This window comes from Symphalangus syndactylus, chromosome 10, assembly GCF_028878055.3.
Source record: "Symphalangus syndactylus isolate Jambi chromosome 10, NHGRI_mSymSyn1-v2.1_pri, whole genome shotgun sequence".
Lineage (NCBI taxonomy): Eukaryota > Metazoa > Chordata > Mammalia > Primates > Hylobatidae > Symphalangus > Symphalangus syndactylus.
In genome coordinates, this window is record NC_072432.2 from 117858005 (window position 1) to 117930093 (window position 72089).

At 39.3% G+C, this 72089-nt stretch overlaps 1 long non-coding RNA gene across 3 annotated transcripts; it reads left to right on the forward strand.

Annotated features, from left to right (window-relative positions):
* Window positions 1-22553: 22553 nt before the first annotated feature.
* On the forward strand, window positions 22554-53775 carry LOC129491417 (uncharacterized). Of its 3 annotated transcripts, none has more exons than XR_010113952.1 (3): window positions 22554-22703; window positions 32484-33081; window positions 53625-53775. It is a non-coding gene; the product is annotated as an uncharacterized lncRNA (long non-coding RNA). The 3 variants fall into 3 exon arrangements; XR_008660549.2 differs by lacking the exon at window positions 53625-53775 and adding an exon at window positions 37205-37646; XR_010113953.1 differs by lacking the exon at window positions 53625-53775 and adding an exon at window positions 33747-34209.
* The last annotated feature ends 18314 nt before the right edge of the window (window positions 53776-72089 follow it).

Consider the following 72089-nt stretch of genomic DNA (forward strand, 5'->3'; position numbering starts at 1 on the left):
TAAATACTTAGTCTTGGGAGTCGTATAGATTCATTCTGTATCTATATTTTCAGATGCATGATATGATCTTTCAGTTTGGGCATCAATAAAAATACAATGAATTGAAGTCCATAAAATTCTAGATCAAATCAGGAATTTATAATGATATAAAAAATTAACTGATCTTCAGATAGGAAACCAACTCATTACCTTAAAAACTGGTAAAGGGAATAAATCATGCATTTATCCTCCATTTTCCATGTAATCACTGAGTAACCAAATAGTAAATAAGAAAAAGACATACTCATAAAAATATTTTCAGACAATAAATACAAATCCAATGATTAAAGTATAACATCAGCATTTTGCATGGGAGAAGGATTATTTTAGATTCCATCCAAATCTTTTATGTTGCCCTTCAGATGACCGCATATAATTTAATAAATCTGTAGTCATCAGCTATCTTAAGTGATTTGTTATTGATGTGAGATGGGTAGGACGAGACATTCGTGGAGAAAGAATATATTAGCTTTCTCTGTGGAGGCTGTGCTATCCAAAATAACCTTTCAATCTCTTTGAAGTCTCATCCAAAGGGCATATGAATTTACAAGTGGCCCGACCACAACAGAGGCAGCATCAAAGCAGGCCAAACTCAGATCTTAATTATGGATTTCCAGGAACAGTGGCCATGTGGACAGAAAAAAAAGCTGAATAAAATGGCATAAACACAAAAATTAATAATACCTACTATGGATGATAAGAGCTAGAACTTTCCAAGAGTTTACCATGTGCAGCACCAGGCTAATCTCATTCGATCCTCACAACAAGCCTTTGAGGCACATACTGTGACTTTCCTGATTTATAAGTCAATGGTAAGCTTTCCTGAATTATAAAATATTTCTGAATGCTTCACATTTTAAAAAAGGATAACATTTTACTGATTGTTTCATACTGAGACTCATAGGAATATAGAAACTTCTCTATAGCCACATATATAACAAACATAGTAATAAGGAAAATGGGCATCAGCCCAAGAAACGAAGGACAGACAGTGTGAGGGGCAGGCGTCCACTTGCAGCAAACCTCACAGGCCTTACCAAGGGGCAATTCACAATTCCTCTTCCTGAGAAACAAGTACAAAGTCACAGGAGGCAGTCAAAGGGGAGAAAAGTTAGATCACCATCTCCACTCCCTGGACTGAAGGGAAACAGGGAGGAGCCTTTATAATTTGCCACATGATATGGTTTGGCTCTGTCTCCATCCAAATCTCAACTTGAACTGTATCTCCTGGAATTTCCACGTGTTGTGTTGTGGGAGGGACCCAGGGGGAGGTAACTGAATCATGGGGGCTGGTCATTTCTATGCTATTCTCATGATAGTGAATAACTCTCGTGAGATCTGATGGGTTTATCAGGGGTTTCTGCTTTTGCTTCTTCCTCATTTTCTCTTGCCGCTGCCAGTTAAGAAGTGCCTTTTTAGCTCCCGCCATGATCCTGAGGCCTCCCCAGCCATGTGGAACTGTAAGTCCAATTAAACCTCTTTTTCCTCCCAGTTTTGGGTATGTCTGTATTAGCAGCATGAAAATGGAGTAATACAGTAAATTGGTACCAGTAGAGTGGGGGCATTGCTGAAAAGATACCCAAAGATGTGGAAGTGACATTGGAACTGGGTAACAGGTAGAGGCTGGAACACTTTGGAGGGCTCAGAAGAAGACAGAAAAATGTGGGAAAGTTTGGAACTTCCTAGAGACTTGAATGGCTTTGTCCAAAATGCTGACAGCGATATGCACAATAAGGTCCAGACTGAGGTGGTCTCAGATGGAGATGAGGAACTTGTTGGGAACTAGAGTAAAAGTGATTCTTGTTATATTTTAGCAAAGAGACTGGTGGCATTTTGTGTCTGCCCTAGAGATTTGTGGAACTTTGAACTTGAAAAAGACGATTTAGGGTATTTGGCGGAAGAAGTTTCTAAGCAGTGAAGCAGTCAAGCAGTGACTTCAGTGCTGTCAAAGGCATTTAGTTTTATAAGGGAATCAGAGCATAAAAGTTTGGAAAATTTGCAGTCTGACTATGTGATAGAAAAGAAAACCCATTTTCTAGGAAGAAATTCAAGCCAGCTGCAGAAATTTGCATAAGTTGCAAGGAGCCTAATGTTAATCCCTAAGACCATGGGGAAAATGTCTCCAGGCCACGTCAGAGATCACATCAGCCCCTCCCATCGCAGGCCTAGGAGGAAAAAAGGTTTCATGGGCTGTGCCCATGTGCAGCCTAGAGACTAGGTGCCCTTTCCAGCCATGGCTGAAAGTGGCCAACATAGAGCTTGGGCTGTGGCTTTAGAGGGTGGAAGCCCCAAGCCCCCAAGCTTTGGCAGCTTCCACATGGTGTCGAGCCTGCAGGTGCACAGAAGTCAAGAATTTGAGGTTTGGGAATCTATACCTAGGTTTCAGAAGACGTATGAAAACACCTGGATGCTTAGGCAAACGTTTGCTGCAGGGGCGGGGCGCTCATGGAGAACCTCTGCTAGGGCAATGCAGAAGGGAAATGTGTTGGAGCCCCCACACAGGGTCTCTACCGGGGCACCACCTAGGGGACCTGTGAGAAGAGGGCCACCGTCCTCCAGACCTCGGAATGCTAGATCCACTGACAGCTTGCACCATGCGCCTGGAAAATCTACACTGAACGTCAGCCTGTGAAAGCATCCGGGAGTGGGGCTATATCCTGCAAAGCCACAAGGGAAGAGCTGCCCAAGACCATGGGAACCCACCTCTTACATCAGCGTGACCTGGATGTGAGACCTGGAATCAAAGGAGATCGTTTTGGAGCTTTAAAATTTGACTGCCCCGCTGGATTTCAGACTTGCAAGGGCCCTGTAATCCCTTTGTTTTGGCCAATTTCTCTCATTTGGAATGGCTGTATTTACCCAATACCTGTACCCCCATTGCATTTAGGAAGTAACTAGCTTGCTTTTGATTTTACAGGCTCATAGGTGGAAGGGACTTGCCTTGTGTCAGATGAGAATTTGGACTGTGGACTTTTAGGTTAGTGCTGAAATGAGTTAGGACTTTGGGGGACTGTTGGGAAGGCATGATTGGTTTTGAAATGTGAGGACATGAGATTTAGAGGGACCGGGGTGAAATGATATGGTTTGGCTGCGTCTCCACCCAAATCTCAACTTGAACTGTGTCTCCCAGGATTCTCATGTGTTGTGGGAGGGACCCGGGGGAGGTAACTGAATCATGGGATCCATCTTTCCAGTGCAATTCTCATGACAATGAATAAGTCTCACAAGATCTGATGGATTTATCCAGGGGTTTCTGCTTTTGCTTCTTCCTCATTTTCCCTTGCCACCACCACGTAAGAAGTGCCTTTCACCTCCCACCATGATTCTGAGGCCTCCCCAGCCATGTGGAACTGTAAGTCCAATCAAACCTATTTTTCTTCCCAGTCTCTGGTATGTCTTTAACAGCAGTTTGAAAATGGACCAATACAACACATAAACCTTCATAACCAATTGCCTTCAAGATTAATGGTAAGCGCCAGTAGAGCAGTTTCAACACTCCAGAAGAGAAGGATATTTACACAAATGGAGTTCCCTGCTAGAACTGCCCATGGCCCAGATCCTTCCATAAACCCACACCCTACAGAAGATGAGTCATGGCTTTTTAGTGTAGGGTACTACAGAATACCATCAATTTCTGTTAGACTAGTTCTGAAGCCCAAAGAGAAGTCACTCATATCAGGACAAGTATCAGAAGAGAATAGACTTTTTCTCATTTAAAAATAAGTAAGCAGAAATAACAGCAAAGTCTGAAAAATAAAGCAGTATAAGTAAGAAATAAACACAAAACGCACCAGAGAAATAGCTTATTTTTGAAAATTTTTTACTATAGCAAACATCTGCTTTATACTCTCATAAAAAGTAAATAACAACAAAACATAGAGGAAAGACAATATGCAAAAACTATGAGACTGAAATGAAAACTGAGAAGTTATTGTAAGGAAATAATATAGGTAAGTTATGATATAATAAGATTTAAGATGACATTGAAAGCAATAAGAAACAGAATCTATATTCTATTGTAGATCACAAACATAGAAATGAGAAATTCTATCAAAATGCAGAAAAAAATATGAAAGCAATCAGAAACAATATAGATTATAAAGAATAGCTCATGATTTAAAATATCAATAGTCAGTGTTTCCATAAAGATCAGAATCAATATTACAAAAGCAATCATCAGCTACATAAAAGAAATATTTTCCTGTGCAGAAGACCTACACCTACAAATTTATAGGGCAGAATATTAAGAAAACAATATTCTGAAAAAACTAACATTTACCACCAAAACAGAGATATAGACCAATGGAACAGAACAGAGCCCTCAGATATAATGCCGCATATCTACAACTATCTGATCTTTGACAAACCTGACAAAAACAAGAAATGGGGAAAGGATTCCCTATTTAACAAATGATGCTGGGAAAACTGGCTGGCCATATGTAGAAAGCTGAAACTGGATCCCTTCCTTACACCTTATACAAAAATTAATTCAAGATGGATTAAAGACTTACAGGTTAGACCTAAAACCATAAAAACCCTAGAAGAAAACCTAGGCAATACCATTCAGGACATAGGCATGGGCAAGGACTTCATGTCTAAAACACCAAAAGCAATGGCAACAAAAACCAAAATTCACAAATGGGATATAATTAAACTAAACAGCTTCTGCACAGCAAAAGAAACCACCATCAGAGTGAACAGGCAACCTACAGAATGGAAGAAAATTTTTGCAATCTACTCATCTGACAAAGGGCTAATATCCAGAATCTACAATGAACTCAAACAAATTTACAAGAAAAAAACAAACAACCCCATCAAAAAGTGGGCTAAGGACATGAACAGACACTTCTCAAAAGAAGACATTTATGCAGCCAAAAGACACATGAAAAAATGCTCATCATCACTGGCCATCAGAGAAATGCAAATCAAAACCACAATGAGATACCATCTCACACCAGTTAGAATGGCCATCATTAAAAAGTCAGGAAACAACAGGTGCTGCAGAAGATGTGGAGAAATAGGAACACTTTTACACTGTTGGTGGGACTGTAAACTAGTTCAACCGTTGTGGAAGTCAGTGTGGCAATTCCTCAGGGATCTAGAACTAGAAATACCATTTGACCCAGCCATCCCATTACTGGGTATATACCCAAAGGACTATAAATCATGCTGCTATAAAGACACATGCACACGTATGTTTATTGCAGCACTATTCACAATAGCAGACTTGGAATCAACCCAAATGTCCAACAATGATAGACTGGATTAAGAAAATGTGGCACATATACACCATGGAATACTATGCAGCCATAAAAAATGATGAGTTCATGTCCTTTGTAGGGACATGGATGAAACTGGAAAACATCATTCTCAGCAAACTATCGCAAGAACCAAAAACCAAACACGGCATGTTCTCACTCATAGGTGGGAATTGAACAATGAGAACACATGGACACAGGAAGGGGAACATCACACTCCGGCGCCTGTTGTGGGGTGGCGGGAGGTGGGAGGGATAGCATTAGGAGATATACCTAATGTTAAATGACGAGTTAGTGGATGCAGCACACCAACATGGCACATGTATACATATGTAACAAACCTGCACATTGTGCACATGTACCCTAAAACTTAAAGTATAATTTAAAAAAAAACTAACATTTAGCTTTATTCCAGTGATTATTTTTCTTCAAGGCTAAAAAAGGTAATCATGGTATAAGAATTTAGGCAGCTACAGAGAAGAAAATATAGAGCTGGACTCTCATTTCTCTTCAAGCAACTCCAATTGTCAAGGAGATTCCTAATGTCTTCATGGTTGTGAGTGAAAAATATCAAGAGTTCTGAAGCCATTCACTTTGTCATTTAGATGGAAAACCAACAGAAAGGTGCTCATATACACAAGGACTCAGGAAATAACATCTATAATGTTTTGGGGTGGGGGGACTATTCTCAAAGTAATGGAGAAAAGTCAATCTTAATAACTAAAAACGAGGAAATATATACTACAATAAGGACTGGCAGTGAGCACTGAAAATGCTAAAATGTAAAATTAAATCTAAAAATCTCATATGTTTTACTGTGTATATCATAAATAACATTTGAAGAAGATATTTAATTTTGTGTTAAATAATTTTTAAAGGTGTAAGGTAATATTCATAAACCAGTAAAAATTTCCAAATTTTTCAGACTTAAGAAACAAAGATAAACAGAAGAAAAAAATAGAGGCAGTAAAAGTTTACTAATTGATTTTTATGATACAGGAAGGAGTTTTGTCACTGATAAAGAAGCATAATTTTAATTATAGTTTTCTTCTTCAGAGTAATTATAACAGCTATATAAGAAACTTCTCTTTGAAATTTAAAATATAGTACTTAAAATAGAAAACTCAACCCAAGATTGGAAAGAAGAAAATTAACCATTACATGAAGTTAAAACACAAAGAGCTCTAAAATATGACAGAAAGTTTAAGAGACATGAGGAGACCAAAAATTCATTAAGTCAACAGGTGTTTAAAAAGAAAAATTAAAATAGAATGGAATGGAATAGAATTTGCTGGTACTAAAGAAAGACAGGAGACTTAAGAAGACTGATGAGAAAAACTTATAAAATTTGAGAACTGTTAAAGATGGACACGACATTCGAAAGTTCCAGAGAGAAAAAGAAATTGTTCACCTGCAAAGAGAGACAAATGCATCTAAATGTAAGCAGCAGGTGCCAGAGAAGGAGACACTGCTCACAGGATGCCAAGAGAAAATCACATTAAGTTTCATATTCTGTGAGCCATGCAGATCACGCAACTGAATTGGCAAGTCATTTGAAATATAAAGCAAACAAAAAGTGGCATGATTTTAGAATGTGGGGAAATAATCCATTTACATCACCCTAGGAATATTCCTCCTCCATTACTACAGAAGTCCTGTGAAGGGAAGGCAATTATAACACACAGCTTGACAAAGCCTTTAGTAGATTTAAATATTCAATATACAATATTATATGTTGGCCTTAAACTTTTAGAACCAAACTGTAGACAAAATAAAGCTGAATTCAGTGTTGTATGTGGAAACTAAGAATAAATAAATAAAAATACAGCAGAATTCATTGGGGCTTGTTATGGGCTTAATTGTGCCCTCTCTCTAAAAAATAAATAAATAAATAAATAAATAAATAAACACATAAATAAATAAATAAGTTTTAAAAATTTTTTTGAAAAAACATTCAGATGTTGAAGCCTAATCCCCCAATTGCCAGGAATATGACTGCCTTTGGAGATAGGGCCTTCAAATAGATGGTTAAATTTACATGAGGCCATTAGGGCGGGCCCTAATCCAATTTGACTGTTGTCCTTATAAAAAGATGACATTTGGAAGCACAGAAGAGACACCAGGGACACACGTGCAAAGAGAAAACGCCAAGAGAGGACACAGCGAGAAGCGGCCATCTGCCAGCTAAGGACAGAGGCCTCAGGAGAAACCAAAACTGCTGACGCTTTGATATTGGACTTCCAGCCTCCAAAACTACAAGAAAGTAAACATTTGTCATTGAAGCTACCCAGTCTGCAGTATTAGGTTATGGTAGCTAATATAGAGCTTAAAACAGAAGGGATGTTTTTGAGCTTAATATTATAAAGACGTGAAACAATGGAACAGGGGGAGGGGAGAGCAGCAGCTCTAATCCTTTTTCAAAAAGGAGGAAATCAAGGATACTGTCTAAATTTTACAGAGCAAAAAATAAAGTTTTAAGCATATTATTTAAAGTTAAAAAGGCAAGACGAGTAATTAATAGTATAATTATCAAACTCTGAAGGTAGAGGAAAAAAAGGAGTGATGAGGGATATGGTAAGTGGGCTAAAACTATATTTTTTTGAAGCCAGAGCCAATAATCATTAAACATTAACAGGTATTTACTGAGCATCTATTATGTGCCAAGCTCTGCTCTGGGCACACAAGATCTGTCAATGAACAACAGACAGAATTTTGCCCTCATGGAGCTTCCAAGAAAATACAAACAGAGAGTAAACAATAGATGTATGATGATGGAGGAAGCTGTTACAGAAACGTAAAAACAGGATAAAGTTACCTTACAGGATTGTGAGTGTGGGTCAGGAACTCAGCCAGTGTGTGATGATCCTGCCCTGAGCTCAGGTGCTCACAAGCCGGCCTTTAGGGTATAGAGCAAAGAGGTGTAAAGAATGGATCTGGAAGAATACACAGAGGACATCCAGTACAGCATAATAAATAAGTACATTGTCAGAGTTGTTTCAAAATGATGTTTGCTATAAGGAAAAGGTGAACTCAGAAACATAAATGAGAAATGACAGGAGGTAGGAAGGGGCCTGCAATTTTAAGGAGAGGTGCTCAGATACGTTGCATCGAGATCTTATTTGAACAAATATTTTAAGAAGATGATAACTAGGGAAAAAGTATCCCAAGCAGTGAGAGTAGCCAGTGCAAATGTCCAATGACAGGAACATGTCAGACCTAACAATGAGAAGTTAGAGGGAATGATTAGTCACTGAGAGAGAGAAGCAGCCTGAATCCAAAATGCAGAGAGGAAAAGTCTTTAGGGGTCTGAGATGTGGGCCTGACACTAATGGTAGATATGGCTTTCCTGAGAGTTACTGAGAGTTTCCTGAGAGCTCCCATCAGTAAGACTATACATTATAAGTTATTAAGACCAGAGCACAAATAAATTTATGAGATTGATTTACGAACGGTCAGAGAAGTGAGGGAAATTGTTCATGGTAATAAGAGAAAGAATTGCATCTGGAGAAGACAAATATGGTGGAAAGTTTCTGAAACACAGTTGCTGCTGATCAGGACATGGGCAGGTACTATAAAACAATAAAAACTACTAGGATGTGACGGAGGACAAGGAAGCTGGATCAGAAGTGCAAAAACAGTGAAGGCTGGCTTTTTACAAGGGGGAGCCTCATTCAAAGAGAAAATGAAGTGGCCAGTGAGTTATTTAAAGAGCTGCACAGTAGTGCCTACATTTTTGTGAATGGTGTTGGAAAGCAGAAAGAACTGCAAAATAGATACTGTGCCCAGGGGTCAAACTCTGTTGGCCTGCCGTTTATATGACACACTGTCCTCAGGACTAGGAAGTGGTCAGATTTCATGTAACCTACTCACTTAGGAGGTTAATAATGGATGGAAGAGATATTATCTGAAAACACATTTTAAAATGCAGCAGATGCTTTAAAAGGGCATTATTTTCTGCACCAAAGATAAAGTCTGACTTAAAAATTCATGTATTAAATGTCACCTCGAAAGAGTAAGGACAGCTGCATAGAATATTAAATATAATTAAAAACAATGTGCAATGTGAACAGAACTCAATAAAGACACAAAACCAAAAAAAAAAAAAAGAAAAGAAAGAAATAGAGGAGTGGGAGGATACACATTCAACATTAATTCATGGAAATAAAAAGATGATTTATTTGCAATAACTTTAAGAAAACATATTTCCTAGAATAGAGGTCACTGATGTTTAATTAAGGGAAAAACAAAACAGTAAAGGTAAGAAATGAGTCGCTAATAATAACATAAGGTAACAGTTATCCCTATTCACATTTTGATAATCCTACTTACACCCATGTTTCTGTGCATATATGTACCCCCAAAGTATTTTACATACTATACATAAAGCTTATAGCCTGGTTTTTCTTACTAAAAAATATCAGGAACATTTTCTCTGCATTATTTTTCTAAAATGTATTTGACGACTATAAGAGTCAATGAAATCAATATAGCATGTCTTATTTAAACATTACCTATTCTTACACATTTATAGTAACTATTTTTGTTATTGTGTACAATGTTATTATGAACATACTTACAGCTCACTGTTACATGCTTTTATGATAATGTCAAGCCAATACCTCTCAAATCATATTGTGTATGGTGATCTAATCTCTTGAAGTACTCTCTGCCCAAAAATGGTTCTATAATCCAATAAAAGTTTAGATGAGAACTTTTAATTTTTTTTTCAATTTACAATGTACATTAGCACATTTCAAATCCTGAGTTCTGTTACTTAAAAACTTTAAGTTAGCTTTTTGCCAAACCACAGAAAATTCCTCATAGTCATGTATATCCATTAAGATGTCTCAGAAATGCACATCTTAGAATGCCTAAAAGTGAAATTGCTGGGTCAACGTGCAGGAGCAACTTAAAGCTCGTGGTATTTATTACTAAAGAATCTTCAGGAAGGGTCTGCAAGTGTGAAAGACTTTGTCTTTTCCCTTTTTTCTTTCTTTTTTCCCTTTCTCCAAACTAACGACAACAATGAGGGTTATCACTTTTTCGGCTTCCCCAGTTTTATAGGTGGTGGATTAAAACATTTTCGTTGGCATTTCCAATTTATTAATGAGCTTGACCTTTGCCTCACATTTCTTGCAAATACTTATTTCTTTTTGTTTGGGTAGATTGTTTATTCATGACCTTAGCCTTTTTTTTCTATTATGGTGATCATCTTTTCCTTTGTTTATTATGAAGCCCTTCACCTGTAAGTAATATCAATATTTTTTCTGTCTTATGTATTTCAAATATTGTCTCACAGTACTATTTTTCCATTTATGTTTACGGTGTTTTATAATCTTTATTTTTCTGTGGACAAAACTAGCAAAATCTGTACACATGACTTCTGCTTTACTGTCCTAGTAGGCTTTTCCCAGCCCCCAAATCACATAAACTTTAATCATTAAGCTAATTAGAAAGATTACAGCAATAAAACCAGATATAAGGGCAACATACCACAATCAATATGTTTTCTATAAAAAGATCCTATTTACCATAAAAGAATCAAATACTATAAAGCTTCTAGGAATAAACTTTATAAGAAATACACAGGACCTTCTTTGGAAAATGCTATAAAACTTTATTGAAGGACATAAAAGGAGGCCAGAATAAATGGAGAGATATTTGATGTTATTGGATAGGAAGACTCAATATTGTAAAGATATCAATCTTTCCAAATTAATCTATAAAGTTAATTCAATTATAATAAGTCTCAAGAATTTTTAAATAAAACTTGCCAAGCTAATTCTAAAATTAATATGAAAAAGTAAATGCAGAAGAACAGCCAAGACAATTATGAAAAAGGAGAACAACAAGGGGTGATTTGCCCTTTCAAATATTAAGATGAATTATAAGACGATGGTAATTAATGCATGAAACAAGACAAATAAATATTTGTTATAAAGAGTCCAGAAACAAGCCCATATGCATATATGGAACATTAGTATATTATAAAAGTGGTATTTCAAGTTACTAGGACAGAATCAGCTATTAACTAATAGTGTTAATACAAGTGATGATATGCCCAAAAAAAATAAATTTAGGTCCCAACTCGTCATTTGCACAAAATAAAAAGCTGAAACAATTGGAAGAGAATATATATTTTCCTACTAAAATAGGAAAGGTCTTCTTAACCAAGAGATAAGCAAAGAAAATTTATAAATTAAAACCTTTTGCTAAATTTGGCCACATCGAAATTCAAAATCTCTAACAAATGACTTCATTAAAAATATGTAAAACATATTTGACATATTTATAGCAAGTGCAAAAGAGAAAACAACAGCCGGTATGACTGATGTATAGACTAACCCCCTGAACTCTATTATGGTGTATTTTAACTTCACCCTTTAGAACAGGAAAGCCAAGATTACATCTCCCAGATTCCCATACAGTTGGAGTTTGATACATAACCTAGCTACCACCAAGCATTCACGTCTTTGTGAGATATGGAAGAAAAAAGGGAGGCAGAAATAGGATTTTTTTTTTGCTTCTACTGTGTCTTCTGGAAAGGTGAGTTGTGGGAATAACAGAGCTTTCCTGTGGCAGTGGTAGCAATGGTCCCAGTGTCAAGGCCCTAGACTCATGCCCTTTGAGAGCCAGGCTATTGTGTATGCATCCACTCTGCTAGAAGCGATTACAGCTAAGATGGTCAATTATTCTGGAAATGGCTCCCTCCTGTTTTCTGGAGCCAGCAATTGAGATAATGGTTTCCTAATTCCCCAGCAGCATTAGTCCATTTTCATACCACTGTAAAGAAATACCCAAGATTGGTTAATTTATAAAGGAAAGGGGTGTAATTGATTCACAGTTCAACATGTCTAGGGAGACCTCAGGAAACTTTACAATCATGGTGGAAGGTGAAGGGGAATCAAGGGCCTTCTTCACATGGTGGCAGGAGAGAGAAGTGTGTGTGTGAGCACAGGAAAAGCTACCATTTATAAAACCATCAGATCTCTTGAGAATTCACTATCACGAGAACAGTATGACAGCCTGGGGGAAACTGTCCCTGTAATCCAATCACTTCCCACCAGGTTTCTCCCTTAAAACTGGGAGATTACAATTCCAGATGAGGTTTGAATGCGGACACAAAGCTAAACCATCTCTCCAACTTTCTAACCATTCTTTTATTCTGAACATAGAAAAGGCAACTGCTCTCTTAGCCATTTTTCCAGTGATGTTCTAGGAACCATTCCTGAAATATCCCTGGAAAGCCTCCACAGAGCTCTCTTCAGCTACTCCCACAATTTTAAGAGTACCTAATATGTTAAATGCCTTGTTATTAAAATAGCTAGAGTGGTTTCTGTTATCTACAACAGAACTCAGCATTAAAAAGAATGTGGCAGCAGAGAAGATTATAGGCAACAGACCAACAAGGACAGGAATCTAAAACTATCTTCCCCCCTTCTTGGGTTTGAAGGCTTTAAAGTTTGGACTCCAAATAGTGGCATAATAGCAACTTAAAGAATTACTTGTGGTCACCTGAATGATAGTGCTTTTTGACGTTATGATTTAATCAGACTGAATATCAACTGTTATAGCATAGTGAAAAGATTGTCAGGACGATTAGAATTGTGTGAGTGAGTTGGCTACTCTGGCTCCGTTGAAAAGTTTAAATAAGCAAAATGACATATTTTACAGTTTAAATTTTCTGCTCAAGACACAGTAAGAAAACCAGGCAATTTCTATGATTTTCTTAAATAAACTTCAACTTGCAGCTCCATACAGCTGGTGTAACTAAAAACAGAGTATGATTCTGCAAAGTAATTGCTAAGTAATAAGATAGATGCAATTCACAGCCTCTCTTATGTGAAAGTTAAGGCTGTGATTGTAAATGAGAGGGTGCTGAGAACTGGAAGGGTGACATTTAGAGGAGTACCACAAACCTGAAGTCCACTAATTCTTCCCTGCCAGCAGAAGTAGCCATTGCTCCCTTGTCTGATAAGGCTGGACATGACTTGTGTAGAGCCCACATAATAATGTAACCTAAAAGACTTACTATTTAAGGAAATGATTATTTTCACTATGCCCCCACCCTTGACTGCCCCTCATTGCCTTCACCTTTGTTATTATAATTGATCTCATCCTTCTCTACGGTCCTAATTACAAAGTCAAACCAGAGAGAAGAAGGTTTATACACAAATAGTAACAAAGTTTTGCAAATTTACTGTATTAGTCTGTTTTCACACTGCTATAAAGAACTTCCCTGAGACTGTGTAATTTATAAAGGAAAGGCTGCGGAGGCCTCAGGAAACTGACAATCATGCCACCCTCTTCACAAAGCAGCAGGAGTAAAAGAAAGCCAGTGAAAGAGGAACTGTCAACACTTGTAAAACCATCAGATCTCGTGAGACTCTCACTGTCATGAGAACAGCATAATGGAAGCCACTCCCATAATCAAATCACCTCCCACCAGGTTCCTCCTTTGACACATGCAGATTACAATTCAAGATGAGATTTGGGTGGGGACATAGAGGCAAACCCTATCATTTATGTTGAAAAACAACTCAAGACACTTATGTCGGAATGGATTTTGAGTATTCTAGCTTAGAGACAAAGAAACACAATTTCACTTCAGGAATTTATCATCATGAGAAATACTGGATTTGATGTTTTGGCTTGAGTAGCTAAGGGTAGTTCTAATTGTTTAATTATATTCAGTTGTTTTTGACTGTAACCTGAAGTCAATAACGGCCCACATTAAACAAAGGTGAAATGCCAGAAACTATCTCAATAATTAGGACAGGAGGGAGCTGTCAGAATTGTGAATAACTCACGCAGCTATGGGGAAAGAACTCCAGAAGAGAGGAAACAGCAAGTGCTCAGCGAAGGTACTACACAGGAGCATAGCTTGGTGTTTTTGTGAACCCAGCAACAAGGTCAAGAAAACTGGAGCAGAATGAACAAGGGGAAGATTAATAGAAAATGAGGCCAGAAATGTAGCCTGGGGACAGATCATGAAGGTCAAAAGAGGCTGTGGAGAGGACTTGAGAGTTTATCCTTGTGGCGGAGATAAGAAACCATTGGAGGGATCGCAGAACAGCAGGGAGAGCTGAACTGAACACATATACCACATTCCCCTAATATCCCAAATTATTAGACATAGGACAAAATATGTGCTTACAAAAATAAGAAACCTATAACATAAGGAAACAAGAAAGAGTCTCATCCATGAAATGGAAATTCTGTAAAAATTTTGCAAAAATAGAAATCAGACTGTATTAGTCTGTTCTCACACTGCTAACAAAGACCTACCCAAGGCTAGGTAATTTATAAAGAAAAAGAGGTTTAATGGACTCACAGTTCCACATGACTGGGAAGGCCTCACAATCATGGCGGAAGGCAAAGGAGGAGCAAAGTCACGTCTACATGGTGGCAAGCAAGAGAGAGCTCGTGTAGGGGAACTCTCCTTCAATAAAACTATCAGATCTTGGCCGGGCGCGGTGGCTCACGCTTGTAATCCCAGCACTTTGGGAGGCCGAGGCGGGCGGATCACGAGGTCAGGAGATCGAGACCACGGTGAAACCCCGTCTCTACTAAAAATACAAAAAATTAGCCGGGCGCGGTGGCGGGCGCCTGTAGTCCCAGCTACTCGGAGAGGCTGAGGCAGGAGAATGGCGTGAACCCGGGAGGCGGAGCTTGCAGTGAGCCGAGATCGCGCCACTGCACTCTAGCCTGGGCGACAGAGCGAGACTCCGTCTCAAAAAAAAAAAAAAAAAAAAAAAAAAAAAAAACTATCAGATCTTGTGACACTTATTCACTATCACTAGAACAGCATGGGTAAGATCCACTTCCATGATTCATTACCTCTCACCAGGTCCCTCCCACGACATGTAGGAATTATAGGAGATACAATTCAAGATGAGATTTGAATGAGGACACAGGGTCAGATTAACAAAGAAAACTATAGCCAAAGACACCTGCCAGAGGCAAGTGTGTAGGTAGATGAAATTGGAGGCAGAGGTTCTACAAGCAGAGAGCAGCAAGTAGGATGATTCCTATTACGTCCTGAGTTTGTACTGAGCAACCAGCAGCAAAAAGGTTGATGCGCTTTCCCCACCCTGCCCAAAACAGCAGCTAAGACTTGGTGGGAACACCTAGGTAATGCCGTCAATGCTAATGGAACAGAAGCTCCTGCATTAGAAAAACAGGATACCCAGAATAGTATCTCACCCTTCCTTAATAATCATCTGGAAGAGATTAGCATTTTAACTGAAGGTGTAAGTAAAGCAGATTGCCTTTCCCAGGGTGGGTGAGAATCAACCAATCTTTTGAGAGCCCAAATAGGGCAAAGGAGAGGAAGAAGTTTGAAACCTCTCTCTCTGCATTAGTCTTCTCCAGCCCTTGAACTGGGCTTTATACCATCCACACTCCTGGTCCTCAGGCCTTCAGGCTCAAGACTGAGCTATATACCACTGGGTTTCCTGGGTCTCCTGCTTGGAGATAGATGATCATGGGCCTTCTCAGCCTCGTAATAATTTGAGCCAAGTCTTTATAATAAATCTGTGTGTGTGTGTGTGTGTGTGTGTGTGTGTGTGTGTACCTTGGATTCTGTTTCTCTGGTGAACTCTGACTAATATCTTTCACTGTGACATAGTCAACTAATTCAACAACTAGGAGAACTACATTTTGAAGAGAACATGTAATAGAACAAGTAGAATAAATTTAATAAATGTAATTGATAATTTCATATTTGGGAAAATAGCAAATCCATGGAAAAAAAAAACAACTAGAGATTTGGAAATTTAAAAATGATTTTCAAACTTTAAAAAAATAAAAAAGAGAAAGAATGTATAGTTGGGCTGAATTACATAATGAACACAACTGAAGAATGAATTAATGAGTTGGAGGACTGGGCTGAGGACTACTCCCAGAGCAAAACAGAAACAAGCAAGATAGATTGGGATGAAGAAAGTTAAATGACATAGAAGAGATATCTGAAATGCCCAGATTCCATCTAAAAAGAAGTCAAAAGAGAAGAACAGACATGTTGAAGAAATAATTAAGTATCTTCCAGGAGAAAATTCCTCAGTACTAAAAAGGATCTTTATCTCAAAGAATGTCAGACAATGGGAATTTAAAAGAGCCATGTTCTGTAATTAGAAAAAAGGCAAATGACATTTCAAAACCCCAAAAATAAAGGAAAAAGGTTATGAAAGCCTTTTCAAAAAAGGAGAAATCAAATGGAGAAATTAGCCACTAAGAAAAAAGAAATAGACCATCATGGGCTATCTAATTGGTAGCATTGATTGCCAGAAGACAATGGGGAAATTGTATTACTTCTTGAGGAAAATTATATGAGGCTTAAATATTAGACAGTCAAGCTAACATTCAAGTAGGAAGGAATAATAAAGACTATTTCAGATTTCTGAAGACTCAGAAAGTTGCCCAATTACAGAGCATCTATAAAATAAATATTTAGGATATACTCCAGCAAAAATAGAAACAGAAAAAAGAGGATAATTTAGGCTTAAGCAAAAAATGGTAACAAATAAACCAGTAAAACCTATAGTTAGGTCTAAATAATTATTGATGCATAGTGAAAACATAAATATTCTGAACAAAAAAAAATAATAACCCTGGGAATAGGTTAGTCTGTAGAAATCATTGAGAAGAGCCTCGAGAAGAGGGAAGAGTTGACTCCAAAGAATGGAAATGCTTGGAACCTTCCCAAGTGTGGAGGTAAGTGAATCCCTTCTAGGAGAAAGCAGACCTGAAGCTACATAGAAAGCTGCCCTGCTAAGGAATTTTAATGTCAAATTTGCACCTGTGGGCTTAGTGTCTCCATTTATAGCACCTCTGAACCATAGTTTTGTTGACCCAAGCTTTAACCAAAGCCTTGTTAAAAATCATAGTTGTGGTCTCAGTTTTGCTGAAGGGAATTGGGAATTACCTTCTGCCCTCTACATGGCTAACAAAGAGTGAGAAAGGCAGAGAGAGAGAGACAAAATCGGCCATATTCCAAGCTTCAGAAGCAACATATTAAGTTGAAGGGACCAGAAAGACATATCTGAGAAATTTGTTGCAGGACACACACTAAATTTCAGACATTACCAGCTATAAAGAGGGGCTAATTTCCAGCAACTTGGTGGGGAATTACACTGAAAAAAAAGTTACTAAACGGAAGCATAACCTATTTTGTGGCCACATACTGGTAACCTTTGTGGCCTAGTCCCAGCTTAATTATTCAGAAAGCCACAAATGCCACTGAGAACATAAGATGCTGTCAGAAAAATGAAACTATCATTTCTGCATTCTGTGGCTCAATTAGAGACACCATTAAGTTAGGTGAAAGCAGATTCTCATCAATCTGAAGCTGCTATGAGACCCCAAGCATCCCTATTTTCTTGGACCCACATAAATCTAATTACATGCTAACAACATGGGTAACACAAGACTCTCCACTGCCCATCAAAGAAAGGACATGTTGAAATTCTGCTCAGATTACAATCTGAGTTACAGGGCAAAGAGCTAAAACCTAGAGAAATTAAGAATTACTGGGCTCTTAGCAATCATGTAGTCTAACCGCATGTTCTTCTGCTGAAGAAATAGAAGCTCAGAGGATTACAGTGATTTTCCTAAGAACTGACATCTAGAAAGTAAGAAGTTATAAATAACAATTAAAATGTTTAGCTTACTCTATTATTAAATCTGTTAAAAAAAAAAAAAAAGAATATGTAATCCCATGTCACCCAAGCGAACAAAAATCAAATAATTTCCCCATCTGCTATCTCTTTTTTTTTTCCGTTTTTAGGTTTTCGTTTTATCTTCTTTGTTGGTTTTAGCCATAATATTTTGTATAATTACTAGTGATTTCTCTAGAGATTACAATATGCACCCTTAAACACATTTTACCATGAATTAATACTACACCACCTCATGTATAATGTGATAATCTTTACACAGTGAATTCCCGTTCCCCACTTCTCACTATTACTACTAGATATTTTACTTCTCCCTAAGTTAGAAACTCCATAATACATTGTTACAATTTTCTGCTGTAAACAGCCAATTATCTTTCAAATAAATTGAGAAATAAGAACATTCATTAATGTGTACCCACATATTTATCATTCTGATTTCACTTCATCCATTCATGTAGGTCCAAATATCCTCTTTTATTATTTTCCTTCAGCCTGAGAGCTTCTTTTAACATTTTTTGCAGTGTAAGCCTCTGGTGACAAGTTCTCTCAGCTTTTATTTGAAAACATTTTTATTTCACCTCCAATTTTTTAAAAAAAGTTTGATGAACATAGAACACTAGACATTTTTTCTTCTTTCAGCATTTTAGTGTCATTCCATGGCTTTTTGGCTTGCATTATTTCTGACAAGTCAATGGGATTTTTAACATTGACCCTCTATAAGAAATACATCCTTTTTCCCTCTAGCTGCTATTTTCTTGTTATCCTTGGTTTTCATATGTTTTACTGATTTCATGTGTGTACCTACTTATGGCATTTTTATGTTTACACTGATTAGGGTTGCTATTTTTCTTTAAATTTGGAAGTTTTTAAGTCATTATTTTCTCAATTTTTTCCTGAATAAGCTCTGTCTTCTGTCCTTCTGAGATAAAATTCTACAAATGTTATGACACCTGATGTTTTCTCACTCGATGTTGGTTCAGTTCACTTTAATTTATATTGTTTTTCCCTCAGTGCTTTAAGTTCTACTGTCTTATCTTCATTATCACTGGAATTTCCTTATAAAGGCTAATCTTCTGATAAGCCCATCAATGAAACTTTTATTTCAGATACTGTATTTTTTAATTCTAAAATTGAAAATCCCTATGTGGTTTGTTTTTACTTCTACTGAGATTCCCCATTGTGTGAATGTTTTTCTTTATATCCTTGAACATAATTATATTTATTATCTAGAAGCTTTTGTTTACTAATTCCTTCATCTATCATTTCTAAGTCTGTTTCTATTGAGTTATTTTTCCTGATTATGGGTAACACATTGCTATTTTTTTTAAAGTACAGATGGGACAAATTGAAAACAACTAGAAAAATGATAGACAAACCTAACCATAGCAAGAATTACATTAAAATAAACAGAATAAAGTCTCTGCTTGAACTTACAATATAGAAATTTACAAGACAATATCTCTCCTTTACAATGAAAAAAAATCAAACAATTCACAAAATCATATATTTTATTGAACCCATCAGGGAACTGAGGTTTTAATACAACTTTTAAATTCCAAAGGCTTAGAAGGCCCTCTGTGATGGAGGATATTGAGTGTCAACTGGATTGGATTGAAGGATGCAAAGTATTGTTCCTGGGTGTGTCTATGAGGATGCTGCCAAAGGAGATTAACATTTGAGTCAGTGGGCTGGGGAAGGCAGACCCACCCTTAATCTGGTAGGCACAATCTAATCAGCTGCCAGTGAATATAAAGCAGGCAGAAAAGCGTGAAGAAGCAAGACTGGCCTAGCCTCCCAGCCTACATCTTTCTCCTGTGCCAGAGGCTTCCTGCCCTCAAATATCAGGCTCCAAGTTCTTCAGTTTGAGATTTGGACTGGCCTTCCTTTCTCCACAAGCAACTAGTACTGAAAACCTGTTATATCCCAGAAACTGTTTGAGGAACTTCTGCTGCAAGAATGAAATAAAATGTCAAAAATCCATGTTTTCCTCATCTCCCAAGGTTTTATTCTAGTGGAGACAGACAATAAATAATACATACAATTTTAAAGTAGATAAATAATAAAATGTATAAGCATATAGAAGTAAGTAAATATAGAGTGCATTAGAGATTAACAAATGCTATCAGGGAATACTGGGCAGAATAAGGAAGATTAGGAGTGCAAAAGATCTGCAATGAAATAGATTGGAATTGCCAGCAATAAAAACAGGATTACCTCATTGAAAAGGTAACATTTAGGGCCAGGCCCAGTGGCTCATGCCTGTAATTCCAGCACTTTGGGAGGCCAAGGCAAGCAGATCACTTGAAGCCAGGAGTTCAAGACCAGCCTGGACAACATGGGGGAATCCTCGCCTCTACCAAAAGTACGAAAATTAGCCAGGCATGGTGGTGTGCCTGCAATCCCAGCTCCTCAGGAGGCTGAGACAGGAGAATCACTTGAACCTGGGAGGCAGAGGTTGCAGTGAGCCGAGAGTGTGCCACTGCACTCCAGCCTGGGTGACCAAGCGAGACTCTGTCTCAAAAATAAAAATAAAAAAAATAAAGAAAAGGTAAAATTTAAGCAAAGACTTACAGAAGATCTAAGGGATGACCATTCCAGGCAGAATGAGGAATTATTGCAAATATCCTAAAATATGATGGACCCTGGTATGTTTGAGAAATAGCATGAAGACCAGAAATGGCTCAAAGAGAATGTGTAAGAGAGAAAATTATAGGAGATAATACACCTGAAATGGGAAAGAAAGTCATGTAGGGCCTTTTAAGTCTTGTAAGGTTTTAAGAATAAGAGTAATATGATCTGGATTATGTTGTTAAAAAGCCATTCTGATTAATTCATTATAGAAATATACATGTATTTTTATGTGCATATTTATATATTGTTTCATGTATTTACAATACATTAATATATAACATTATACACACATTTTTATCTTTTATATTGAAAGATACTACTGACTATATATCTCCTTGTCTTTCATCTTCAACTCAATATAAATAAGATCTCTATCATAAACTCAACAAATATTTAATATTCACTAGGTGTGTGGCACTGTTCATGGTGCTGAAGATCCTGAACAAAGAAGTCTGAAAAAATTGTTTCTCCCATGGAGAAGATTAAGAAATAATAAGTCTGTAAATAAGCAATAACATAATAGATCATAATACATAGTGTGGGGAAAAGTAACAGGCAGATGAGACAGAGAGTCACTCGATGGCTGCTTTAGAGGGGAAAGTTGGAAAAGTCACTCTGCAGAAATAGCAACTAAGCTAAGACCTAACAAGCTAACGATGTAATTGTCAAAGGAAGAGAATACTCAGCAGAGGATATTGCTGGCTGAAATATCTTAAAGTAAGAAAAATAAGCTTACTCTGGTCTAGTAACTCAAACATTGCAGTGTGCTAGATCATAGGGGTTACGGGAAAACTGGATACTGGGCAATATAAAAGGTGTCAACACAGGTGGTGGTTTGAACTAGGATGATAGCAACAGAGACTGTGTTAACTGAGTGAGTTCAGATTAGGACTTGGTGGAACTGAGAAAGAGAGGTCTAAGGCTTTTATACTGACTGAATCATCCATGCCTTTTGAAAGTCTTTTCTATGTCTTCCTGGAAAGAAGATGGTTTGCAAACCTATGGAATCTTTATGTGTTTATTCGGTAAATATCTTTGTCTAAGTCATCATTTGAAATTCCATGTAGCTGCCTTTCATGAGCACTAAAAGCTCACTAGAAAAACTCCAGATATAGCCTATAGCTTTTAAATAAAGCAGATTCTTTTCTTTTTGCCTCTGAAACTGGGACATCATGCCCCAGGTTTGTATGCCAGGTCAATGGCATCAAAAGTAAAACAGTAAAGGTAAGTCCAGCCTAATGAAAGTAAAACAAGATAAAAGCAGAATACTGCAGAGGCTCAATTTTTCCAGTAGCACCAAAATATAAGTGATTTTGTGTAAGTGATCGTTCCAGCTCTAATTGAACTACACAACCAGAAGTCTCAAAGAAAGCAGCTCTATTTAGGTTAGACTTATTTGACTGTCTCATTAAACAGAGCATGGGTTTTGGAGTCATTTGATGTAAACATGAGTGCTATCTCTTCTTTATGTGTCCATCAACACTCAATTTCTCTAAACCTCTATTTCCTCACTTACAAAGAAAATAATCTACTTTATGCATTGGTTGTAAGAAATAAGCTAGTTTGTAAATAACCTGTCATAAAATGTAAATACTCTATGATGGCCAGTTGCTATTTTGTAATGTCTTCTCTAGAGTAAAAATGTGCTATCAAGTTATAGACAATATAAATAATTTGGCTAGAATATTATGCAATGGAGAATTTTTTCAACAGCTGGTAGGCTAAAGTAAATCACAGAAAAGCCCCCTACCAAAAGTTCTCTTGGTTGGAAAAACTCATACTTTCTATGGTTTGAACATTTATGTTTCCCCAAAATTCATACTGAATTTCTAACTCCCATGCTATTAAGAGGTGGGGCCTTTTGGAAGGTGATTAGGTCACAATGGAGTACTCATGAATAAAATTAGTGCCCTTATAAGAGAGACCCAAGAGATAACTATCCCTTTCCACCATGTGAGAACACAAGAAGAATATATCATCTATGAAGCAAGAAATGGGCCCCCCAGCAGACATTGAATCTGTCAGTGTCTTCATCTTGGACTTCCCAGCCTCTAGAACTGTGGGAAATACCTGTTGTTTATAAGCCACCCAGTTTAAGGTAATTTGTCATAGCAGCCCAACCCAACTAAGATAGCATCCTAATAAGAATAGTGACTGTCTCATTTACTGTTACATAAGAGTTGCTGATGACTTAGTATTAACGTTTCCAGAAACTAAGACCGCCTCCCAGAGAGAAGAGGTGGTGGATTTGGGATATTTCCTACTATGAAGTTCTTCAACTTCTTTCTTCCAATACTTCCTATAGTTGAGATACAACAAAAGCATAAAATACTGATATGATCAATGTAATAGACTAACTGAACACAGAAGCAACAGGAATAGGGGAGATAGAATAGTGATAGTGACACTGAATATGTTGAATACAAGCCAGGAGCTGCAAGCTATTCGGTTGGGGCAAAAGTAATGGCAAAAGCCGAAATTATATTTAATACATCATTTTAATCCTTCCACCAAATCCTTAAGGAGGAGCCCATTTCCCATACTGCACATTGGGGTTAGATAGTGTGTTAGATAGTGTGTACATCTGTGAGGAGGCAGAGCTGGGATTTGGACCCAAATTTATCTGACTCCAAATTCATGTGATTTCCACTATAACAAGAGAGAAGAAACAGCCATCCTGGGCAGTTTCACAGAAAGACAACCAGCAGCCTCAAGGGTGGGTGTGAATAAACAAAATTTAAGTGAATGTAAGATAACTATTTTGCATGAGCTGATTTTTTTGTTTTGTTTTGTATTAAATGGTCCTTCTATTGCATGTTATATGATCCAACACTGTCATCCTTGTTCTCCCTCCTGACCTCTGTCACCTGATCACTGAGCAACTCAGCCCTGGCCCTCCCCATAGAGGAGACCCTCAGCACCCAGAACCACGAACATCGCTTTCTCTTTTTTCCCCACACCCAGTCTGGTTGAGGTCGGTGGACTTAGCAGTCTTACTCCAAACCTTTTCCTTCCTAGCTTTTCCCATGCGACCACTCAACTCTGACCTACAAACTCAGGCAGAGGCAGCTTCTCATAAAATGCAGAAAGAAGGATGACAACTTTTCCAAAGGAAATTCTCAGTGGAAAAACCACAAGAGCCCCAGGAGAGCAAAGGACGCTTTCTCTATCAAAATCCTAGAACACTGATTAATGATATTCTAGGAGATGCAGTCACCTTGTGACATCTGAAATACTGTTATTTAGTTTGAACTGTGTAGAGACCTCAGCTGCCTCCTGAGACATATTTACTGCCCAATCTTCTTTCTGACGAAAGATTCACTTTCCAGAAAACCGTAGCTCGTATTACTATTAGCTCATTTTAAAGTTACCCAGGGTTTGTCTAGAGGAAATTTAATTGGTGAGAGGCTACTGCAAGCCCCTTTAGACTCATAGATCAAAGCTTTATCCAACAAGTGCTCTTAGTCACAACATTATGTTAAAGGAGGAAAAAAGAAGACAGTAATTTAGTGCTTTTAATAATTCTAAAGATGATTCAATTCCAAAAATGTTATACTTTCAGAGAACATATTACAAATAACATTGCCTCTTCCCCTGATAAAATCTTATATTTGAATCATCACTTTTCATTTTCCAAAGTGCTTTCGTACCCATTGTATGATTTTATGTTCAAAACCATAAAATGAGGGGGGGAGTATTATCCCTGATTTACATCAGAAAACTGAGACAAAAGGCACTATGTGATATTTCTTTTTTTATTATTATTATACTTTAAGTTCTAGGGTACATGTGCACAACATGCAGGCTTGTTACACATGTGCCATGTTGGTGTGCTGCACCCATTAACTCGTCATTTACATTAGGTATATCTCCTAATGCTATCCCTCCCCCTACCCCATGACAGGCCCCAGTGTGTGATTTCCCCACCCTGTGTCCAAGTGTTCTCATTGTTCATTTGCCACTTATGAGAACGTGCGGTGTTTGGTTTTCTGTCCTTATGATAGTTTGCTCAGAATAATGGTTTCCAGCTTCATCCATGTCCCTACAAAGGACATGAACTCATCCTTTTTTATGGCTGCATAGTATTCCCTGGTGTGTATGTGCCACATTTTCTTAATCCAGTCTATCATTGATGGCATTTGGGTTGGTTCCAAGTCTTTGCTATTGTGAATAGGTACTATGTGATATTTCTAAATCCACATGACTGGTTATTGGCAGAGCTAAGCTATTATAACTTCTGAAATTATTTTCTCTTAGATTATTATTCCCATCATTTTTATTTCCATTTATGTAAAAGGGCACCACTCAGCATTTATTCAATACATATTTATTGAGCATCAATTATCTGATTGTTGAGGATTTAGGAGGAACGGATATATTGATGAAGACATATTTCTCCAGTTGCATGAAGCATACTTTCTAGTGAATAAAGAAAAAGATAAAAAAAAGAGAAGAAGGCAGTTCTAAGTGCTCTGACAAAGGTGACATGTGGGACAATCACTGGGGACTGTTTTCTGTCTGGATAGTCAAGGTACCAGCATCCTCACAGATCCCCAGGTTTGTAACCTCAAGCCTTTCTTCCCTTATCAATCACATCCTATTTGTTGTTGTGCCATATCCTGTTGGCATATTTATAACTCCTTGATGTCTTATGTGTTCTCCTCTCCTCCAGTCCCACAATGGCTCCCCTGACATCTTAGCCTCTGTCAGGTGGGCTTTCCAAAACTTGCCCAGCTGTTCTTTCGATCTTCAGTCTCTCCTTTCCAGTGCACCTTGTCCATACCTATTGATCTTTGTATCAGGTTGTTTTGTATTATATTAAAAGTAATGGCAAACCCCACAATTACCTTTGCATCAACCTAATAAAAACTCCTGTTGAATGCCATGGAAAGCAGGGGAGACTTTATCCCAGCATTCAAGATTCCACCCAATCTAATCCAAACTTCTCTTCAAATTCTTCTTATTAGCCAGCTACAGTGGCTCATACCTGTAATCCCGGCACTTTGGGAGGCTGAGGCGGGTGGATCATCTGAGGTCAGGAGTTCAAGACCAGCATGACCAACATGGTGAAACCCTGTCTCTACTAAAAACACAAAAATTAGGCTGGCATGGTGGCACACACCTGTAATCCCAGCTACTTGGGAGGCTGAGACAGGATCATTGCTTGAACCCAGGAGACAGAGGTTGCAGGGAGCTGAGATCACACCACTGCACTCAAGCCTGGGTGACAGAGTGAGACTCTATCTCAAAAAAAAAAAAAAATTTCATTTTATTCTCAGCAAATGAAACCATTCACCATTCTTAATGTCATACTTGCACTTTTCTACTCCTGCATCATATTCCTCTCACTTCCTCCATTTAAAATCCCCCATCCTCTCCTAGCCAGTTTCTAAGGCAGGCCTCTCTTCTGGGGCTAGCTCCACAGATACCTCCTCAATGAATGAATGCATGAAGAAACTGAAGTGACTCTGGTATCTCCCCTGCTCTGCTCTTGTCATCTCCTTAGACTTTCACCAATTAGCAGGGCTTTGTCTCTGATACAGCCCCTTGCTTCTCTAAGTGAGGACGATTTTCCCTACTCCTCCACTAGCACATGGGCTAATTTGGTTCTGTGACATCCCTTATGAATGTCAGTCAGCTTGTCAGCTGTAGGTCTCTGCTCTTCTGCCTTCCTGTCCCCCAAAGCCAAATCCATTGACCCCAAGATCATCTGCCAGCTGATGGCATCTGCTCTCTAGGAATAGGCTCCGAGTTCAGACCTTTCCTGACAGTGCTTTGGGGTCCCCATAAAACTCAAATAGATCTCTAAATTCATGTCCTTTCAGAGCCTCCTGTGGTACATTTCTTTTCCTTGTAAGGTTCAGCAAAAAGGCTGTCAAGAGCACATGAATGAAAGGAACAGGGAAGCATGATGCATAGTTTCTATAAGAAATCAATGGCTACTAAAGATATCCCACATGAAATACCCTGAATGAAGCATTTTTAATCTCAGGGAGAAGGCTTTGGGGAGCTCACAGGGCTTTGGCTGTCAAGTCTCATGGGAACTGTTCCTAGAGTAGAAAAGTATTTTTCTTTCAGCCAATGACTTTGCTTAAATCATGCACCGAAGCTAACATTTAGGTGTTCTTCTCTCAGGTAGGTTTATGCTTAAATCTTTATAATGCTGTATTCATATAGCCATTGATGTGAGAAGACCCAAGAGAAAGATTTAGTGTCAAATGGCTGAAATTTTCATGCTTATACTTCAGTGGTTATAGAAGGCTGCAGAAAGTCACTGGATACTGAGAACTCACAAGGAGAAAAAAAGAGAAACCTCCTGTGGGGCAAACATGTATGGATTGAGGGAGACTTTATGATGTCAGGCAGATTCTTCTTCCAATTTTCATAGTGGGAAGAAGGAGTTGTTGGTGTAACCACAGATTTACCGGATCCTCGTTTCCATCTACAAGACCTTCCATTTCCCTAATTAACTCTTGCTCTGAGTCTCCACAGTGGCTATTTCAAAACCTATCTGTTCTCACCAAACCATCTAAGCAGCTCATCTATTCCCTCCACTCTCAGTACTCATCTTCCACTTCACGGAGAAAATTGGAGCTGTTAGGCAGGAATGCCCTCACCTGCATCTATTTTTACCCTTGTCTTACAGTTTCTTGTTAAAAGAGTTGACCTGTTCCCTAATGTTCATATCTCCATCTCCATCTCCTGTCCTCCAGATCTCATCCCCTCTTTGGAGAATGGTCCTTGATCAAGTAACTTTAAACCTCTCCCTCTATGGTTTCTTCCATCAACATGGGAAAAATATACTCAGGTCTCATACATGTTGAAAAACTAAGTAAATTAAAACCTCTTTGGTTCTCTCTCTTCACAACCAGGCTTCTTAAATGAGCCATCTACACTCACCATTTTATTCTCTCCTTCCAGTCATTCTTCATCTCATTGAAATCTGCTTTTTCCCCCTTTACTCCACTGAAACTGCTGATGCTAAGATTTACCATAGGTATGACTTTTTTTGTCCTGTACATTATCTTTGAATAACTGTGTGATCTCATTGCTTCAATTATCACCCACTGTGATGGCGCAGAGGCCTGAACATCTCTAATGTAGACCTCCCTTCTAGGCTCCAGACCTATGTACCCACCTACTTCCTGGACATGGATGTGCCACTATCACATGTACAAAACTAAACTCGGCAACCCTTCTCACTCCAATTCCCCATTGAAATGGCTGTTTTGTCACTCCTCTCATTAAATGACACTGCACTGACTCTTATTGCCCAAGCAATAGAACTGGGAACCATCTTTGCCTTCTTTCTTCCTCTTTAACTAATTCCACTGCCATAGACTATCACCAAAGCTTGTTGAGTCAGCTCCTGAGTTTATGTAGAATTTATCCAAGTGACACAATATAATATCCCAAGCAGGATCTGCTTTAGGGCTCCATAATCAAACACATTAATATTTCTGCAATATAAGAAAATATACAATAAGTGGGATATATAAGGATCCACAAAGCAGACCTGCACAAGAAATGCTAAGGAACACTCCTCAGTCAGAAAGCAAATAACAGATGGAATTATGAATCTTCACCAAAAAATAAAACACATCAGAGGCTTTAAATATCTGATAAAAAAAGAAAAGATCATTTTCCTGTTCATTTTTAAAAAATACATACGATTCCTTAAAGCAAGATGATCCTACCATCTTGTTGCTTTTATGATACATATTCAATACGTGTAATAACAATAGCATAAAGCCATGGCAAAGGGGATAAGCAGACCTTACAATTGCAAGTTTACATATTTTATGGGAATTGGTACAACATTAACTCTGAGTAGAATATAAAAAACCAAGAATTGTATTTTAATCCCAGAGCAATAGCATACAATATAATGCAAATAAGAACAGTTTAAAAGCCAGTGGCTAACTTCTAATTACGTTAATAATAAGAGCAAATACTTATTGAGTGTTTCTATATGCCATTATCTCATTCAATCTTCAAAAAATCCTATGAAGTACAGATTATTTTTCCCATTTTACAAATGAGTAAAATAAGACTGAGAAATAAAGTAATTTTCCCAGATTTATAACAGGATTAGCCTCAGAGCTGTCAGATTATGGTATATGCTCTCTTTTTAAAACTGACAGATAAAATGTATTTATAGTACACAGCATGAGGTTTTAAAATATAAGTACATGCTTTTCTATAAAATAAATAAAATTTTTGGCCAGACACGGCTCACGCCTGTCAAATCCCAGCATTTTGGGAGGCCGAGGCAAGCAGATTACCTGAGGTCAGGAGTTCAAGACCAGCCTGGCCAACATGGTGAAACCCTGTCTCTTCTAAAAAAATTGGCTGGGTGTGGTGGCACATGCCTGTAATCCCAGCTACTCGGCAGGCTGAGGCAGGAGAATCCGTTGAACCCGGGAGGCAGAGGCTGCAGTGAGCCAAGATCATACCACTGCACTCCACCCTGGGCGACAGAGCAAGACTCCATCTCAAAAAATAAATAAAATTTCCCATTTATTTTTAAATAATCATAGACATGCGAAAAAATTAAACAGAAAGTTACACATCTTCCTTCCACCAAATTCCAGCCCTATTCCCCAAAAGTAGCCTCTGTCAATGGTTTCTCTGATTATATCAGGAAAAGAAAAAGCTGCAAATACTAATATGTAGATCTTTTAAACAACAACAAAAAAAATCAAGCATACTTCTATAGATCATTTTTTCACCTAGCAGTTCTTGAAATCTTTCCATATATATATATTGAATAAATATATAAAGCTACTTCATCCTTTTTAGTGGCTGCATCCTATCCCATTGTATGGATGTAACAAAATACATCACACAAGGCCACTCTTGATAGAAAATTGTTTCCAGTTATTGTTGTCATACAATAGCAATTAGCATATTGTATAATACACCAATACATTTGTACATTACAAATATATATGCACAATCAATTCATAACAGTGCAATTGCTAGATCAAAGAGTTTTTACCCTTTTATATTTTGAGCTATTGCTAAATGATGATTCATTGACTTCATCACCTCTTATTTTCAAAGAAACAGATAAGATTATGTAAAGTCTGTGATCTGAATTACTATTCAACCTTCCTTTCCATAACATTGCTTCTGGTACATTTTGACTTACAAAGAGGATTTTTTGTTGTTGTTTTGAGACGGATTCTCACTCTGTTACCCAGGCTGGAGTACAGTGGCTCCATCTCCGCTCACTGCAAGCTCCACCCCCCAGGTTCAAGCCATTTTCCTGGCTCAGCCTCCTGAGTAGCTGGGACTACAGGAGCCCACCATCACGCCTGGCTAATTTTTTTGTATTTTTAGTAGAGACGGGGTTTCACCGTGTTAGCCAGGATCGTCTCGATCTCCTGATCTCGTGATCCGCCCGACTTGGCCTCCCAAAGTGTTGGGATTACAGGCGTGAGCCACCACACCCGGCCCGGATTGTTGTTTTTTTAAGTGTGGTCAAAGCTATGGAGCTTTTCCTTTTTTGTTTACTGTGTTTTGGCAGACAACATTGTTCTCCATTCTAATAAAAAATATTCACCTGTATTTTCTTATATTTTTATGGTTTTGGCTTTTACATTGACCCGTAAACCACACTAGTGTGTTTAATGTAAGTTTAACATGAGTCACTAGAGTTTGTTATACAGTCAGTTTTCTCAAATATACACTTTTGAAAAATATATTTATTCCATTTTGGTTTGCATTTTTTCTTTATAATACATTGATAATTAGCATTAATATTAATTAATATCCGTAATTAGTATTAATATTAGCAATTAGTATTAATACTAGTAATTTGATGTACGGTTCTGGTTCCATGGGTTTTTCTATAAGGGGAGGGACAATAGACCAATGGCAAACAAAGTATCACTTCCTTAATAGCTCAACGAGCAACTTATACACAAAATGCAGAGCTTTTCTGGTGAGTTCTGAGGCATGTAGCTTAACTAGAGACCTCAACAAGGCTTTCTACTTCTTCCCTTCCTCTAAAATAGCCAAATTGCAGATTGAGTCTGTTTACCCAGCCCACAATGGATAAGGACCTGAGCCTGCCATAAACCACCATGCCCAGTGCTCTGACGTCTTTGATGTGGGAGGTGGAGCCAAGATGCCAGCCTTTAAGACCTAATGGCCTCTCACTCCAATTAATGCAGGGCCGTTGCACCCCAAATTATGTAAGATATTGAAGTACTGCCATTTCGGTTGTCATTTGTCTCTACTTCCTCACTGATAAGCAGCCAACTTAGCCTATTAAAATTTCTAGTGCATTGGTGAATATGTATTTCTAACACATATTCCCTCAGGACAGCAGGCCCAGAGGATATAGTGGAAGCAATAGTTGCTCCAAGCACAAGACCTTGTCACCAGTAGGAAATAGCAGAAGCAGTGTAGTGTGAGGTCCTGGATGTACTGCAATATCTAGCAAGGGTAGCAGTAATGTATGACCTGAAAAGAGACCATCTTCCCCGGCAAGAGATTGCTGTGCCATGTGTGAAGATGGAAACAGAATCGGACAGAGGTGCACCCCGGAAGCAGTAATGATCAAAAGCACTTGCAGCTGTATCCAGCAGGCATCACAGGGAAGCCCTCCAGAACTGTTCAGAAACCCTCTGGGAACACCCAGAATTGCTGGAGAGAACAGAGACTTTGCAAGGCTGTTTTGCATAAGCACTTGGAAGTAACAGTTACTAAAATCTGCCTTAAGCCTGCTCATGTGACTGTTAATAGGACTCAGCTGCTAAAAAGGCTCCTATTTAGATATGTTTAACGTACATATTTTGTTTTTCAAAATATGTATTAACATCCTGTGGGAAAATGTCCCAACATATATCATTTTGGGAAATACTGCTATGGAGCTTGACTTTCAAACTGTGACATTTCATGTCTGGATCACTTTTATTTACACACTAGGGCTCCAACATGAGCAATTGCTCAGAAGACTACTGGGTGACATGACACACGTGGATATGTCTGATTCCTGCCCACAAATGCATTGTCCCTAAAGGACACTTCTTTTAGAAGTCTTTATTTCCAGGAGGTACCTGGGAGACACACAGCAGGTACACTGTAGACCCAAACAAACTTCAATTCTACATTAAACCCTCCTTAGACCCAAACTGGGATTCCTGATATATTTATAATAAGAACTGGGCAATTGGCTAGGTCTCTATCTTAATACTGGTTCCAGGAAGTCCAGTCCCAAATTTATAGCGCAAATACAGTATTTATGCTGTCTTTTATGGTTCAAAGTTATGTTTTTTTTAATTAATGTGATGGCTTTCCATTTTTTGTTCATATTTTATTGATATTCTTTCCCTATTTCTTTGCATAGTCTATCTCTGCTTTATGATATGCATTTTTATTGCAGTTCTACCAAAACCTTTATAGACCAGGTGGCCAGGGGGTCTCAGGACTAGAGAACTTCTTGTAGTCTATTCATTGCATTTATTCATCTCTTTATTTCAAATAGATTCTGTCCCTTTTTACTCTGCTTAAGTTAATGAAACTGATTGCATGTAGAAGTTGATATTTCTGACAATCAGAAATGATTCCAAAGGCAAAGTGAATTAATAAAGAAATGTATAACACAGTATTGAGGATTCAATATGCCATTCTTCTCAGGAAAGCTAACATTAAAAAATGTTAAAGAATATTGTTAATGGAAGTTAAGCAATTTATGGAAGAGATTTAAGAGGGCAAGACCTTCCCAAAACTCCTGAGACAAGTTCTCCATCCAGTAGTTTTTTTTTTAACTCACTTTTAAATCCTCATGTAAAAGCCAGATTATATGAGCATGTTTAAAATTCTTTTATTAAATAGAATATTTTTTTCATTCTTTTCTGTTATCCAGAAAAGTAACTATATCATGCAGCTTGTAGATCACACTTGGGCTCATCGAGGGGAAATGAGAAAAAATAACAGCTTTGCCAAATTAGCAGAGCGTATGCATGCAAGGAAATTCCAGTGATTATTCTGAACATCTGATTCCAGAGGGAATCACATCCAAGTAATAGAAATAATTGAAGATGAAAATTCAAGAGCAAATCCTGTTGACTGCTATATACTAACTGCATCTGTCTGAGCTGCATCTCCAGTGCCACCACCGTTGTTCAATGACTGTGAACTCTTGCCTGGAATATGCAAGAGCCTCATGCTTGGACTCCTTTCCTCCCTATGTTCTTTACAATCTGTTCTCCAGAGAAAACTCAAAATGAGTTTTCCAACATCAATTACATCACATCACTCCCTGCTTAAAACTCTCCAGTGGCTTCCTACTGCATTTACACTAAAACCAGCCTCTTTAACATCACCTAAAAGGCCCCGATAGTGAGGTCTTGCCTACTTCTCTGACCAGACTTCATAATAGTCTGCTTCTCGCTCTGTCTGATGTGTTCCTCAAGCTAAACGACCACGTGTTTCTCAAAACTCACAGAAATGTACTAAAAAGGGTAAGTTTTTCTGTATGTAAATTATATTTTAAGAATAGAAATAGGATAGGTATCCCTATGAATACCAATCAAGATATTTTTAATCTGAGAAAGATATTTTAAATAACAAAAGTTAAAAAAACCTGTAGCAGCAACGGCTAGTATATCCCATATTTACTTTTTCTTTTCTTTCTTAATAAGAGAACTCTGTTTTGTTTTGTTTTTTTTTTTTTTTTTTTTTTTTTTTTGAGACAGTCCCTTTCTGCTGCCCAGGCTGGAATGTGGTGGCACAATCTCAGCTCAGCTCACTGCAGCCTCTGCCTCTCAGGTTCCAGCCATTCTCCTGCCTCAGCCTCCCAGGTAGCTGGGATTACAGGTATAGGCCACCATGCCCGGCTAATTTTTTTGTATTTTTTAGTAGAGATGGGGTTTCACCATGTTGGCCAGGCTGGTCCTGAACTCCTGACCTCAAGTGATCCACCCACCTCGGCCTTCCAAAGTGCTGGGATTACAGGCGTGAACCACCGCGCCCAGCTGAGAACTCCAATTTTATTCAGAGTGACAATATATCCAGCTGAAAAACTCTACCTTCCAGCCTCTATTGGAGGTAAAATTTTCCAATTTGGTGTGAGCAAACGTCATTGGACAGGAATCCCTTTTTGTCCTTCTGTACTCCCTCCTTCCAGCCTCTTGGAATCAGACACTACAGAAGTTCCAGAAACCATTTGGGGACCATGAGAGAAAAGAAGAGAAAATCCAGAGGCCTTACCCTTAGCATTTGGATTCAGTGAGATACAAGCAACTACCTAACACTGCGTTCTATTTAGGGGGTTGAGCTCTAATATTTTAAAGATACTGAAATAAAGGTCTCTCTCAGGCCGCCAGGCAATTCCCAACTAATATAAATATCTAGGTATGTATCTAATAATGTATAAAATAGTTATGAAGAAAAGGATAGAACATAAGAAGACCAAAAGGAATGGAGAAATATTCCATAATTATAAATGAAGACACTTGATATTATGATTATTGAAGTCTGTAAATTCAATTCAATTCAAATCAAAATCCTAGTAAGATGTTTCACAGAATTTACTGAACAGGGGGGCTTAAATGTATATCAAAGATTATGGCCAAAAACAGCTAACAATATTGAAGAAGAAGAATAGTGACAGATGACTAACCAGATATCAAGTCTTAATTTAAAGCTTTATACTAATTAAGAGACAAATATATCAGTTAATAGCTATAATTAATATAGCAGTTAATTAAGAGATAAATATATCAGTAAATCAGAATAAAAAGCCTTGAAAATTTTGTTTAACATAGTGAAGGCATTCCATAGAGCTGGAACAAGTGGTTACCCATGTGGAAAAGGATATTAGATTCCCTTCCTCACATCAAGAGCAAAAACAAATTACATTTATTAGAAATCTACACGCAAAGATCAAAACTTTAAAACTTTTATACGAAAATATATTTATATTCTTTGGATAGGAAATGATTTCTTAGCTATATCCAAAGACACAGCAATAAAGTTTGATTAAAATTGCAATGCATGTGAGTATTTGATAATATTCAATTATTTCAAGTAGCATGAACTTGTATTCTATTCTATGGATTATAATCCATTATTTTTATTATTTTATTCCTCAAATTGTCCCAGATTTTGCTCCTGGGAGCCGGTTCAAGCTGGTGTCTAGTCTTTCAATGTTGTTGAGTATTTTATTACTTTCTGACACCTGGTTGCTCTTTGGAAAAATGGTACAGAGAGACATATCTGTATGCAAGGTGTATCAGCACAACTTTTAACAAGAAAACATAGAAGCAACCTAACCACCCTTCAGTTGAATGCACAACAGCATATAAAATACATGGACTAAGCTGCGTATGTTGACTCATGCCTGTAATCCCAGCACTTTGGGAAGCCGAGGTGGGTGGAACACCTGAGGTCAGGAGTTTGAGACCAGCCTGGCCAAAACGGTGAAACCCCATCTCTACTAAAAATACAAAAATTAGCCAGGTGTGGTGGTGCGCACCTGTAATCCTAGCTATTCAGGAGGCTGAAGCATGAGAATCACTGGCACCTGGGAGGCAGAGGTCGCAGTGAGTCGAGATCATGCCATTGCACTCCAGCCTAGGCAACAGAGTAAGACTTTGTCTCAAACAAACAAACAAACAAACAAGAAGACATGGACTAGATCTTCTATTATCAACCTAAGCTAATCTCACACTATGGAGTAAAAAAAGCTACAGCATATTATAATCCATTCAAACTGAGACCCACAAAATAATGTCTATTGCTTATGAAGAAATATGTATGTAGCAACAAAGAAAATATAGCCACTGATATCCAGGAGCCTAGCACCCACAGCTAGCCCTTAGTATCTCCTGTTGACTGTAAACAACTTCAAAGAGCGTGAACATCAGACAAGGCCGTTCTGTGACCAACATGGGACAAAACAAAAATACAACCACGCCATAATTATATTTGAACACTAACAAAAATACGCACCACAAAAATGACCAAATATCCATTTATCCTGGCTAATGCATGACTGTTGCTTCTTAAACAATTACAACTTTAGTTTCGCTCTAGGCTTGAGATTTGTTAAGATATGTAATCACAGAATTACCCTACTTCCTGAAATCATCAATGCAGAGTAAAATCCTGTTTCCTTAAACCCTCCCAAGAATCACCTACTGCAAGCCCAAATCCTGTTCTAAGTCTTCTCCACCATCATCGTGTTGAGACACCCCACACTTCTCCACAGTTTGCATACAACTACAGATGTGTTTCCAGTAGTCTTTGGAAAGAGGACATTGACTATAGTAAAAGCACTTTTTTTTTTTCTTTTTTTGAAGTGGAGTCTCGCTCTGTCTCCCAGGCTGGAGTGCTGTGGCACCATCTCGGCTCACTGCAAGCTCCGCCTCCCGGGTTCACGCCATCCTCCTGCCTCAGCCTCCCGAATAGCTGGGACTACAGGTGCCCGCCACCATGCCCAGCTAGTTTTTTGTATTTTTAGTAGAAACGGGGTTTCACCGTGTTAGCCAGAGTTGTCTCGATCTCCTGACTCGTGGTCCGCCCACCTCGGCCTCCCAAAGTGCTGGGATTACAGGCGTGAGCCAATGCGCCCAGCCGTAAAAGTATTTTTAAACGCGTAGAAATAATGCACCCAAACTTTAGCATAGTACCTATACCTGACGAGACAGAAAAAGAGGAGGAAAGTCAGGCAGAGAGAAGGGAGGCATTTGCTGTATTTTAGCATTTTATTTCTTTAAAATGAGAGAAGTCTAAAGAATATATGACAAAACACATATATCCATGGTTGGAAATGGTAATCTCTTTTATTAATTTCTATTTCATTTGTATTATTTTCATTGTGGTAAAATATGCACAGCATAAAGTGTGTTATTTTAGCTGTTTTCAAATGTACAGTTCAGCGACATTAAGTACATTCACATCATTGTAGTACCATCATCAGCATCATCCCGAGAACCCTTTTCATCTTGTAAAACTGAAACTCCATGATATTAAATAACAAGTCCCTACTCGTTTCTTCTCCCAGAAGCCCCTGGCAACCACCATTCTTTCTGCCTCTGAATTTGACTATTCTAGGTACCTCATGTAAGTGGAATCATATAGTAGTTGTCCTATTTTCTTGTATGATTGAAATATATTATTTAACTAAATATGTTGAAATATATTATTTAACTAAAGATTTCTCTAAAGTAATGATCTCCTCCAACCCAGAAGAAACCAATTTTAAGTGTTTTCATTTAATACATGTACTCTTCTAAGATTGCATATAGAGGGATATGATAGAGTAGATGCTTATTGGCAACTAAGTCTTATCTGTGCACTAATGTTTTGATTATCTGCATATAGGTCAATCTTGCCCACTAGAAGACCCCATATCCCTGATAATGAGGAAGGTACCTTATTTCCCTTTTCACTTCCAATGTCAAGCACAGTAGCTGGCATATAACAGATGCTCAATAAATGTGTGTTCAAAAAAGAATGAATTATTGTGTTTCAAAATTATCAGCTTCAACTTAGTAACTTAAAATCTATTTTAAAAATATATAATTTGCTCCAAGTTATCAGTTTTAAGACCTTCTATTTATCTTTCTTTGTTGCTCTTAGAGTAATCTCAACTGTTCTCGAAGCTTCAGTGGCACAAGAAAATTAAGGAAATGTCTCTTCCCTGCAAAGACAAGCTTCACATGATTGATCTGTCCTCCCCATGGCCCTATCTTGATGCACCAAGCATTTGAAACTTTAAGTAATTTTCAGGCAGCTGTAATTGAAGAGATATTACAGCTGTTGAAGTGGTGCCAGTTACCACATTAACATAGCCATAACTCAGGCAAAGCACAGACAAGAACAACTTCATGGACAGCGGGCTTATTCACTATTTTAAGTCAATTGCTTCCTTTATTATTCCAAGCCTGCCATTGCTAAGAATACAAAGGAACAAGAACTTATCATAATGGATCACAAACTCAAACTCAGGGGGAAATATTAAATGAAATAAACCAAAAAAGAAATTATTTATCCTTGACTAATTAAACTCATCAGCAAAAACGAGCCCAAATCTAGTACATTTCTGAGATCCAGGAACATGAGCCAGTGAAAGATCATAGACTTTGAATGAAGAAGACCAGAGCGCATGTCCTTGTCCTGACTTTCACCAATAGTTTGACCTTGGATCATTCTCATAACTTTGCAAACACCTGTTAAGTGGCAAATAATATTATCCACCTTAGAAGCATGTTAGAGGATTAGATGAGAAAAGTTAATGTCAACATTTTTATATACTGCAAATTGCTTGACAAATAACATATTTATATTAAAAACTTATCACAGAAATATCTGAAGACTAAGAAGTAGGGAAATCATAGGATGAAACTTGAACTCATAGTTTTATATGTTTAGAATATTGACTTCTTCTGTGGCAAAGCATTTTCTTGTCAGTTTTCTGTGTTCCTGTAAGACACCGATGGTGTGCGGAAATGGTGCTATTTTAGATCTTGCGCCCTTAAGATGCAAAATGCCCAAAAGATACTTCAGTGGGCTAACAAGTCTACATTCAGAGTTCAGCCAAGTTCACAACATAGTTCTATATTCCTACTACTGAATTTCTTCAGTCAATTAATTTTCCCACGCTCCTTGGTGACTGTATTAAACCTTTTCCATTCTCTTCATCCAAACCTGCTACTGATGGAGGGTGTCCAGGTTCTTGGGGTTTTGAACAAAGAATTGGACAAAACACACAAACGAATGAAAGAAAAGCACGGATCTACTGAAACAAAAGTGCACTCCACAGGGTGGGAGTGGGCTCAAATAAGCAGCTCAAGAGCCCCATTACAGAATTTTCTGGGGTTGAAATATTCTCTAGAGGTTTCCCATTGGTTACTTGGTATACGCCCTATGTAAATGATGTAGTGGCCCACGACCATTCTGGTTGGTTGTAGGAGGGAACCAATTAAAGGCTGAAGTGAAGTTATTAATACAAAGTTACACTCCTATGCAAATGAAGACTTGGCCTGTGACCAGTCTGATTGGTTGCAAGAGGGAACCAATCAGAGGTACTTGCAATTTTTCACCTGCCACGCAGAGAAAGGGGGATAGGGTTGTTGCAAAGGGTGTAGCCTATGGTCCTTTTGTTACTTGGGCATGGAAAGTTGGGGTTTTCCTTTTGGTTTAATTCTAGGAATTCAACATGAATCAGCCTTAGGTTCCCTGCCTCCAGATCCTATTCTCCTGCCTCAGCACCACCCCAAAAAGCTCCCTCACTCACAAAAGATGACCTCACTTCCAACCTCACAGAGAAATTTGAAGGTGCCAGAGAGGAGCTCTCAACTTTCCAGCACCTGCTTTCAAACCTACAACCTATCTGTATCTTCTCTCCTCTCCTCAATTCCTGTGAAAGCCAGCTCCCTTCTTCCTGGCTTCGGTCCAATCTCTCTGCCTCTGTTCTGTAGCCCACTTCCTCAAGAATCATCTCCCATCAATAATCTCTTCTCTCTTCTGTGTCTTCTAACTCATCATCTTTGCTTAGTTCCCCCATGGTCATTCAAACATACTTAATTCATACAAAAAAATTAGAATGAATAAGACCTACTATTTGATAGCATAACAAGATGACTATAGTCAATACCTTAACTGTACATTTTTTAATAACTAAAAGAGTGTAATTGGATTGTTTGTAACACAAGGGATAAATGCTTAAGGGAAGGGATACCCCATTCTCCATGATGTGATTGCACATTGCATGCCTGTATCAAAACATCACATGTACCCCATAAATCTATATACCTTTGTACCCACAAGAATTAAAAATAAAAAAATTTAAATTTAAATTAAAAAAACAAATATGTCCAATTTTTTAAAATATGTCGTCTTATTTTTTCTTTCAATTACGGCCCTATGTCGTCTGTCCTTTTCTCAGTCACATTTCTAAAAGGAGTTGTCTACACTCACTGTCTCTATTTCTTAATTTCTCACTCATTCCACAACCCACTGAAACCTTGCATCTCCACTCAACAGCCCACCCAGCCACTGAGCTAAGTTGCCAATGACTTCTGCAAGGTATACTTTTGACCTGGGCCTCCCTAGCCTCTCAGCAGCACTCTATGGAGTTAACGATTTTGTTCTTTTGTCTTTCATGGTGTGGTCTCCTCCCGGGTACCCTCCCACCTTTCTGAACAGTCTTTTAGTTTATCCTTCCCTGTTTCACATTCAAAGGTTGGAATTTCCCAAGATTCATTCCTAGGCTGCTTATCCTTTTCTTTCTTTTTTCTACACAAAATCAGCCACTCTCATACCTTCATTCACCACCCACATATTGACCATTCGTGAACATGCATCTTTAGATCACACCCGTGTGTCTGACTTGAGGTCTCCACTTGGCTATCTGATGCAGGCCAGAGCCTGCAGAGCACACACTGACCGGAAGTGTGGGTAATGTTTCCTGTATGAGCCTGTCAAGGAAGAACTTGAAAGTCCTTCAGTTTCCCATTGGACCCTAAACCGGGAGCTCTGGAGCCAGTATTGCCCACCAAGTGTCCCACCTTACTCATTCACCAGATGCGAGCTGCTCCAAGAGGGGCACGCCCTCTAGGGAGGCAGCTCTGCCCCTCAGGCAGACCCTGAAGTTGCTGACTGCTGATGGCTATCTGCAGCCTGCCTTCCCCTGGGATGGACAGCAAGTCCTTCCTTGAAGGGGGAACTCAGTGGCACATTTCTTCACCTACCACAATATCTCATAGGCACTTTAACCACAAAACAAAATTGAGCTCATTCCCTCAAAACTCACTTTCTTTCAAGTGTTCCTGACCTCTGGAAATAGCACCCTCATCTACGCAGTTGCACACACCAAAAACCCAACTCTGATCCTAATGCCACTTTTCCCTCGCACCCTGCCCTTAGCCTAACCTTAGTACTGTCTCTGCTCAGTGATTGAAATAAGCTTCCAACCACCCTCCCCATATCCTCTCAGCCCCATCTAGACCGTTCTTTACACTCAAACAGAGGGAATGACCCTTTTAAAACACAAATATATACCATCTCTTAGCCTGGATTCCCATTACTCTTAGAATAAAGATCAAAATCCTTTCCTGTCCTAGCCTTTAGGAGGCCAAGGCAGGTGTGTCACTTGAGCCTAGGAATTCAAGACCAGCCTGGGCAACATTATGAAACCCCATCTCTACAAAAAATACAAAAATTAGGTAGGCATGGGAGGCCAAAATGGGAGGATCAACTGAGCTGGGGAGGTAGAAGCTGCAGTGACCCATGATTGGGCCACTACACTCTAGCCTGGGTGATGGAGTAAGACCCTGTCTCAATTTCTTTAATCCTTTACTGGAGTCACAAGTTCCTGCATAATCCGGCCCCTCCCTCCCCATGGGTCTGGGTAGTTCAGCTACAAGTGACTTCATTTAAACCCTAGAAATATGCAATGCTCGTTCCCATCTCAGACCTTTGCACATGCTGTTTTCTCTGCCTGAAATAGACTGTCCTCTTTCCCCACTCAACCCAACTGACACCAATTTGCCCTTAAGATTTCAGCTTTAGTGTCTGTTTCTCAGAAAATCTTCTCTGACCTCCAGACTCCCCGTGAAAGGATATTACATCACCGTAATTATCAGCACAATTGCAATGGTGTACAAACAGTTAATAACATACAGTCAATGTCTGATGCAGGTTAGTGCCTTAATTGAAGGATTTCATGTCTGCAAATTTGCCCACTCACTAAAATTTAGTTTAACCTCTAAATCAATACTTATGATGTTTTCATGGTCATTCATAGACATGCACAGAGTAGCAAAAATTTTGAGTTGTCTGATGCACATGTCGGACCAGCTGAGGTCCAACCTGGTGGCATTCTGCCTTCTTGTTTCTACTCTCATACTGTAAATATTCTTTTTGTGATCTGTTTACTGCCACAATTTTCACATTTTTGTGCTTTTGATGATTTCATTGTTTAAAAATGGTCCCCAAGCATTAAAGTGCTGTCTAGTGTTTCTAAGTGCAAAAAGGCTGGGATGTCCCTTACAGAGAAAATGTGTTAGGGAAATTTCATTCAGGCTTGAGTGACGTGCTGTTAGCCCTGAGTTCATGTTAATGAATCGACTATATTAAATAAGACGTCTTTAAACAGAAACACACATAAAACAAGGTTATGTATTGATTAGCTGACAAAAATGTCATGACCAGAGGCTCACAGTAATCTAACTCTGTGTTTCCCCTAAGAGCAATGGCTCCGTGTTTGCTAATTTTGTGTTCCAGGTGACTTTATAGAACATTCCCACCTAAAAAAAACGAAAGCCCCTGCAATTAGTTTCTTTATTATCTCTCCCCCGACAAAATGTAAACTCCAAAAGAACATGAACAGTGTGTGTTAATTAAAGTTGTCTTCTCAACATGGGGCCTTGTACCTAGAAGAATCTTGGTAAGTGTTTGCTGAATGAATGAAAATGAAAAGCATCTTCTAATAGCAAGAATATATTTTTAAAACAAAAAAAATACAGGGTCTCACTGTTGCCCATGCTGGAGTGCACTGGTGCAATTATCGCTCACTGCAGCCTCAAGCTCCCGGGCTCAAGCCATCCTCTCACTTCAGCCTCCCAAGTACAGCTGGGACTGCAGGTGCACCACCATGCCTGGCTAAGTTTTGCATTTTTTTAAAAAACAGAAACAAGGTCTCAAATATGTTGCCCAGGATGGTCTTGAATATCTGGGCTCAAGTGGTTCCACCCCTGCCCCCACTTCAGCCTCCCAAGTGCTGGGATTACAGGTGTGAGCCACCACACCCAGCCAGGATATATTCTTGTATGACCATTTACTGCAAAGCCAGGACCACAGGGGCCCTTCTGTGACACACAAACCTCATTCTATGAATACTCTTTACTCTCTTAGTAAATGCTAAGACATGAATTGACGAAGCAATATATTTATGACGCAATCCTATTTCAGGAAATAGAAAACCTGAATTCTGGTCCTGCCCTTGTGACAATTAATGACGTGGGAAAGAAGCCCCTCAACTGGAGTCTTTGTTTCCTCATCTGTAAAATAAAATAGACTTCTGAGTTCCCTGCCAGCTCTGAGATTTCAGCTTGCCCAGCAGTGCAACCCATGTCCCACTCTGCTGCTAGAATGAATATGCCTCTGATATTGTACCTAAGCCCCACAGAGCAGGGACTTTGGAGGCTTGGCTCTGCGACATCACCAGTGTCTACAGAGTGTCCACACAGTATGTATTTAGACAATCTATGAGTGACTCTGTCTCCTAAAAATCCAGACTTCTAGTTCCCAATATTAAGCCTATCCCCTATTATATTTGCAGACACTTAAGAGCATGTCACCATATTTGGATACCATCCTTCAGATTTCAGTGTGTTGTTATTAATAGGAAACTGCAAGCAAGGTTTTTCATGACTTAGGTTTTCTCTAAAGGTGTAAGTGCTACATGTTCTCTAGAAAATTTGGCAAATATATAAAGGAAAATATAAAGGTAACTTAATAGGTTATCATCCAAAACTAAGAAATATTATCAATGCATGTTCTGTATTTTCTAGGGTTTTAAGTTTTGTTTCTAATCCATGAGGATTCCATTTTTGTATTTGTTATAAGCCTTCAATAAATTCAACTAGTTAGCCAGCAAAGTTTATTGAATAAAAGACACAAATATTCATTACATGCTTAACGTGTACCCAAGTTAATTCATCACCTCCTACTGGCTGTGCAAACATACTTCTCACCATTCTCCAGTGGCCCAAGTCGGAATCCTAGAAGTCATCTTCACATTCTCCAGTGCTTTTTACTATGTCTAATAGGTCTCTGGGTCTTCTTTAAGATCTCTTTAGCAAGCAAAAGTTAAGGTCTCCTTAACTTTTGTATTGCCTGTGTCTCCCAGCCTATATTCACAAACTTCCCCAACTGACAAGGACCAGATTGAGCACTTCTGGCTCCGCAAATGTGCTGTGCCCTTCCCGGACCTCAGGCCTTCACACCTTCTGCTTGCTTATTTCAAAATGCCCTTCAGAATCCCTTCCCTTGCTTACCTCCTACTTGCCCTTCAGAATCCAACTTAGACATCACTTCTGCAAAGAAACTGAACGTAACTCTTGAGGCTGCACCAAGTTTGTGCCTTCCCTGTAATGATGCCATAGCTCAGGTGACTTACATTTTCTAAGTTTATCTTTATATATCTGTCTTCCGTAAAGACTAAGCTTTTTGAGATCATAGGACTTATCATATTCTTAGTTACATCTTCCAGTGTCAGACACAAGAAAGTTGCTCAAAAATGTTAATTGGAATGAACGGAACATTCCTTTCTCTACTGATTTGTAATTCTACCTTTATGATATACTTAATGTGATGTGCACTAAGATCTATTTCTTGACCTTATTTTGTTAAAGCTGTATCTCCCTATCCTTATCACGTTATGTTATTTTAATGTATCACATTATTTTAATGTACTATGGTCTCATAATACATTTTAATATCTGATAAGGCACACTCTACACACACACACACATTATTTGTATTTTCTCATCTGTCTAGTCTACGAGATGACCTTGAAAACTACATGTTAGGTTTTCTCAAAGTCTTTGTAAATTTCCCTTGGCATTTTAATGGGATTATACTAGATCTAAAAGGATAATTGTATCATCTGCAAGTAATATTTTTATCTCTTCCCCTGAAAATTTTAAAGTTCTCATTTCTGTTACTTGGGTTACTGAATTGGCTCGAACTTCAGGGAACACTAAATACATTTATGATAGCAGATATCCCTGGAAATGTACCTTAATATCCAGATTTTATCAATATTATGAGCTATAAAATACTTAGAAAAGACTAATTTACTCCAGTATGGCATTAAATAACAAAATTATTTGCAGGGAAAAAACAAACCAGGAGCCTAATTGTCTAAATAGGCTTTTTATCCTAAGGGCGTTGGTATTGCCTCAGAAACATAAAATAAGGTAAAATATCTCAGAGCTGTTAAGTTTCTAATCACATTTCTGATTTATATTTTTCCACCATTGACCAATAGGAAGAAAAATTTCTGTCATCTTGACAAGAATGATTAATAGATGTTACAGCAATTTTTGTTTTGTATTTTTGGTTTGTTTTCTTTTGCACTTTTGGTTTGTTTTGTTTCTGAGAGTGCAAGTTGCAGTTCAATTTGTCCACAGCCTTTCTGGAAAGTTGGAGGCCACATCCTTAACCTTCACTTTATTATTTGTTGAGCTCTTAGTCTGTGCAGAAACCATGCTGTGTCTTACATGCATTGTTTCATTTAATCTCATTTAATGCTTTGCCAATCAGGGCTCTTTGAGAACAGAACCAACAGGATATGAATGTCCTATTGCAGGGAAATCTCCTCAGCTCAATATCCAAGTTCATCACTGGCAAGTTCTACTTTCCACCCAATGACAGAACATAATTCAGACAAGTTTTCTACCAATGTATAACCTTTCCTCCAGTGTTCAATAATGTTCCTCATTTCCACCTGAGACCTCACCAGAAGGTCCTTCAGTATTTCAATTTCTAGCAATGTTCTGTTCGTGACAATACAGATATTCTCTCGGGCAACAGAAGCCTTCTCTACAACTTTCTTCTCTTCGTTCTGAGCCCACACAAAAATTGCTTCTAATGTCCATATATCTACCATCAATTCTTCAAGGCAATCTAGGTTTTTGCTATGAACTATTTCAAAATTATTCCAATCTATAACCATTACCCAATTCCAAAGCCACTTTCATGTTTTTGGGTCTTGGTTATACCACCACCACACTTCCTGGTACCAAAATCTGTATTAGTTTCCTCAGGCTGCCTAAGAAAAGTACTACAAATTGGGTGGCTGAAAACAAGAGTAATTTATTCTCTCACAGTTCTGAAACCTAGAAGTCCAAATTACTCAGAGTGTTGGCAGGCCCATGCTCCCTCTGAAGCTTTGAGGAGAGGACCCTTCCTTGCCTCTCCCAGCTTCTGGTGGCCCCAGGCATTCCTTGGCTTGTGGCTCCATCACTCTCATCTTTGCCCCCATCTTCACATGGTCATCTTGTCTCTGTGTCTGTTCATCTCTGTGTCTTCACATGACATTCTCCTTGTGTGTCTGTGTCCAAATACCCTCTTCTGATAAGGACATCAGTCAAAATCAAATTAGGGCCCACCCTCATGACCTCATTTTAACTCAATTAAATGTGCAAAGACCTATTTTAAGATAAGGTCACATTTGCAAGTACTGGAGGTTAGGACATTAAAACATCTTTTGGGGGGGTATATAATTCAACCTATGATTTTAAGATCATTAATTTTTGTGGAGGGTATTATTTCATTTTTAAATGCAAACACTCAGTCTTAAAGGGACTAAGGAACCTGATCAAAATTGCATAGTTTGTAAATTATAAAGCTATAACTTATACCTAGGTATGACTAACACCAAACCCATATTCTGACTTATTGCCTAAGAAATTGTTAATGCTATGCCTAAAAATCTAATCAGCAATACCAGTCAGTGCTTCTTTGTTGAATTTGACACAACTCCATTCACTCCTTCCTGAAATTATTTCACTTGGCTTTCCTGAGAACTCATCCTACAGACAGCCCTTCTGTGTCACCATAGCTCTCTCTCAGTCCTTTCATTGGCCTTAGCTTTCCTGTTGGAGCTCCTTCTGTGGTAGGGCCCCAGGATGGGTCCACTTCTCTATGAGAAATCTCTCCTTCAGGGCTCTCAGTATGACTTAAATACTACGCTATGCCAGTGTCTCTCAGATATATAGCCCCACCCATGACCTGTCCACTAAACAACAGATTCGTCATTTCCATTGCCAGGTTATGTCTCTCCTTACATGTCTAATACTTTTCTCAGACTCAACATGGCAGAACTATTTGAGGTTCTCGTTGAAAACAAGCAAAGTCCTATCCTGATCATTTATGCAGATATGGTATTTGTAGGGCATTAGATAGCTGGCAAGATTTCCTAGGAGGACAAGAGGCTCACACTTAAGGGCCAACAGCCAGGGACAATCCCCATATCACAATGTGGAACTGCTGGAGGGAGATACTAGTACTACCATTGCTGGGTACAGGCACTGGACTCAGATGCTATGCCTAGAATCTCTGCATTTGCTGCCTCTGAAAACTGATGAGGCTGCTGACTCCATGGCCAGAAAGGATGCCAATTTGGAGCTTCACATGTGTGTCTGATTGAGCCAGGGTCACAAGCTGCAACCCAGCCCTGGGGGCTACTGGTAAAGCAGGATTCTGACTTATATCTTAGGGAAACATGGATTCCTAAAGTAGGGAAATCCTCAAAGATAGGAAGGACGCTCAGTGGCTAAGAAGAATGACCAATGTCCACCACAGTGGCCAAGTAGAACTCCTGACTCTCCTCAGTTCACCAATATCCTCAAGCTCTACACCACAGAATCACACCTGATGGCATCTTCACTTATTCTCCACGTCTAACCTGTCATCAGATTGTCTCATTTCTCTCTGTCTCTAAAATATTCTGGAGTTCATCCCTTTCTCTCTGTCCAAGCTACTTGCATCATTTGCTCGGACCATGTGCTACAGTCGCCTCAGAGCTGGTGCTCCCACTTCCACTCTTGTCCCTAGACAATCCAGTCTTTACACAGCAAACAGGCTGGTCTTCTAAAACTACAAATTAGGTCAATTTATTCTCTGCTTTAAGCCCTCCAGAGTATTCAACCTGGCATACAAGGTGCTGCATAGTCTGGTTCCTGCTCAACCCTCTAGCCTCACTGCATGTCTGCGTGCCTGCCTTTGCTGAGCTCCAAGCATGGCCACACAGGAATTCTCTCCTATCCTTGGCTACAACAGGATCATTCCAACCACAGGATCTTTGCGGTTGTTTCCTCCACCCCAAAGTCTTTCCATAGCTGGATCCTTTTTGTCTTTCAGATCTCAGCTCAAAAGTCACCTCTTCTGACATATATCATTCTAAGGGAGTTCCTCTACACTCTGTCCTATCCTCGGTTTTATTTGCAATAGCATTTATTATAATGTGACACTATCTTTCTTCTGTTTTATTGGCTGTCTCTCTTGACCAGCTTGCAAGTTTATCCAGTTTTATCTACCTGTGCATTCTTAGGGCCTTCAACACTGCCTGGCACAGAGTAGAGATGACAGATATACTTGTGAAGTGTCATCAGGGATCAAATAAATTGCATTGACTAAGGACTCTACAGCCAGAAAAAGATAAAATCACTAAGCTCTGTGGGTCAGAAAAGATTCCACTGAACTACTGAATCCTAAGCTTAGCCATGAGGAATGGGTAAGATGTGGACTTTCAGTTCGATCAGTTAACAGGATCCTGAACAAATAGGAAACATAACATGTGAGGAAGAGGAATTAGGAAAAGTTCAGAAGTGTAATGGGGAATCACAGTGAGAAAGTTTAATATTGCAAGAGGCCAAAAGAGAGCACCATTATGCATAGAGGTGGCCATCCCCTACTTACAACTGGCTCAAGGCCATTCCTACTGGAGCATGCTCTCATCTGCAAATCATGTGCAAGTTTTCAGTGGCAGTCATGTGCTGACATCTCCTTATCTACAAGGAACCTTAAAGTCCCTTGAACATCTCATCAGGCTAGGATCTGGAGCTGATGGTCACAGCACCAGGGTGGACACACAGGGAGCAGAGAGACACAGGACTCAAGAAATAACAGTAAGTCAAACTGTCACTGTTTGCTGATGATATGATCGTATACCTAGAAAACCCTAAAGACTCCTCTGAGAAGCTCCTAGAACTGACAAATGAATTCATCAAAGTCCCAGGATACAAAATTAATGTACACATATCAGTAGTTCTGCTATATACCAACAGCAACCAAGCTGAGAATCAAATCAAGAACTCAACCCCTTTTTACTATGGCAGCAAAACAATTAAATATTTAGGAATATATACCTAACCAAGGAGGTAAAAGACATCTACAAGGAACACTACCAAACACTGCTGAAAGAAATCATGGATGACACAAACAAATGGAAACACATCCCATGTTCATGGATGAGTAGAATCAATATTGTGAAAATGGCCATACTGCCAAAAGCCATCTACAAATTCAATGCAATTCCCATCAAAATACCACCATCATTCTTCACAAAACTAGAAAAGACAATCATAAAATTCATATGGAACCATAAAAGAGCCCACATAGCCAAAGCAAGACTAAGCAAAAAGAACAAATCTGAATGCATCACATTACCTGACTTCAAACTATACTATAAAGCCAAAACAGTACAGTACTGGTATAAAAATAGACACATCGACCAATGGAACAGAATGGAGAACTCAGAAATAAAGCCAAATACAGCCAACCGATCTTTGACAAAGCAAGCAAAAACAAAGTGGGGAAAGGACACCCTGTTCAACAAATGGTGCTGGGATAATTGGCAAGCTACAGGTAGAATAATGAAACTGGATCCTAATCTCTCACCTTATTCAAAAATAAACTCAAGATGGATCAAGGGCTTAAATCTAAGACCTGAAACCATAAAAATCCTAGAAGGTAACATCAGAAAAATATTTCTAGATATTAGCTTAGGCAAAGACTTCATGACCAAGAACCCAAAAGCAAATGCAACAAAAATATTAATAGGTGGGACTTAAACTAAAAGGTTTCTGCATGGCAAAAGAAACAATTGGCAGAGTAAACAGACAACCCATAGAATGGGAGAAAATCTTCACAAATTATTTATCTGATAAATAACTAATATCCAGAATCCACAGGGAACTCAAACAAATTATCAAGTAAAAAACAAACAATCCCATCAAGAAATGGGCTAAGGACATGAATAGACAATTCTCAAAAGAAGATATACAAATGGCCAACAAACACATGAAAAAATGCTCGACATCACTAATGATCAGAGAAATGCAAATCAAAACCACAATGTGATACCACGTTACTCCTGCAAGAATGGCCATAATCAAAAAATCAAAAATAGATGTTGGTAGGGGTGTGGTAAAAAGGGAACACTTTTACACTGCAGGTGGGAATGTAAACTAGTACAACCACTATGGGAAACAGTGTGGAGATTCCTTAAAGAACTAAAAGTAAAACCACCATTTTATCCAGCAATTCCACTACTGAATATCTACCCAGAGAAAAAGAAGTCACTATACGAAAAAGATACTTGCACACACTGTGTATAGCAGCACAATTCGCAATTGCAAAAATGTGGAAGCAGCTCAAATGCCCATCAGTCAATGAGTGGATACAGAAATTGTGATATATATATATACACACACATACCATGAAATACTATTCAGCCATAAAAAGGAATGAAATAATGATATTCACAGCAACCTGGATGGAATTGGAGACCAATATTCTAAGTGAAGTAATTCAGAAATAGAAAACCAAACACCCTATGTGTGCTTCACTCATAAGTGGAAGCTAAGCTATGAGGATGCAAAGGCTTCAGAATGATACAATGGACTTTACGGACTGGGAAAGGGTGGGAGGCGGTGAGGGATAAAAGGCTACAAATTGGGTACGGTGTATACTGCTCAGGTGATAGGTGCACCAAAATCTCACAAATCACCACAAAAGAACTTACTCATGTAACCAAACACCACCTGTTTCCTAATAACTTATGTAAATTAAAAAAGAAAACAACGGAAGAAAGGAAGCAAATCCAGAAACCTTGAGATAGAATCATGTTGGGAAGCACACAAAAGAGGAATGTGAGGCCCATGAACCATAAAAGGGGAGAAACAGAGGCAGTTATCCAGGAAGGAGGGACAGCCTGGACTCCATGAACGCACAGTGGCATCACCCCCATGTGACAGTGACACCTACCTCACTGCCTGCTCAGGATCAGCCTGCCTGCTCATCATCATCTGCTTACCCTTGAAGCCCAGGTCCCCGAGCTTGGAGAGAAGGAAGCAACAATACATATTAGCAAATTGAGGAAGAAATATTTTTTTTGCTGCTGCAGTCCCCCCATATTAATTAAGCTGGTAGTTAGATACAAGTTTCTCTCTAAATGGCGTATTCATCTTCTTCTAACAGCACTTAATGACTACGATCTGTACATTAAAAACTTAACACTACCAACTTGCATAAATTCCTGTATTTGTCCATGGTCAGCAAGTTTCAGAAGCTGGATAAAACCCAAAGTCTCTTCTCAGCAAGCTGGAGGATGGGTTTATTAAGGAACTTATAAATTCTAAGAACCCTGCCTCAGAACAACAATCTATGAATTTCCTAAAGAGTCTGTGTGCAAACTATCTGCCTGTGGGTTTTCTCCTCTCTGGATTTTCTATAATATTCCTTTGGTCTCAATACGGTTTAATTCACTGTCAACTATGCTTCTTACTAGCTGTCCCCCATCCCTAACACTGCACAATTTCCTGACCCAAGTGCTGAGGGGATGCAAACTGGAGTTAACAACAACCTTAACAAGGAGTCAGGCCATTAACATCATATTGTGTGCCTGTGAAGAAATAACATACCTTTACCTGTAAATCCTTGTTTCCTATTTCAGAGGTGTTTTATATTATTAACATGGGATCTGTACTAGGGGTGAGGCTGTGGGAGGCTGGTGAGTTTCCACTTGGAGGAGGTGGTCACCAAATTAGGAGAGGGGCTTGTCCCCAAAGATGTGGCCCTAGACAGGCCACTAAGATGAATCGTGAACTTCTGTGTGGCATTCTGTATTCCTTATATATAACAGATTTCAAATTTAATAAGAAAAAAAGGCAGGATGAGATATTTTTAAAATACAAGACACCTCACCAAAAAACATATACAAATAGCACATAAGCATATTGTCTCAGTCTATTTGTGTTGCTATAACAAAATATCTTGGACTGCATGGCTTATGAACAGAAATTTTTTCTTACAATTCTGGAGGCTAGGAAGTCCAAGATTAAGATGCTGGCAGATTCAATACCTGGTGAGGGCCGCTTTTTGGTTCATAGACGGTGCCTTGTTGCTGTGTCTTCACATGGTGGAAGGGGCAAACAAGCTCCCTGGGGCCTATTTTATAAGGGTACTAATTTCACTCATGAGGACTCCACTCTCATGACCTAATCACCTTCCCAAAGGCCCAACCACCTAGTCTTACCAAATTGATGATTAGGTTTCAGCATTTGAATCCTGGGGTGGGGGTGGGGGGGGCACAAGCATTTAGACCATAGCACATATGAAAATATGCTCCACATTATGTTATTAGGCAAATGAGAATTAAAACAATCAGATACCACTATGCATCTATTTGACTAGTAGAGTGGCCAAGATACAGAACACTGAAAACATCAGATGTTGACAAAGATATAGGGCAACAGGAACTCTCATTCATTACTTGTGAGAATGCAAAATGGTACAGCTACTTTGGAAGATAGGAGCTTTTCTTACAGAAACCAAATGTATTCTTACCATAGGATCCAGAAATTGTGCTCCTTGGTGTTTTCCCAACAGAGTTAAAAACTTATGTCCACACAAAAGCCTGCACACATTTATAGCAGCTTTTTTATCACTGCCAAAATTTGGAAGCAATCGTAACGTCCTTCAGCATGTGAATAATAAAATGTGGTACACCCAGACAATAGAATATTCAGGGCTAAAAAGAGATTAGCTATCAAGCCATGCAACGACATGAAGGAATGTTAAATGCATACTACTAAGTGAAAGAAGTCAATCTGAAAAAACTACATACTGTATGACTCAAACTATATGATATTCTGGAAAAGGCAAAACTATGGAGATGGCAAAAAGATCAGGGTCAGTGGGGAGGGAGGAATGAAGATCAAGGGTCAGTGGAGAGGGAGGTGGAGCAGAGGATTTTTAAGGCAGTTAAACTACTTTGCTTGATAGTATGATTGTAGAGAGATATACTTGTACATTTGTCCAAACCCATAGAATGTCCAACATTACAAATGAAATCCAACATAAACTAGGGACTTTGGGTGACAATGATGTGTGAAGGCAGGTTCACCAAATGCACAACTCTGGTGGAGGATGTTGATAATGGGGGATCCTGTCTATGGGTGGGAAAAGAGAGATATGGGAACTTTCTGCACCTTCCGCTCAGTGTTGCCATGAACCTAAAACTCCTCTTAAGAAAATAAACCCTAAAAAAAGAAAAAAAAAAAAAAAGAAGAATACAAGAACAGGAGAGAAATGGAAGAATTATTTTAATGTTTCAAGTTATACCCTTTTTTATCTACTAGCTGAGGTTATCAAGATGAATGGCGTCTTGATAAGTGAAACTGAAATCCTGCCATCCATCCCTTCACTAAGAGAACAGTGGTTGTTTTTGCTTAGTCATATATTATTGATGAATTTGCTGCCATCCATTCCAGATCATGGCGGGTTAATCCTGTGGCAGAGTCTTGAAAGTCATTCCTGGAGGGCAAGTGTCAAACTATCCTCATTGCAAGTAAGAAAAACCACCCTAGGAGTTGAAGAAATAAGAGAGATTACTAGCAGGTGAACCTCTTCACCACAACCAAAAAATTTCTCCTGGGAAGTAAAGTTATTAAAATTTGATGTACTTGACAATTTGAGGGGGAAAAAAAGTGCTGCTGTTTCTTGCGGCATCAACCAATCACCACTGCCCACGGTAATGATAGGCCTTCTCCTCCTCAGAGCTGAGAAAGACAATCACATAAAGAAATTCATCAGCAGAGTGGGTGGGAAAAAATGACTCAGGTATTGCATATTCTGTATGTTGTCAAAAAATGCATCACTCTACAGATGGATCTGATTTAGTAATATTATAGAAAATCATATATGGTTTTGGTCCCTAACAGAACTATCTATTATTTATCCAGAGCCTACTGTGTAACAGCTATGGTTCATATTACCTCACTCAATTCCTCCACATGTTATTTTCTAATTTTATTAATAAGTAAACTGTACTCTGGGAGATTTTCATTAAACTAAGATCACAAAATTAGTGTTCTTTCTACTCAACTACCCTACCTATGCTTACCTGTGCTAAAATTTTGTGTTGGTAAACTAAAAATCAAATCCAAAAAAGCCTAGGCTTTCTAACTAATCCCCTTCTCTGCAGGTGGCTGAAGACCTAGAAGACAAGAATCTTCTACAATTTACAAGAGGTGGAATATGCAGGAATAACTTCAGTGATAATAAGCAAGATATGTTAAATAATAAAATCTCAAAATGCTATAGTCAGAGGCAGTATTTTAGAATAATCACAAGGAATAAAATGCAGTAGAAAATAAGTTTACATGAATGGGGAGCTATTCATTCAATCCCATCTAGATGCCACTTTTCCTAGAAAAATGTAGCGCTCAACTTTCCCATAGCTTCAGCTGTTCACTGTTAACTGGGAACCCCCAAGTGCTGGGAAAAACAGATCCTTTTCCTATCATGTGGTAAGTAACTAGTGTCAGACATTCTGTAGAGCATACTGGAAGAAGAAAGTCTGTTTTGAAATTGAGTGAATACAGACACTATATCACGACTGAACTGTGAGAAATTTCAGACCAGACATTCAGTATTCTCTACAACCATCCTAAGTTCAGAATAGATCTAACACAAGAACACAGAGGAGAAATCAGCAGAACATAGACAACAAAGGTGGAGAAAAGTGGTCCAATAAGGCCCGAGTCAGACCTGATGAAGCATCTTCACTAACAACCTAAAGATAAGTTATTCTGCTTGTTATATATTCATTTATGTTGTTTGTTGAATATTGACCCATACTAACAGTGACAATGGAATAAATGGAATGTGGGAACTTGTTCATATTGCAAAAGTACTCATTTTTAGTGGGCAACTTTGGCCACCTTTTACTGAGGAATGAGGGACCTCAGAGTAGACACTTGACTTACCTACTGGTTTACACTAGGCCCTTGTCTTATTGCATTTTACTTTTCTTTTTCATCCCCACCTCTGCTCTGATCACCCTCCTTCTCTCCTATAGACACTCACTCTAATGAATTTGATACTTCTTAAATATGCATCAGTGTAAAAATACGGTTTTGTAAGTATATGTGTGTTTGATTTGAATAAAGGTTCTTATGCCTTGTTTCTTCTGCTTTTTACTATTTCTTTGTCTTCTTTTTTCACTATGTACTATGCTATTAACATTTCTCTATGGAGCTGTACACATTACATGATAGATGCACGTATGTATACATGTATATATTATAGTATTACTGCATAGCATTCCACAGAATGCATTCTCTTCACTTACCCATCCCACTAGTTGTATTAATCTGTTCTCATGCTGCTAATAAAAACACACCCAAGACTGGGTAATTTATAAAGGAAAGAAGTTTAATGAACTTTCACATGGCTGGGGAGTCCTCACCATCATGGTGGAAAATGAAGGAGGAGCAAAGTCATGTCTTACATGGCAGCGGCAAGACAGAGCATGTGCAGGGGAACTCCCCTTTATAAAACCATCATATCTCATGAGACTTATTCACTATCATGAGAATAGCATGGGAAAAACCCACTCTCATGATTCAATTACCTCCCACCAGGTCCCTCCTTTGACACATGAGGATTAGTACAACTTAGGTTGTCATTAGGGACACAGAGTCAAACCATATCACTAGTGATGGATGATTAGGTTGTCCCACCTACATAAACAGTCTTACATGGATTCACATATAGAAACCTGTGAGTTTCTCTGTGGCAAATACCCAGAAGTGGGATTTCTGGATCTTAAGTTATATATTAACTTACCTTCAGTAAGTCCTGCCCCAAGCACCTTGTAAATCACTGTTTCAATTCCTACTAACAGATACACTTATCCATTCCAACCAGAAGTGGTTCCTGTTTCCCTAAATCCTTATCTACTCTTTGTGTTGTGCAATTTGTCCATTTTTGCTTGACTTATACATGTGGAATAGTATCTTACCATTTCAATTTGCTATGAACTGATTACAAAGGAGGTAGATCTTTCTTTCTATACTTGTTAGCAAATTAATATTTGTTCTTCTTTGAAATTCCTGGTCTTCTCCAGCTGTCCGTTTTTATAGGAGTTTCTGTGTTTTTTTTATTTGTCTAGAATTTCTATATTCTGTATACTAATGCTTTGTCAGTTTTAAACATGGCAAACATCTTCTCCCAGTCTGTGAACTACCTTTCGTTTAACTTATTCTATGAAATCTTTTGTCATATTTCTAAAGTTCTAAGTTAAAAAAAAAAACTATTGTTATAATTATATTTTAGATCAAGGTGACTGCTGACAATTGCAGTAAGCATTTGGTGTTCAGAGTGGCAGACCAGACAACTGTTTTAGAGTGTGGCCCTAGCTAAATATGTTCCTGTCTGGCTGCCACATTTAGAAGCACTTGGGAACTTTATTTAATTCACTTATTTTATGGCTGATGTTCACCTGCCTTCACTTCCCTAAGACAAACTATCTTGAAGCCACAGATAAATTAAGCCCATGGTTTATTGGACACATCATCTCTAAAAATAAACTAAAAGCTGAATTTCTCACTGTCTCATCCCCAATCCCTGCAGCAATAGGGTAGCTCCTTGCTCAGATGACTTCCATTTCTTCAACTTATATTTTATCTTTCATGATGATTGTGCTGTAAAAATCATTGTGTCTCTCCTTATGCATCACAAGAATGTGCATCTTAACAGTTCTCGTTCCATCAACCTCTGTATGGATGTGTCATAGACGCTTGACCTTCTAACCTCAAGTCGCTACAGAATTCCCACACATTTTCTTCACCCACAGAAGCTCCTTATGTCATGGATGGATCTCAATCCCATGTCTTCATTGTCCAACCTACATGTTTAACACATTATACCATCTTCACTCATCAAGGCTGACTTGAATCATTCAAAAAGGGTTAAATAGCACCTTAACGTAGGAACTGCCATCTGGACCAGACAATTGTGCTTTGAGAAAAAGTATGAGTTATACTAAGCTGTAAAAAAACTGTTTTTTAGCGGGGCATGATGGCTCATGCCTGTAATCCCAGCACTTTGGGAGGCAGGTGGATCACAAGGTCAGGAGTTTAAGACCAGCCTGGCCAACATGGTGAAACCCCCTCTCTACTAAAAATACAAAAATTAGCCAGATGTCATGGCACACACCTGTAGTCCCAGCTACTCCGGAGGCTGAGGCAGGAGAATTGCTTGAACCTGGCAGGCAGAGGTTGCAGTGAGCCAAGACCACGCCATTGCACTCCAGCCTCGGCAACAGAGTGAGACTCTGTCTGAAACAAACAAACAAACAAACAAACAAACAAAAAACCTATTTTTTTAAATTCTTACAACTAGCTATTTCTCATTCTCGTTTAGTGTTTCTCATTTAGTAAAAAGTGATGACTCCACATGGCATCTGCATATTCTATTGCCTTCTGCCTCTTTCATCACAGAATGGTGAGCGTCACTTTTGAGCTACACAGCTGAATGCACTTAACAGGTGTATACCCCAGTGCCCTCCAATCCTTTTATCCTGAGAGAGATAAAACCATCAGGGGCTGGCCTGATACAGCTAGCCATTAGTGTTCTCCTTTCAAACGCACAATTTCTTAGAACACGAACATCAGACAAGGCCACTCTGCGACCATAACGGATCAAGACAAAAACAAGATCCCTCATAATCATGTTTGAACAGTTAACGGACACTGTCCAAGACACAAAATACCAAACATCCTCTTCTCCTAGTTAATATATGACTATTGCTTCTTTGCCATTAACAGCTTTAGCTGTTTAGCAGTCTGTTCTGCCTAAAGAAGTTAAGATACCCAGTCTCTGCTTCCTAGCAGCATCAAATCCAGAGCAAAGCTCTGCTTCCATAAACCTTCCCCAAGATCACCCAACCCAAGCACAAATCTTAGATAAATTCTTCGTGGTATGTGTTCTTCCTCACTGCAAGGGGTAATAAGCCCAACTTGTTCAACTACAGGTGTGCTCCTTATGGTCTTTGGCTCGAAGATATTGCCAATTTTGTTAAACCCATGAAATAATACATAGCATAGTAATAAAAGCACAGGCCTTAGAATTGACTCTACTACCCATTGGTATTATGACTATGAAAATATTAATTACTCCAAATCTCATATTTTCTCTTCCATAAATTAAGATAACCAAGATTACTCAACAAGCCCATGCAAATATACCTCATAGGGTTTCCGTGAGCAGGACTTCCATGAACAGTCAAGCATACTGGGCACTGCACAACTCCAGAGAACATTCACATAGACTGGAATTGTTCACACGGCAGTCCTGGCTATGAAATAATGCATGTCAAGTGCTTGGCACCATGTCTGCCACCTTTGAAAGACTCAATAAGTAACAGCTGTAATTGTCAACATTGTCCTGAGTATTAACGTTGCCTTTCTGGCTGAGCAAGTGGCTGCCTCCATAATGTGATTAGATCAGTAAAACCAATTTGAAAAAGGTGCCAGGAACACCATCTGCCATAGATCACCCCCAGTGGACGGTGAAATGTCTGGCATTCTACCATCCCAGGCTGTGTGTGCTAAAAGCTGGTCCCTTCACCTTGGTGATCGGAAGACACAGGAATGATAGCGCTGGTGAGGTATCTCTGATTTACAAAGCTTTGCCTTTCCTTATTTCTTTTGGTCCTCATAAAACCTTGTCAGAATAAGTGTTTAGGAAATATTATTAGGATGCCTGTTTTATAGATGATAAAGATACGTTCAGAGAGGTGACTCATCCAAACACATGTCAACTAAGTGGCAGGGGCATGTTATCAGCCCAGATCTTCTGACTCCAAATCAGTGCTCATTCCATCAAGACACACTGACTCTCAGTGCAGGGAAAATGTGGTTACAGGTGCCAAGCATCTGAAATGCTAGGGAAAAACTAAGAGAGGGCTGTTGCTGATATAGCAAAACCTATTCTATTCATGCTGTGTCCTTGGAGCAAATGAGGAAGACACTGGCACACCATACAAGGTCATTTGGGGTCCTAGTCTAACATCTGTCAGAGGGACTAGGTTACCTCCCAGCTCTGTATGTGAAGATCTAATGATGTTGTTTTGAAAAAAATCACCCAAACGGTGTGCTTAGTACTCTCATCAATTGTGTCTCCTTTGCTGGCACACTTGAGTTCCCAGGTAAATTCTCTCCAGGCTCCATTACCAAGGGGTGAAGGGGACAAGAAAGCTAATGCACAGCAAGCACTTGCTACAGAGAAAGTACAGCAAGAAAAGCATGTTAAAATGTACTAGCCGCATATTTATTTTGTCAAGAATTACCTCATTCAACCAGGCACGGTGGCTCATGCCTGTAATCCCAGCATCTCAGGAGGCAAAGGCTAGAAGATTGTGTGAGTTCTGGAGTTCCAGACCAACCGGGGAAACATAGTGAAACCTCGTCTCTACAAAAAAAAAAAAAAAAAAATTTAAAATTAGCTGGGTGGCTCATACCTGTAATCCTAGCACTTTGGGAGGCTGGCACAAGAGAATTGCTTTAGTTCAGGAGTTCAAGGCTGCAGTGAGCTATGATAGTGCTACCGTACTCCAGCCTGAGTGGCAGAGCGAGAGCCTGTATTAAAAATAAAAAAAGAAAATTTATCTCATTCACAGGAACAATAGACACTGGGGACTCCAAAAGAGAGGAGAGAGGAAGGGAAACAAGCATAAAAAAACTTCCTATTGGGTACTGTCTTCACTGTTTGGGGATCAATTGAAGCCCAAACCTCAGCATCAAGCAATATGCCCTTCTAACAAAAATGCACATGTACCCCTTGAATATAAAATAAAATACTTACATATACATATTAAGGAATTACCTCATTCAATTCTCACAACAAACCCTATGAGGTCAACACGATTTCCGTCATGTAACGAACGAGGAACTGAGGCTCAGAGATGTCAGGGAACTTGGCCAGGCTCACAGTGTACGTGGGGAAGCTGGGTTTTAAGGCAGCGTTCTGCTACTTTACAATCTAGGCACTTTGCATTTGCCACGTGGCCTCTCACCTGTGCAAAGGAGCCAAAACGTGTTCAGCTGGTTTGGAGGAGAGCGCTAGGAGCTGACAATCGTACATTGCATTACCTTTTCTTCTTCCAAAGTTCTCTTCCAAAAGTGTTTTATTTTCTGGTAGTGTCAGTGCCTTTATTAAAGGTAGTGGCTGGTGATGGGAATTGTAAGCAGGCCAGTGGGAAGAGCAAGGACAGACTCTGAGCTGAAACCACCCAGCAAAGCAGCTTGCAGATTCCTAACCCTTAGAAATTATGTGATCCTGGTGCAAATCCTATTTGTTAAAAAGGAAATAAAAAGAAAGAATCTGAGATAATAAGCCTTTATCGTTTTAAGCTGCTAAATTTGGAGGTAATTTGCCACACAGCAGTAGATAACTAATAGAGAGAGAGAACTAATGTAGGGGATAATGGACCTGCCCAAAGTCATCCACAGATTAGCCACAGTGTCAAGAAAAGGAGAATTAGAATAAACTGTTAAATAAATAAAATAAAGTGACCCAAGATGACTATAGGTGAGACATACGGGTAATAAAAACTAGGCCCATAAATTAAATCTGAACTCTCATCTGCAAAGCAAGAGTCTGTCAAATATTTTATTGACAGATATTGATTATAATTTTGTTCATTAGAACATAAAGGCAAGATAAAATCAATCATCCCTCTCTAGACCCTAACACATCTACATGCTCATTAACCTTTTACCCTGTATGTGCTAACCATATATTTGTGTTGTCTTATATCTAACATTGCTGTGCACCAATCAAAATTATAAAAATATCACCTTTACGTCACTACCCCCATTCTTTCATTTTCTATGAACAAAACGTATAAAGACCACATCTTGTGGCTGGATACAGTGGTTCATGCCTCTAATCCCAACACTTTGAGAGGCCAAAGCAGGGAGATTGCTTGAGGCCAGGAGTTGGAGACCAGCCTGGGCAGTAAAGTAAGACCCTCATCTCTACACAAAAATTTACCAAAAAAAAAAAAAAAAAAAAAAAATATATATATATATATATATATATATATATATATAGCCAGGCCTGGTGGTGCACACCTGTAGCCCTAGCTACTCAGGAGGCTGAGATGAGAGGATTGCTTGAGCCTAGGAGGCTGAGGCTGCAATGAGCTATGATTGCATCAGTGCACTCCAACCTGAGCAACAGAGAGAGACCCCACGTTAAAAAAAAATTAAAATTAAAAAAATACTATGTCTTGTATAGGTCACTCCAGGACACATTCTTGGTTTGTGCTGAGTCTGTGTTTCCTGGGCTATTAGTACTCCACCTTGGCTTAAAATAAAAAGAACTTTAAAATTCTATAAGTTATAGTACCTGTTATTTAACCTTTCAATGGACAACAAACAGTAAGGACAAAATATCAGGCCCATCACTGTGGGTGAGGAGCTCTTTTGAACCACCCCCATTTGCCTCCATGGAATGCCCATTTCCCCTCCTACATTTCTTTTTTCACTTAGGAATGGACAAGGTCTTCTCCAAGTAGAGGGAACAGAGACTAATGGTATGAAGCATGGTGGGTGCTGCGCTGTGGGATAGCATGGAGAGATGGGGTGTGTTAAAATATGAGAGACACCTTTGTTTTACATTCATCTCTGATTTGTATTTTCTGAAATTTAGTCCATTTCTGAGAAGAAAGAACAGATGGAGGATTATTAGAATAAAATATTCAAAGATGGAGAAAGAGGAAACCCTCATGGCTGGCCACTAATGAATTTGATTTTTCAAAGCAACTTGCAACTCAATTGAAGAGCAGTGTTCTTAGAAAACTCATCTTCTGATTATACCTCAATTCCCAGGTCCTTCAAATACAGTGTATCTTTATTACAGACCCATTAGTCAAGCCTCTGTTCAATGTAGAGCTATCCGCATTAGGTACTGGATTAATTTGTCACGGTCTTAAAAAGAATAATTCTATTAAATATTCCATTATGTAAATCACATGAAGAAATTTATTTGCAATAGCCAAAAGCAGCTAGATGTAACTAATACCACGTAAGAAGGCTCTGCAAGATATCTACTACCTTGAGCGTGTCTTTCATTGTATCCATATTGAGAACTGCAAGTCATTGTCTGTCTTTACCAGAGACAACATTAACATGCAGCCATTTCTTAGAGGAAATAAGGTAGTAACCAGGAGTATTTGGATACTATAAATTTGCATCTGTAAAGCGTCTGCCTAGAAATTATTGATTTTCTCTTCCCCGAAAAGCCTATTAAAAGGAAACATCTTTTCTAATGCTTTCCAGGGGGCCTCCAGGAAATCATTACTGGTAGAGACTGTTGTTTTATGGGTCTTTGGAAGGGAGCTTTAAATATGAACATGAAATGTGAAAAGGAAGGATGTGATACGCAGACTCCTGCTGAGAGCTGGCTTTTATTCATTGCCTGTCCTCTCGTTTATTTCTCCAGGCAATTAGCCCAGGCTGTCGCTCTGGGAACCATCCTTTGAAAGACTACTCCTCCTGGAGAAATTTTTACAGAGTCAAAAGCTGGATTTAATTCCTGCTCCTCACCTGCACTCTCCACCCCCCACCCTACACTTTCACCTCTTCCCACCAGCCTCCTCCTTCCTGCCACCAGCCTCTCACCAGAGTTCTCACTCTCTGGTGTCCGGGCTAAAGCTTGGCACTCGCTGGGACTGGCTGTAGCATGACAGCCCTCAGAGAGAGACCAGGAACCAAGGCCAGGAACAGTCTGGAATGCCTGGGAGGCAGAGACTGTCTCTGCCTGAGATGGGCAGGTGGGACAAAGCACAGTACCCAAAGGTGTGGCTTCATCAGAAATAGTTTAGGCAGGCACTGCAGGCCCAAACACAGTACAGGGAACTCCCCAGCAACCTTCAAGTGGGAAAACACAGTCTTAGGAATGATGGTTTGATGGCAAAAATGAGGAGGATAAAAGCAGCTGTATTCTACCCATCACTGACTGTGTGCATTTACTCTTTCGGTGAATCCCTACAATTCTGGGAGGTAGGCACGATTACCTTAATTTACCAATGATGGGTACAATTTGCCCTGGATCACAGATTGACGAATAGCAGAACTGGTGTTCAAATCCAAGTGCAACGGACTCCAGAGCCCTCACTCTAAGCCACTGACCTCCTCTAAAAGGTCGTACTTAACCAGCTTTCCTTTTGCTCACCATCAAATTCACAGGAACATCAGCCTCTTTCAAAGCCTCAAGACCTACAGATGAGTTTAATCATTGTCTATTGTGAGTCCTCTCAATAACCTTGAGGTGCCGTCAGAGGGAACATGTTTAATTGAATATTTAATTTCAAAGCATTCACTTTGTGTCAGGAACTGTGCTAGTAGATGAAAATAAAGATCAGAGAAGCTAGGACAGTGGGGCAGCAGACAATAAGCCAACTGTCACAAAAGTAAAGATAAAGTGCCATCTGGGATAAGGCCATGGAGACGTATTCAGTGTCATGAGAGATGACAACAGAGATGTGATATATATGAGGTAGTCTGGAGAGGCCTCTCCAAGAACAGAAGGGTGAGCAGCAGTTAGGAGTTAACCAGGAAGGGTGGAAGGAAGAGCACTCCAGGCTAAGGGAACAGCACGTGTGAAGGCCCTGAGGAGGGCAGGAGACTAAAGCATCTGAGGACCTAAAAGATGGCCCAAGTGGCAAGCAGGGGAAACAGCAGGTGATGGGCTGGCCAGGGGGCAGGAGGAAGATCATTTAGCATTTTGAGGGATTCCTATTCACCTCCCAGGTGAAATAGGAAGCCATTGAAAGACCTGGTTTGGGAGACACACTGTTGGAAGCTCACAGGGGCTGTTATAAGGATTGGGATGAGAGCAAGGTCATTAGGGAGGCTATTAGAGTGGCACAGAAGAGACATACAGGAAGGTGGTTTATACTGGGGGATAGAGTTTAAAAAAAAAAAAAAAAAGAGATAGAGGGCCAGGTGTGGTGGTTCATGTCTGTAATCCTGGCACTTTGGGAGGCTGAGGCAGGTGGATCACGAGGTCGAGAGTTCGAGACCAGCCTGGCCAACATGGTGAAACCCCATCGCTACTAAAAATACAAAAATTAGCCGGGTGCGGTGGCAGGCACCTGTAATCCCAGCTACTTGGGAGGCTGAGGCAGGAGAATCACTTGAACCAGGTAGGAGGAGGTTGCAGTGAGCCAAGATCACGCCACTGCACTCCAGCCTGGGTGACATAAACCTGCTGCCTCAAAACAACAGAAACGTATTTTCCACAGTTCTGGAGGCCGGAAGTCCAAACATTAAGGTGTTGGTGGGGCCTTGCTCCCTCCGAAGGCTCTAGGGGAGGATCCTCCCTCGCCTCCTCCTAGCTTTGGTGGCTCCTGGCACTCTGGGGCTTGCAGATGCATCCCCCCAGTCTCTGCCTCCATCTTCACATGGCCCTATTGCCTCTAGGTCTCCTCTGAGACTCTGTGTCCAAATCTCATTCTTTTTTCCTTTATAAAGATGACAGTCAATGGCTTTAGGGCCCACCCGAATCCATTATGAGCTTACCTAACTTGGTTACATGAGCAAGAACCCTATATCCAAATAAGACCACATTCACAAGGACTAGGGGCCAGGACTTGTGAATGTGACCTTATTGGGAATGTCTTTTTTGTGGGGGAAAGGGAGAGATGACCTAATTCAACCCCCTACAGGAAATAAAGATGTCAAATATAACTTCGAGTTTCTCTCAGGAGTGACTTGGTCAATGCACGTGCTCAACTCCTCAACTGTGAAAAATTTAGGAGAAGCAGGATTGGGTCCAATTTAGAGCATGTTACATTTGAAATATCAATGAGTGTGAAGCCGACAGGTTAATCTGATCAGGGCTGCCTGCCTGCCTGCTTTTGGTTACTTGTTTTTCATTCCTTTTTTCTTCATTTTTCTGTGAAGCTGAAGGCTGTAGTAGCTAAAGGCCACACTACTGAACACTGAAACTTAACCTTCACTGGCTACTGTATAGATAACATTCATAGATTGCCATGGCAACAGTAGATTCAGCTGTTTTTCAGAAACTTGGGCCACCTCCTATCTCATTCAAACTGGTTGAGACCACCAACACTTCAACTGGGCCTGCGCAAGTATCTGAGAAGTGGCCTTTTGGCATCAGAGGGCAAAAAGCTCCTCCAGATCATGCTAACGCTGCCATTTTCTGTACATATGTCCTATGAAATGCCGTGAACTCTGACTACACTCGTGTAGAATGAATTGGTTACTTCATTTGCCCCCACTACCAATCACCTCTTCCCATCCCTTAGACCACCCACTCCCCTAACCTGTCAATATCCGTAAGCCTTATCTTCACGGAGACAGATTTGACAGCTGTTTTCTCACCTCTTTGCTTGGTGGCCTTACAAATAAAGCTTTTCTCTTTTGCAAAACTTATGCCACAGTGAATGATTCACTCCATGTGGGCAGAATGGACCTGGACCTGGCTAGTAACAAATGTAGATGTCCAACTGGTAATTGACAGGAAGGTATTAAGCAGAAAAGAAAATTCTCAGCCAGAGATATACATTTAAACTCAACAAAGGCAATGAGATCATTTAAGGAGAGAGATTATGCACCAAAAACAATTTTCAATAAATTGTAATGCTATCAGAAAACATGCTTTTTGAGTGAAAGACAAAATATGCAGAATTATATATATGTGGCAAAGTATTTATATATAAAACATATGTGAATATAAATATGCAAGCAAATTAATTCTGATATATATAAGAAGAAAGGAAATTGACAAATATTGATAGTGTCTATCTCAGCCACTTTTCATTTATCCTTATGCTTTTCAGAATTTTCCAAATTTTTATCATTGCGTATGCATTTTTAATAAAATTGTTTTAAAATACAAACTATTCAGAAATTTAATATGACTGAAACATGGAATATAGAAAAAGAAGATTGGAAAAAAATGAAACTAAATGGTAGTTATTGGGCCTAGTCTAAATTGCCAAACAAAGCAATTTGGTTTTCATTCCATATGCAACAGGGAATCCTAATGGCCTTGGAAAAAAAAAAAATGGACGTGGACTGATTATACCATGGAATTTAGTTATAGCTGTTTTTTTGACTGAAGAAGTAATATAACCTCATTATAGAAAAAAAAATGGACCCATAGGAAATTACAGATCCACTGTTAACATTTTTTAGTATTTCCTTCCAATACTCTTGTTGTGCCTATTTTGTATAGGTTAGCTTAATTTCTAAACAGCTTCCTTTTTTAATTTACCATGATATGAAAAACTTATCACCATGAATTTGAAAGTCCCTCAAAGTATAATTTTATTGACTAATAACTGGCCACACCATGGAGATAACATCATTTACTTACCTGTCCCTCTGTGTTTAAATACATTTTTTCATTTTCATTTTTAAGAAAATTATCAATAATGCTGTTATCAACATCTTTTTTTGAGAATTTCTATCAGAATGTTCATTGAGAGCCAAGTATTAGCAGGTACTGCAGTAAATGTTAAGGAAACGAAGATGAATTAAATAAGGTCCCTGCCCTCTAGCAAAAGAAAAAAGACTAAGATAGAAGGACTTCCAACATAAAGTGTTACAGAAAATACCTATGTGCCTATCTCTCCATCAGAATCATTTCTTGCTCTTAATGAGTTTACACCTTGCTAGAGGAACAGACAATAAGCAGTCACTTTCAAAGTAATACAGTAACTAAGAGGTGTCCGTCCACACAAGGCTGGGCTCTTAAATTAAGAAAGTGAGGGGCATAATGAAAGGGCGCACAGCAAGATGACCTGGCTACGATGAGAGACCAGAGGCACAGAACAGGCCTTGGGCTACTGTCTTTGTCTAGGCTGGAGGTTATGAGAGGATGGAATCAGGGGGACATGAAGAAACTGGAAGAGGAAAGAAGCCTTTTCGAAGGAAAAACTGAAAGAGGGACACACGTAAGAGCTCCTCTCAGCTGGTTTCTGTGTGCATGCCTGGCCTCCCCAACAAGACAGTAGGCACCTTCCAGACAGGAGCGCCTTGTCCTATCCCAGTGCACACTCAGTACATCAAGCGATTGGCTGAAAAGCCAGTGTGATGGCCAGATAAAGTAAAAAGAGAAATGTAATAAAGGAGCCAGGGTAAATGCACAAGAGTTGTGGGGTCATCTGTAGTTTCATTGGGGTGCCCCTCAGAAGCCAGAAAATCTCACTGACATCTCTATTTCCACCTGGCGCTTGGTATGCAATAATAGCATCTTCCCAGTAGAGGGAACTGTCTGCATATTTAATTCCTAATCTGGCTACTGAGCTGAACCTGCAAACTGGCAGTGCTGACTGTAGAAATGTTTTCCTAACTGTCCATTGTAGTTCAGCCCCAATTGTCTCACACTCCAGGCTGCTGGTTCCCCTGGAGCTGGCATCGTTTGGCTAACTTTGTCACTAGTTCTTTTGACTCAGCCAGCCAGCCACCCTCAACCTTGCTCTTGCAACCACAGGTGCTGAGATGTGCTGTGAGCCACCTGCAAGCCCTCAAGGGCCCCCTGAAGTGTTCTCTCCATACAATAATCGAACTTGCTGGAACCACAAGTTAGCACACATCTGCTTTGCTCACCATTCATCTTCAGTGCTGAGGCAGGTGCCTAGCACATATTGGACATGCAATAAATTATTGCTGCGTGAATGACTGAACCAGACAACCCTCCGAAAACGCTTTGGTAGCCAGAATGCTTTGATAAAGACGATAATGTCTCTTCAGTTCCTGAAGATTTGTCCCTGAAGTCAAGCCTTTCTGAAAGATTCACTCTGCAGTTCATTCTGCCCCTGACAAAGGGCAACTTTCCTCTCTGCGCCCTCATTTCCTCAGCTCTTAAGATGCACAACTCTGCCTGTTTCAAGTAGTTGAACAGTGTAAACAGGAAAAATCAGTCAGTTTGTTAATTAACCATTGAGGGTGCTTTGTTTTCACAATCGCAAGAAGTATTTTTATGGTGCAAGAAGGCAGGTCATTAATAAAATCATCTAGAATTTTTTTTTTCAAAATACAAATCTCTAACACCCTTCTCCCTTCTCTCCTGACCCCATCACACTGTAATGAACAAAGATAATATCTCTGATACGCCCAGGGGAGTGAGGCTTGCTCAGAATATTCTTTGAAAGTCTGGTAGGTGAATCTGGTGGGCATGGGTATACATACACACACACACACACACACACACACACACTCATAAACACACATCCAACCCTATTTCTGGCATACTGAGAGCCATTACTATAAACCAGTGATTCTGCCCATTAGAATCTGGTTTATAGTACACATCAACATCACCCAGGGAGATTTTTACAATTATGCTAATACCCAGGCTAAATCTTAGGCAAATTAAATCAGAATGTCTCAGAGTGAGCCTCGAGCCTCAGGGATTTTAGTGGGCCACCAAGACTGAGATGCCCCGCTGTAGGCACTTGGAGAAACCAATGCGAAGAGTCAGCATAGCCCCTGGCCACAGTACCTTCCAATCAACGTGGAACACAGTAAGATTAACATGAAATTACAACCATCCGAAGTGTCCCCAGGATGCAGAATTGTGAGAAAAGCCTCGCCACTGCGCCCCCGCCCCCGTTTAGGAGAAATGGCCTTAGATTTATTACTCTACTGACCTTGGGGCCTTGAAGCATCATTTAGGGTCTCTGAGGCTCAGTCTCCTTATCTATAAAACAGAAGTAGTTAACATCACCAAGATGCTGACCGGACAAAATGAAATTGTGAAGCAAGAATTCTTTGTAAGTTATAAATGATTACGCAATTGGAATGGATTATTACAGGGAAATAGCAAATAAATATTTTTAAATATTTTTAAATAAGTCATTGTAGTCCTAAAATTGACTCAATATGTTTCACGACATCTGTCAGAAGATTCCTGTTTTCTAGACTTTCAAGCTATTGCCAAGCTCCCAAAGGTATTTCCAATCTCTTTTTTCCCCAACTGACGTACTCTCAATAGTCATCCTTACAATAGCCACTGACATTTTCTCGCCAAGTAGACAGAGTGCCTGTCTCTTATCACTGTTTTATCCATATCATCACAAACCCCTCTTGTTTTTCTATAATAATATTTGCTACTGCGAAGGTGTCAAAGTTCAAGTAACTTTATGCTAATAGGAGGCCTTTAAAGTTCCTTTCACTGTACAGTTTCAGACATCACCAACGAGCCAGTCAGAGAGCTGTTTTCAAGTAAGGATCTGTCCTTGACCGCACAAACAATGTCATCTGGGGAAAGCAAACCATGTACACAGTAGCCAGCTTAAGAAATTTGGAAGCCGGGCTTGGTGGCTCACGCCTGTAATCCCAGCACTTTGGGGGGCCGAGGCAGGTGGATCACGAGGTCAAAAGTTTGAGACCAGCCTGACCAGTATGGTGAAACCCCACCTCTACTACAAATACAAAAATTAGCCAGGCGTGGTGGTGCACACCTGTAACCCCAGCTATTCAGGAAGCTGAGGCAGGATAATTGCTTGAATCCAGGGGGCTGAGGTTGCAGTGAGCCGAGATTGCACCACTGCACTCCAGGCTGGGCGACAGAGAGAGACTCCGTCTCAAAAAAAAATAAATTTAGAATAGGACAGACTTCCACGGAGCCCACAGGCTGGCTTTGTCTGAAACAAGTCGATTAGATTTAACTTTGAGACATGCAGTTAATGTAGGCATTAATGAAACCAGCACTGCAAAGGTTTACCTATGTCATACAGGTTTTTATTTCTAATTTGCGGCTTTGCATAGGTAACTTTTGGGGTCCTACTCAAAAAGTTTTCTTTAGTGACATATCAGTAAAATTCTGTAAACTATGGATGTAGAATGAGAAGACAGAAGGTAGCTGATTCCTGTCTGAAATATGGGCAGTCAAGAGAAAGCTTAGTGTGAACCAAGGGAGCTAAGGAGCTACTGATAATAAGGGGAAATTTGCTCCTTTACATATTTGACAGAGTCCCATGATGAAGCAAGTGCCCCTTATCTCAACCCCTAAGACCCCTATTTGTGCTCTAACCACAAGGAAGAAAACCAATGAATAATTAAAGAGTTGTCCAGGTTGATGCTATACACTGAACGTTTGTGCCCTCTAAAGTTTATATGTTGAAATCCTAACCCCCAATATGATGGTATTAGGTGGTGAGGCCTTGGGAGGTGAGTAGCGCATAAGAGTGGAGTCTTCATGAATGAGATTAGTGTCCTTATAACAGACCCCAGAGCCTGTAATCCCAGCCCTTTGGGAAGCCGAGGCGGGCGGATCATGAGTTCAGGAGATTGAGACCATCCTGGCTAACACAGTGAAACCCCATCTCTACTAAAAATACAAAAAAAATTAGCCGGGCGTAGCGGCAGGCACTTGTAGTCCCAGCTACTCAGGATGCTGAGGCAGCAGAATGGTGTGAACCCGGGAGGCGGAGCTTGCAGTGAGCTGAGAACGCACCACTGTACTCCACTCCAGCCTGGGCGACAGAGCGAGACGCCATCTCTAAATAAATACATAAATACATAAATACATAAATAAATCAGACCCTAGAGCAGATCTTTCTTCCCTTTTGCCATGTGAAGAGACAGCAAGAAGACAGCTGTCTGTGGACCAGGAAGCAGGTCCTCACCAGATATCTCGATCTTGAACTTCCCAGCCTCTAGAACTGTGAGAAATACATTTCTGTTGTTTATAAGCCACCGGGTCCATGGTATTTTGCAACAGCAGCCCAAACACACTGAGATAGTTGGGGTAGAACAGAGAAGATGAGGTTGAAAGATGTTTGTTATCAATTATGTTTAGGCTTTGATCTCCTCATAGTTTAAAGATACTCATTTTCTTTTCCTTTTTTTTTTTTTAATTGGAAGACTACATTTCACCAGAGCCACCCAACTTTCCAATGTTATAATTAAATCAGAGAGTAAATTCATTTGGAAAGTGGAATAAACTCTATCCTTGAAATCTAATTAAGTCTACTATTAAAATTGAGACATAATATAGGCATATAAATAAGATCCAACTCAATTTCAGAAACAATCACTAATAAAGTAAAAAGCTACAACTCTACTGAAGTAATTGGCAAGATTAAAATGCAAGTGATTTTACTTTACATTGATACATTTTTATCAGAGCCATGGTAGACATAAAGGGCATCTCTCTCCTCCCATTAGAATGGAGCATCTAGGCCGGGTGTGGTGGCTCACACCTGTAACCCCAACACTTTGGGGGAACAAGGCAGGAAGATTACTTGAAGCCAGGAGTTTGAGACCAGCCTGGGAAGCATAGCAAGACCTAGTCTCTACAAAAAATTTAAAAATTAGCCAAGTGTGGTGGCATGCACCTGTAGTCCCAGCTACCTGGGAGGCTGAGGTGGAAGGATCTCTTGAGCCCCGGAGTTTGAGGCTGCAGTGAGCCATGATTATGCCACTGCACTCCAGCCTAGGTGACAGAGCAAGACCCTGTCCTTTAAAAACTAAAATAAAAGGAGTCTCTGGAGATCAAGATATGTCTTATTCACTTTATATCCTGTATAGTTCCTACTATCATCATTATTCAACATAGGCTGCACATTAGAAATTCCTGATAAACTTAAAAACAAACTACAAACTGTGTCCAGACCCCACTCAACTCTGCCTACAGGGGCCAGTCATGGGTTTTTGTTTTCAGTTTCTCACATGATTTTTCAGTCTCTGAAAACAGCTATTCAGCCATTTCCTCAGCCCACTTTGAGGTAAATAGAGTATAATTTTAAAAATCGTGCCTAGGATTCAGGAAGTCTGAATTCTAGGTTTGACTCAAATGCTAAGAAGCAAGTTCTGGCCTTTTGGAAGATCGAAACTTTGCTATGGCCCATTTCCTTACCTGTGAAATTATAAGTTCAGACTAAATAATATATATTAAGACCCCTTCCAGCTCTCAATTGTCATTATTCTGTTCAATAAATTAGGCTTTTTACAAATTAAGATTTGTCTCTCTTCAGTGAGTGTGAGGAGAAGGTGAACTAGGCTTTGAACTCCTGGGGGTTGAGACGTCTTTACTCAAGTCTGCGTCTCCGGCTCCTCTCACGGTGCCTGTCACAGAGCTGATTCAATAAATATTTGATAAATAAAGGGTTTCTATGGCTCTGATATTTATAGCAAAAAGAAAACTGAGAAAGAAATCCTGGCTCTTTCCTTTTTTCTTTTTTCTTTTTTTACAAATGAGCAAAGTGGCCTTGGAGACTATACTTACAGGTGCCTACAGCTGGGTGTGCATAGCAGAAGAATATGAATTCATACACCTCTGTCTGTCTTTCACCCCACCACACACATGCCGGTTCTCTTCCATCACATACTGCACTGCACTCCTCACACTGCAACTTAGAAGATAAGCAAAAGTGGGTGTCAAATAAACAAAGTCCCATCTCTGGAATTAGGAGACAGGCATTTGGATTCCAAAATCAACTGTTTTCTAGGTAAATACTCCTGAACAAGTCATTTAACGTTTCCATTTTTTCACGTACAAACTGACACCAGATGATCTTGAATCTATTTTCTTAACGCTGCCAAGAGCCTATGATTTGGCAAGACAAAGCTAACCAAATCTTACTTGTGATCCAACATTTTTATGTCAGACAGCATTCTAT